Source organism: Carex rostrata, chromosome 8 (genome assembly GCF_964058835.1).
Source record: "Carex rostrata chromosome 8, lpCarRost1.2, whole genome shotgun sequence".
NCBI lineage: Eukaryota > Viridiplantae > Streptophyta > Magnoliopsida > Poales > Cyperaceae > Carex > Carex rostrata.
The window spans coordinates 7,076,747-7,148,835 of record NC_135925.1 but is presented as its reverse complement, the minus strand read 5'-3'; the positions used below and the strand labels follow the sequence as shown (position 1 = coordinate 7,148,835).

The following is a 72,089-nucleotide window of genomic DNA, read 5'->3' as shown; positions in this document are numbered from 1 at the left end:
AAATTTGGTCCCCAAACACATATTAATATGGAGAACAAGATGAACGGTTCGGATCGACCGTTAGGATTTTGAAAAGTCAAAATCTAAGGCGTTGCATAGAGTGATGGTATTTTGGTAGCTTATCAATTTAATCCCTAATTCCAATACAATTCGGTCACAAGCGCATGACCTTATCGCTTAGTAATTTGGGTATCGAACCACAGAGAGGTATTGTAAGTACTGGCTTACCGGTTTTCAGTAATCTAGACAAGCAAATATTGAGTGGTTTTCTTTTAAACTAAATTATAAAAATGCTGGATGAATTAACTAAATGCAGAATGAATTATAAACTGATGTAGACTAAATTCCAGAACCTCAGCCTGAATTCCAAACAGAATGCAGATTGAATTATCTAAATGCAACTTGAATTGACAGAATGCAGAATAAATTTCAGAAACAGAAAATGATGAAAAATACCAGAGAGAATGTATATCTAGGGTTATGGTTTCACTATGATACTTTTAATTATGTATTACTAATTGTTTTTATAATATTTGGGTTGCAATTATTGAGGGGGTGTTATCCTAAGGTAGATGTTTATCCACTTTCGTGGCTTCGCACCGTATCTAGATTAAATAGGTCTCCTACGTTCGTGGCTTACCAGTTTTAATCTAAACCCATTAAGTTATTTGATAACCCGTGTTTTTCCCCAAAAGCCTTTTGGACTACTTTCGTAGCTCCGAGTACTTAAGTTTGTTTATGTTGTTCTAGCAATTCAATTTCTCCTTTCAGTCCATCACCAAATTCACCTAATATTATTTGCATAACTATCGCTATTTTAAAAAGTACTTCTAATATAAATTTCTCCTTTCGGTCTCAATTTATTATTAGCGGATCCCTTAATAAAATAAGAAATAACTAAACAAACCATTCAAGCATTCATAAACAAATCAACATCACAACCACAAATAAAATTCAAACAATTAAATTAATATAACAAAAGTATCAAGTTACTCCCATATCCCTAGATAAAATGTTTAGCCAAGCATACTTTCGACACAAGCACAAATCATATTTGATTCCATTAAAATCAGAAAAATAAAAGAAAAGAGAAGAATAAGGGCTCCCTTAATCAAGTGCAGTTCCTTCGATTTGCCTCTGACTTCTCGTTATCAAAATGAAATGTTCTTCCCTGATTTTCCCTCTAGCCGACTTCTCAATCCTCTTCCCTCTGGCCGAACTCCCCAAGAAATATTCAAAAGTGCCAAGATAATAAAAAAAAAAACTAAAAACCAAGATGCCTTTTTGTTTTCACCCCAGCCCAATATATCATCTCACGCTAAAATCCCAAAATTTGGTAATTAATTAATTCGGCTCAATCAGCCAGCCATGACACCCAATTAAAATGCAGCTTCAATTTGGAAACAAATATGCGCCCCCTGAATGCCTTAGTTGACCAGCAAAATAAAACGCCTTAATTGAATTTGGGAAGAATTGATGCGGCCATAAATTATGAAATCTCTTAATTAGTCGAATTCAAAGATTTATCTCCTCCATTTGTTTCTCCATTTGGCTTGGTATTCTTGATCTTCTGTGCACATGCAAATCGCGCGGTTTTATGCTCCAAATCTGCAATAATTAACAACTTGCGCAGTATCTTGTGTCTCGACTAACATTAGTTAAAACTAAACGAAATGACAATTAAAATGCAACAAAACATGATAATTAGGATAAATTTTGGGATCAACCATGTGTCAAATATTGCGTAAAATTATGGTTTATCATAGAGCTCTATGCTATGCATAGCATGCTAGCATATTCCTATATATATATATATCTCCATTCTATTATTAAGCACGTTGGATATCCGATCCGCCAACGGCTACGATTGAAAGTTAAAATTTCAGATTTAATCTCAGCCATTCAATTACATAATCTATCTTTTTTGATTAAATGCATCTGAATAATGTGTAGAAGTCTAAATTTAACTAAAAATATACTCGCCACACGTAGCGCCACATGATGCATTACAATTAAAATTAAATAAACTCTGAAATTTAGCACTATAATATGTTTCCTTATTTCATTCATTCCTTATTTCTTCCTCTCCAATTTAGCGATATAATTATGTTTCCTTATTTCTTTCATTTTTTATTTCTCTTTTATGTTTCTATAGCTATTGCCGTGAAAAATCTATAAATATTATCAATTTTGTTTCTATACATATCAGGATATTTGATAACAAGTTATCTGACTTTTAGCGATTTTTTTTCTTTGTTTCCTTGTTTCTCGTCTTCAGATATCTACATGCATCTCTTGCATCTTTTATTTGTATGAGAATACGTTGGCATATTATTTTATTGTTGAATAATTATTTTTTATTAGTCTGTTTTTCATGAAAATATGTTATTTTGTATGAGATTTTTTTCTCTCTTATAATATATTCTGTTGCAACGCACGGGAATGATACTAGTATATATATATATAGAGGAGGGATCGGATGACACCCTTTTTTGGTGACATCGAATGACATCGTGCATTTTTAAAGTTTTCAAAGTCCAAACAGTCAATCCAAACCGTTCAAGTTGATGGATATGTTAAAATGTGCTTGCAGATCAAATTTTACATTTTTCTGAATTTTTTTACTATTTATTAAGTATTTAACAAAATCGCTATATTTAGACCGTTGAATTTTTGTACCCACCTTAATAAATAGTAAAAAAATTCAGAAAAATGTAAAATTTGATCTACAAGCACATTTTAACATATCCATCAACTTGAACGGTTTGGATCGACTGTTTGGACTTTGAAAATGCATGGTGTCATCCGATGTCACCAAAAAAGGATGTCATCCGATCCCTCCTGATATATATATTACTCTCTTGATTAATTACGAACTTTTCTGTTAAAAAAATATACCACAAAAATTTCAATTGATATGGTTAATGATCCTTAATTAGATATTATTGAGTTATTATTGAGTTGGGATTATGTATGTTATTAAATAATTATTTCCTTATAATGATTAAATTGGATATATATGGTCAGTAAATGTGTTTTTTTGTAGTAGTAACACCATTAGTTAAATTGATGTACCTGCATGATCAATATTCCAATTATTTATTATCATAGGTGCCAATCAAAAATACAACATCGGTTCAGTAAGGATACCAGACAGTGTTGATCAACCCAAAAACCAACGGATCATGAAACAGCCAGATGGTAAAGTAATCCCCTCAGTACCATCGTCCGTTTAGCCAAACCGACATAGGTGAGTCGCCCAGTACTAACGGTTCGTGAAATTCAATCGATGGCAAAGGAGGGGGGCAAGAGGGGGTCCATCAACGCCATTGGTTTGTTATCCATAACAGACGGTAAAAAGTTCAACATAATTACAGTGCTGCCACTTGTGACGAGCGTTATCTGTGCGGAAGCACATTCGATGGTAAAGGGACGATGAGAAAAATATTTTTTGTAGTAGTGTTAATATTGTTATGGTGATATTTCAAAATGCAAACAGCTTTCTTTACAGAAAGCCAAAATTTAATTATTATTTCCGGCTATCCGACGACAATAAAAACATATCAGTACTGTACTTCTCTCAATAATCTTTACCAATGATTATACTAAATCTTTATGTGCATTTAAATTTTTAAGTAGACTTCCATAACTATTAAACCGTTGTAATGATTTGTGGTTTATGTCAGGCTTTTGTCTTAGACACTTTGAAAAACTACAAAATCTGTCTTTTTCGAGTTCTTTGTTTTGTCATTAGACTTCTTTAAACCTTGAATTTTCTATATGCAAATTTTAGTTCGGTTTCGAATTCACAATACTAACAAGTACTTGAGCCATGCACTGAATGCCCAACCAAGACTTAGCATCTCTGCAAAGATTCCGTGAGTATATATATTTTTTGTTTACCAAAATCGGTCTATATCCGTTTACTTCGGTCTCTTTCTTTTTATCTATCTTTATTACTTGTAATTTGTGCTTGATTGGTATTATTATATGTTGCATGGATGATGAATTTGCTTTAGGATTTTAGATTTTGGATTTTTTTAGTCCAAAGTATAAATTTAAGTTTAAGGCGTCTATTCATTTTTTCCCTCCTCTCTACAGGCGGATCTACACTCAATCATGAGAGAGAGTGCTAAGTCGTACTTATAATTTTTACAATATTAATTATATATTAAAATTTAATTGCATTTTATTTTTTTTAAAGTTTCTGTACGATTCAAACTCTATATAAAAATGCTAAATGAATATTTATCGCTTAGTCGTCACTTTGTCATCATGAAGACTTGATTTAAATTTCACATACGTGTATTTTATGGTTCAGCGCCCCTTTAATTAAAATTTTCTAGTTTTATTTCTGCGCGTAGGCGCCTGCTGTAAACTGTTAACTTGTAAATTCAGTTCATTAGTTTTAAACTGAAGGACCGGATAGAAAAAGAAAAAGACCTAGCTATTGTCTTGTGGAAATAAATCTGTTGTTCTTCCGATCCCAATCGTTGATATTCGGTGAGATTGGTGCATGAATTTTTTTTTCGTTGAGATTCGTGTACAGAAAAAATTGAATAGTTGAGATCGAAATAGCAACAGATTTATTTCCTTGTCTTATCCTACATAAAAGCGGCCGGCAGATAAACTCTCAGCAATAGAAACGGGCAAAAGCGAGCAGTGCCTCCATGGGCCCACTGCCTTGTTGTTAAAGGTGGATTGGTGGTTGCATGGGACCCACGCTTCCCGATAACAGTTTAATCAGTGCGCGACGTGTGGCAGAAGTGGGCCCAGTTCAGTGTCGAGTTTTTTTGCTGACTATTGTGTTGACTGTTGAGCATGTTTCTTCTGGTTCTGATTTGTAGTTGGTTGGAATTTTTTGTTCAATTCGCCGCCTGTGTTTTTTTCGTAGTTAGCTGGATTTCTTCTTTTATGAATAAAAGAACGTATGGACAAAGGTTGAACAACGTAAACAAAGTCTCCCTAATTCCTAAATGGTATCAGTAGATTTATTTTTGATGATAAAGTTTAAGTTTCATCCTAGTTTTACTCGTAGAACATTCGAAAAGTTACAGATTGTAAGTTTGTAACAAATTCTGAGAGTCTCTGAAGTAATCAAATTTTGAGTTTACATCCGGACTGGCCGATCAGAACACGGAATGGTCCGATTAGATTCGAACCATTCCGGTTCGAGATACAATGTAAAGGCTCTTTCAATATTCGTGCCAAGTCCGATCTGACGGTCCAGATCTAAACTATATAAAAATTCGAGTTACATTGTGATATGGGTTCGGCGCGCCGCACTTTCGATCACTCGGCAACAATTTACACTTCTGCCATACATCACCACAAGTAGAGAGACAAAGCAATCATGCGCAGCGCCTCTCCGTCGACGCTGCGATCGCTGCTCCTTGCGCGGAATATTCTCTCTCGCAAACCCAGTCGCTACAGCACAGCGCACAATCATCTCTCTCGCATCAATTCCTCATCATCTTTCACCCCCTTTGATCACCTTTTTAAGAATCCTGTGCGCACTAAAATAAAATCTTTAATCTGCCCATGGTTTTGTACCGACCCCATTCATGCCCGGTTTTTGTCTACAACTTCAGAGTGGCCCCTCCAGCAGCGGCCCGGGAGGAATGAAAGAGATGATGCATCAGGTCGTATGCAACCTGTTTGTTGAAATGCCTCTGCGGGCTTTTGATGCCTATGCTGTATCATTTATAAATGATATGTTATTACCATTTTCTAATAAATGTATAGTGATATTTTTTGTGTACTTGTAGTACGTTTTTAATAGTTTTATTCTCATTTTTCAGATGAGACAGAGGATGAAGAGTCGGAGGAATGGGAAGAAGAGGAAGACACTGATCCTGTGGTTTGTGTTAATTCTCCCCACCTCTCTTGATTACTTTGATTCTATTTCTTGCTATCACCTAACTGTATATTGATCTGGGTACTTTTTATCTTTATTCAGTAGTTGCAATTTCAGATTACATAGCGTTTGATAACTGCAAAAGTTTAGGCATCATTCTAACCTGATTTTTTTTGTTTGTTTGTTTATCCTTTCGTAGCTTCTTTTGTTTCTTGTGCTTTTGGCAAGTAGAATTAATAAAATGTGCATACATAATCGCCAAAGCAATTCAAGCACAGCCAATAACACTGTCAGATATTATTGCATTTTCATCAAATATTACTAAGCTTATAGTTTTGGTTCAAAGAATATTGACTTTCAAAGTTTCAATGTATTTCAAAATGCTGTGCATTTACAATTAATGCCCTTGTGTTTAACTAGCCTATTTGGACATACAAATTTAGATCGGGGATGGAGGAGATGGTGGTGGAATTGTGCTAAGAGACGTCAGCTGGGGTGAACGAGCACTGACGGTTGCTTGTCAAGTTTTGTCAGACCATTTTGGTGATGACATGGCACTCTATGCATTCAAAGTTTCTCCAAAGGGTTATGTATATGTACGTCTTGACAAGCTTACCAAAAAGTAAGATCTTTTTCTGTACCAACAAAGGCAGCAACTTGTACCTTATGTTACCAGACTGGTTGAATCGGCCACGTCAAGAAAAACCAATCTTAATCTGACAGTAAACCGAGTTGTAAGCTGGGTTTAGTTGGGTTAAATTGACGAGATATGAGTAATAGATGATTGTATAATCAAGGACTTTTTTCTTTGGCTTAAGCTGATGCTTAGCTAGTACAGAAGGGATATTTGGATCTGATGACTCATTTGGTCAACTGGTTCCATACTGGCATGATACTGTATCAGTCAGGTCTATATTGCTTGTATGTCTTGTATCACAGCTCATTCTGACAATCACCAATGTCAAAGCAGATACGGTTGCCCAGATATCGAGGAAATAGAGAGCTTCAATAATATATTCATGGAGAGGTTGGATGAGATCATAGAAAAGGGAGAAATACCCATTGATTTGGCTCTAGAGGTAATATTATACCTAAACCCCAAATAATGAAATTAAATACCCACCAGTAGTGGAACACCATGCTAGTTCAATGCAGGTTCTTGGCATATTTAGTGCCCCATTTGAAGTTTAATCTAAGATAGAGGCTTCATTCAGGCGTGAGAATGAAGTTTTTTTTTTTTTTTTTTTCATAAAACTAAGCAAGTTTGTTTTAGCTTTGAACGAGACTTGTAAGATAATTATGACGTTTCCAGTTGAGAAACTCAGTCAAATCAAACGACCAAGAAAAAGAAGCCTTTGAGAAAAGAAATAGCCTCAATAAAAAAAATTATTATGTAGTATTGTTTTCTTCCAATAACAGGCAATATTTTTTCTACCCACAAAGTAATTAGGAGGTTCCATTTTTCAGGTGTCATCTCCAGGGGCAGAGAGGCTTTTAAAAGTTCCAGAAGACCTAAATCGGTTTAAAGAACTGCCTATGTGCGTCCAATATCTCAATACACCTGAAGATGAAAGTGCCAAACAAAATTATGAAAAGGAGAAAGAAGGGATCTTCTTACTAGAATCGATCGAACATGAAACTCAGCACTGCGTGTGGAAGCTTGCAGATGTGAAGGAGAACAGAGCTGCGGCTGGTAAAGGAAGGCTGCTGAGCAGAAAGCAGAAGGATTGGAGATTGCATGTATCATTTGATGCAATTAAAAGAGTAATGCTATACTTGGATTCTAGGCACTGACTTAATTGACAATTGCAGCTTAGTGGAAACACATGTGGTGCTTCATCTCTCTTTGATTATCAGTGTATAATGTTGTATTTGTTGATAGTATCAGGACTTTATAGACTCAGTTGTTAAAGCATGCCTACATCATACTTTCACAAAATAAGATAAGAATGGGTACATTGGGTTTCCAATGACAAAAAAGGGGAAAAGAGAACACTGTTGGATGGGGATGTCTTATGGCTTAGGCAAAGTGATTGCAACACATTTCTGATTGTTGGAGGAAGAAATCAAGAGATTCATTGTCTTGATCTTTCAATGATCTCCTTTTTTGATATAAAATTGAGCCATTTTAAACAGGCATTGCAGTTTGCACAGATAGTATCATCTCATCAGTAGTAGCTGTCTGAAATGGTTAGGACATGGTTTTGCATTTTTATTAAGATAAATATGAGAATCAAGTCTCTCACTTTTGAGTATCCGTGAAAAAAAAATTCAATCGAATTTCGAAATTCCAACTTCTCACAGATATGATAGCCTTCACTACAGGTCACTGGACATCAGTATGATTGGTGATCTCATGATCTCATCAGTGGTTATTCAGTGTTAGTCTCTCTCATGGGCTGATACGAAAACGTCCTGATAGGGCCATATATTAAAGGCCCCATCTACTTATGGGTCAAGTACCAAGCTCATTCAGGAAGTTACAACCGACCTACTTGACTATAAATACCTCCGAGTTCACTGAGCTTGGGGTTCACAACGCAGCACCGGATCTTCATCTCGACCACACTGAACACATCCCGAACACACACAGCCTAGCCTCCCTCGAGATAGGACATGTCCCGATATGTACGGCCTCATCTCCCGGACATAGTGTTGAAAATTAAGTTAGAAAACTCAAAAAATTTATTTTAATATATTTGTTTAAAATCTCATTTTGTGATATCTGTAAAATTTAAGGGTTAAATTGAAATAATTCAATTTATTATATATTTAATTTTCAAGGTGCCTAACCGGAGATATATCTAATTTCTGACGATAACCTTTGAATAATCGCATCTGTCTGATGCGCCTTTTTTATTTATTAATATTTCTATAAATACACCAAATTATGGTTTATATTAAATTAATCCTTTCTTAATTCTTTCTAAAAAGAAATAAAATCTCCCTCTCCGTTTATTATCTGATTTGAAGAAGACAAAATAAAATCCTCCGTCCCTCCTCTCTGCTGCGTCAGAGAATAAAATAAAAAGAAACAGAAACGTTTCTTTGATTTGCTGAAGTCTCCTTTGATTTATTTTTCATTTTTATTCTGCCTCAAATGATTAAATTCTGAATACATGTTGAATATTGCGGAGTTATAGTCACTTACATGGACGTGCCCTAAGGAGTGACAACTCTGGATTATTTTGGTGGCGATTCAAAATCTTGCATAATAGAGATAAAATACACTTAAAGACAGTGCTTCGCATGACCCGTGTAATTCTATTCAATTTGATTTAGTTTATTTAATTTCTAACTATTTAAATATTATGAAAATTTATCCGAACAAATAGGACGTATCACGTCCCACCAGGAAAGCTATACACAGTTTGCAGGGTTTTAAGATTCTTCGTAAATTAATATATTAATGAATTTCTACGAATGATATAGAATAATACAAAATATTTGGTTGGCATTTTAAGTTTTCTCCGATTGTATTTCTGTCAAACCCGTTGATCATTCGTTTCATATTTTCTCCCATTTCAACAGTGTTTCATTGTTATCTAATTAAAGGACATTTTTAATATGATCAACAGTGTTTCACACCTAACAACCTGACATCCATACTCATATGTTAGGTCAAAGCTATCTTCTGCAGTTTCTTCAAATGATTGTAATTAATAGAAGATCAAAGATGTCAAACAAGTTCCCAAATTAGATGTTTAGTTGTCCTCCGAGATGCTACAAACTCGCCACTGATTTAGACAGATCGTCCGATTTATGACCTCTTCGTTCTGACAACTTTTTTACACGACTTCATTAAACGGTAAGTTCCATTTTTCGGATCAATTTTATAAATCATAAATAGAAAAACAATTTTTAGGGAACCAGCATGATTTTTTTCTTTTTTTGAAAAATCACAAAGACCAAGTGGAGCATTCGGTCTCCACTTTTTTTTTTCTCCAGACCGAATGCTCCACTCGGTCTCACCATTTTTTTCAATTTTTCACAGATTCGGCCACATAAGATCCGAATAATCCTTTTATGTATATGTAATTATGTATAGAGAGTGACTTGAAATTTTAAAATCCAAAAAGTCGATCCGAACCGTTCATCTTGTTTTCCATATTAATATGTGCTTGGAGACCAAATTTTACATTTTTCTGAAATTTTTTACTATTTATTAAGTCACTTTGAAAATTGTTTATCCAACGGTGGCTTAACAAAACAGTAAAATTAGCAGCCACCGTTGGATCAACAATTTTCAAAGTGGCTTAATAAATAGTAAAAAAATTCAGAAAAATATAAAATTTGATCTCCAAGCACATATTAATATGGAAAACAAGATGAACGGTTCGGATTGACTTTTTGGATTTTGAAATTTCAAGTCACTCTCTATACATATACATAAAACATATGCCACACCGTTTGCCGCACGGAAAAGTTGAAAAAAGAGTGAGACCGAGTGGAGCATTCGGTCTGGAGAAAAAAAAAAGTGGAGACCGAATGCTCCACTCGGTCTTTGTGGTTTTTCAAAAAAAAAAAACAATCATGCTGGTTCCCTAAAAATTGTTTTTCTATTTATGGTTTATAAAAAAATTTCCCATTTTTCACGATAATCTGGAAAGTGGAAACGGTTTTGAATCTTTGTAACCATAAACGTCACCATACACATGGGATCTGAAACACCTTGGGACCCTGGGAACTAGGAATTCAGATCCAGTGAAGTAAACCAACTTTTGGATTTTAGATCGGGACCGATTCGAATCCGCGACAATCCATTCGAAGTGGAACGACACATCCCGAACAATGAATCCGAATCCCGAGGCAATCTCGAGCAATGGATTCGAATCGGACGGTCTGACCCGGGAACTAGTGTACCTGCAAAAGGATCAAATTGGTTGGTGCAGTGCAGGAGTGCAGCACCATTTAATCTGGCTATATTTACTCGGGATTACTTGCCGAGTCTTACATTTGCATCCTAGAAGACTTGAAAATCCTCCCCAATGTGAAGATTTTAAGCATGTTCTTCTGTTACACTTGTGGATGTATCGATACCAAGCAAATACCAAGAGAAGCTAAAACACTTTCACATATCAGACCCAAATATCTTACCCATTAGTTTTACTTTCAAATTTTAGTGCAACTAGAAACACGTAACTATCTCACATTACTTAAATCATAACTACCTCACACTACTTAAAACTTATGCCCCGACTCATGATACTTTAAACCTTTCCTCACCATACCAAGCACGCTGCTACTTGCACGCATTTCAAAATATCAACCAATCATTGTATTGTAAGTTGCAGCTTTACACAGGTCACATTCTGAACTTTTGTGCAATCAAAGATTGAAACTATTGGCACATATTGGCAAATCCATCAGAACAACAAAGAAACAAATATTGGTACATATTTACATTGCATTAACACAAACAATCGCTCAGACTTCCAATCTGGTTCGTCTCTTAACAAACCTAGCAGGAGCAAAAGGCTTAAGATCAACTGTTGTAGACTTCCCCTCCAATATAAGCTCAGCCAAAGAAGCACCAGTTGCGGGTCCATTCAGTATACCCCAGCAACTATGCCCAGTTGCCACGTAACAATTCTTCACACCAGGTAACTCTCCAATTACTGGTAACCCATCATCAGTGCAAGGGAGAAAACAAGCTTGTTCTGCTACCACCTCTGACACCGTGTCTCTCTTCAGGTGGCTTGATACTGTACCGGCAATTTTGTGTAGCATCTCGATTGATTCAGTCTCTCCAGTTATTGATTCTGGGTTTTCTGGCACCTCAGCATCCTTTGACATCCCACAAATGTATACTTCTCCTATTACCGACAGTATCACAGCAGTACGAACAAAAGTTAAATAATTGATAAACATGTCAGCTACAGTTTTAAGATTTGACATTGCAGTTTCCTTTTTTCATTATCATTACTTTTGCTTTGGATAAATACAGATGAACTGTTTAAAGTGACTTCTGAAAAAGGAATATTGATTATTAGCTACATGAAGTTAATGATTTGTGGGACACTGGAGGTATGGTCCAACACAAGATAGGTCAAATACAAAGTTGTATAATGACATGTAAAAAGTTTGAAAATAACATAAGAGTTATCAAATCATGTACAACAAGCTAAAACAGCAGAAGTTCGGTACTTACCAGTTGGTCTAGGGTAAACCTCAGGGTCCAGCATCTTCGCCCCTGGAGCAGGCTGATAACTCAAGAACAATGCATGAGGTGTGATTCTATCGGGCTCTCTAGGCCGAAGAATAATGCTATGGGCCTTAAGCCCTGATATATTAAACAGTTCAGATATCATAGATAAGCGATTCGACCAGGGACCAAGTGCAAGTACGACTGCATCTGCTGGTACCGCCTCCTTCATTTCTTTAAGGACAACTCCAGTAGCATGGCCATTTTCAACTATGATGGTTTCTACCTCGCCTTTGATGACTTTGGCTTCAGAGGCTGAGAGCAGAGTTTGCGTGAAAAGTCGCGGGTGTACCTGTTTGATGCCCAACGTTCCATCACTTTAGTTTGCGCAGTTTTAAAAAAAAAAAATTCCAAGAGAAGTCTTTTGAAATAATGCATAAACAATGCGCTTGATAACAACCGTTCTATCCGTGTGATGAAATTGGTACATTGGGTGACAAATTTAAACACACTCAACAAATTATATTAAAACACAGCCTTTTCTCGTGAGAGTGAGCCCAGATTTGATCAAAAGAGGAACACAAAATAAAATAATTAAAGCTGCAATTGATTTGTATGCACTGAATAAACAGACTGTACTGGTTTAATAGCAACACATCAGTCCAGTACAAGATGGAATTCCTAGCTCATTTCTCTAAGTACCTGAGCAGTTGTCTCAGTCGTACCAATCTGCTTTGCTGGCCGAGCCGTCTCCCCATCAACCCAATCGGGCAACAGATTGGAACCTTTCATAGAAGAAGAAGAGCCCCCCCGCTCGGACAGCACTGGCACGGAGAGCGTAGTGAGAGCTCTATACCCGTACACATCCTCCCCGTTATATTTCTCAGCGAGCGATTTATGGAGATCGAAGCTGGCACGCGCAAGGCTCGACATGGGCCCACCATCGCACCAATCGAGCGCGAGAAACCCACCAGCCTTTCCCGAAGCAGCGCAAGCGGGAGCAGACTTCTCTACGACGGTGACGGAGGTTTGAAGCTTTTGAGAGAGGAAGTAGGCGGTGCACGCGCCGATCACACCGCCTCCGCAGACGACGATGTGTTTAGAAGCGGATTGGGAGGATAGATGGGATTCCGACGCGGCCATGATGCGGGTTAAGACGGTGATGGGTCCCTTGAGTCCTTGACAGCTTTGCGAGGAATGGAAAGATGAGTTGGGACTTGGGATGATGTCGCAGCGGGCAGCGGGTAAAGACCGGAAGCATCGTGAATGCTATCCAAACCGAAATTGTTTTTCGTTAGCACTCTAATAATATAATAAGGCAAATTCTGGAATGGACTAAAAAAAAGTTTGGACCGTCCATACATTAAGATCGAACAGTTCTGATATTTTGTAAGGATCAAAACTCTCCGTTAACAGCGAATGTCTTATTCTCTTTCGCTCTTTCTGATCTGTAAAAAATATTCTCCCGAGCGAGCCCATCCCCTCCCCTGATCCGTAAAACTTCGTCAAATGGTTGATCTGTTGACTCATCTGACAACAATGCAACAATGCAGCCAATTCCATCATGAACTACTTAGTACAGTTTTTTAAAATTAATTTTGCAAAACATGCTAATTTCTCATGATTTATCCTTCTCTTATATGTACAGCTTTGGATATAAATGAAAACCCAAGTTATGTCCTTTTGAACCCTGCACTCATCCATTCTCAGAACTTCGACACAGCTTCTGTAGGTATAGTCTTTGCCTAATGTTTGTGTATGATATATTATTGTATTCTCTTTAGTTAATTTTCAAGAACTTGCTTTCTCATACTGTACTGTCCAAGCATAGTAGTGAAACCAGGCACTACATAACCAGACAAGGAAAAGGAGGATGACAAAATTTGAAAAAAGAACTAAAGTGATTAACAGTTAATTTAATTTCTTACACTGTGACTGAGATTTACAATATGGTATAGGAACTTGAGATGAAAATATTTTTTTTAGAATTTCTGAGGGTAAAATTGTAGCCTTTTGTGCTACTTTGTACTCATTCCATATTACTGTTTAAGAATCAATTATAAATTTAATGTGTATATTATTTCTGACATATACAATCTATTGAATGCAGGGGCGGAAGGTAGTACATTGCAGGGGTGGCTAAGTAAACCCCATGGTTTTCAAAATTTATTATTATATACACAGAATTTTTTTATTTTATATGTATTAGCCCCCTCTATGATAATAAATTTTTTTTGAAGGGCTTATATAGAAGAATAACATGTCTTTTGGATTTCCAACTTAACAAAACCATGTAAAAATAAAATAAAACCATCTTTGACTTGATTTTTTTTATTATTATTAAAGCATGTAGGCATTTAATTCAACTAAACAAAGTTTTTACAAACAGACATCACTATATTACATTAAGAAACTTGAGGAGGGGTGTACCCAAATTAACAACAGAGGGATTTGCACTAGAACCAAAAACACCTCATAAAACATGCACATAATCCAAACGAAATAAAAAACAACAAGAACACATAACCCCTCAACTCAAGAAAACATGCACATAATCTTTGATTGGAAATTTGTTGAAATATAGAAAGGAAAAACGTATAACAGGAAAAGAATGAATCCATATCCTCTGAGGTAACATAATATTTTTGTTTGGACCATGGCCGTCCGATCGGAATTCAAGCCAAGTCGGCAAGTGGAATGCACGGGGCCGCTTTAATAGTCGTGTAGATTCTGATTGGACGATCCAGATCCAAAGAGAAATATTTTGTTACCTTAAGTTGATATGAATTCTTTTGTGTGGAAAAGGAACTTTTTAATAATTATTAGATTAATTTATTCAATATTTCAAAGTTTGAGTTAATTAACCAGCGTATTACTTCTCACTAATGGATCTGTGATGAATGCTAATTTTAGCATTTTACTTTCATATTAAATCACTAATATGATATTTATTGTATTCGCAGATGTCTGTTAAATTTTTAATTTTCTGCATAAAAAATTAAATTATGTCAAACATTATTAGTGCATGGAATTATAGAAGAGGTTATTTATTTTTTTATAAGTTATTTGTACACAGGTAAAATTATGTTTAAGAAAAAGATTACATACCTGTTTATATCGAGAAAGAAATAGCTAATAAGATGAGTTTAAATGAGATTATTGTAGAATTTTCTCTTTTAGAAAATCATATTCAAATTTAAATTAAAAAATATATGAATATGAATTTATTATGTTTTTTCTATTTCGATAAACATATCATTTATTGGCTTTACTTATTTATTATAAATTCTATACAATCAAATAGTGAAGAATTATATTATTTTGTGTTATATAGATATTGATTTTTATTAAAAAATATTTTTAATATATGATGTTTAGTCGGTCAGCCCCCCTATACTTAAAGTCGAGTTCCGCCCCTGATTGAATGAATTTAATAACTTACATTTGTACGTTGGTCAGAAGACGTTTACGGCGGTAACTTTTAAAAATTGATTAAAAGTTGCAATTAGCATCAAAGGCATGGGTGCTACAAGTAGCAATTTCTATTTTAGTAAGTTCAGTAATTAGAAGCAGGATGTGCCTAAAATAACATGAACGGAAGTTCTGCTCAGCAGGTGTATTTATTGTAACAGATGCTAAATTTAGATTGTAGTGCAGTCATAGAAAGTAGTGGGATCTAAAATTAGATAGATGTACTTGTTATAAATATGTAAGCATGTTATGTAATTGATTGCAAAGAGTAAGAAAAACAATTATGCAGTGTTGAGAAATTAGTTTTCTGTTCAGCAGTAGGGTTCTGTTTACCAGAATTTTCTGTCAACAAGGTCCTCTTTACTAGTATTGCAATACAGAGAGCTAAAACTATGTTTTCGTTCCAGCAAGCATACAAGTTCGTACCAGGAAGGCTACAGGTAAATCAGTATGGATGGCACATCTTTTGCTAATATTCGTCGTGTTAGAAATAAATTTTGCTATAATTAACATATTTTTACTGGTATATTTTACTGTAGGATAAGTATGATTGTTCAACAATTTGTATACACTATACCTTCCAATTTTATGCCCTGGATTCCTTACTCCATTGTGTTGTGTTAGTCGGAGATGGAGGGTTTTGTTTTGCCTATCTATCCTCATCTAGATAATTTGACATCATTATATATTGTCTATGGTCTGAAATCATATGTCCACAAGTACATCAAACTGTATTGAGATCCAGATTTCCTATGGCAACAGACATAACCTGAGTATGTTCTGAGTCTTCTAACTTCTTCAAACCATTTTAAGGCAGAGAGTGTTACTAAAATTTGATTTTTTTTTTTTCCCTGACAGGGAGCTGATTGGCCAGGGTGCTTTTGGGTCAGTTCACTTGGGGAGACTTTCTGATGGAAAACTCGTTGCAGTAAAAGTGCATTCTAACGAAACAAAACTTGGTGCCGATTCATTTGTTAATGATGTCAATTAGAGTACTAGTCTAAAACTAGCAATTCTGCCTAGCATTTTGTTTTGTGTATGCTCCTTGTTTATTAGGCCGTTGTGCTCATGGTCTAATAGATAGTCCATTATTTTCCTTGCTTGTCATTTTAGGGGAGGATTTTATCTTCGGATTAGGTATCAATATCTAGTAGTTCTAGAAGGTTTTCATTATGAGTGAAATGAAACAGATCTTGGTGTACGACTATAAATTTTCTTACTTAGATTTTCAAACAATCCTATCGGGTCGGGTGGGGCCTGTAACTCTGATATTTTACACCTTTGACAGCTTATTATGTTTAGGAGGCATATTCCTTGCTTAGATTCTTACTTAGACAAGGTTAGAACTTGACATCCATTTTAGAAGGAAATAACAGGCATGATGGACACTCACTATCAAATCAGCCCATCATGCAACATCAAATCTAATTTGTTGTGGCTCTATATATTGTTGTGGCTCTATATGGGCACCAATCTCTTGCTGAATCCGGATTAGTGCTTAACGGGTCTATTAATGGATATGTTGTGGGTGACGGTTGCAGTTGTAATTCTTCTGTTATTTATTTTGTCTCCAAGCATATTTTAATATAGATTAAGCATCTAATGGTTTGAATTGACCGTTTGAACTTCAAAAATCGGAGAACTGAGTCGTTTGTTCCTGAGTCCAGGAACAAACGATTTGAGCTTAGTCACCCCTCTCTCTCTCTCTCTATATATATATATATAGAGAGAGAGAGAGAGAGAGAGAGATGGGCTATGGCCTATGGTGCATTGCAATGCATGGGCACCCTTGTGCATTGGATCATAAATCACCGATTCAAAGTTCAAATGACCGATCCAAATCGTTCATCTTGTTCTCCATATTAATATGTGCTTGGAGACGAAATTTTACATTTTTTGGAATTTTTAACTATTTATTAAGTCATTTTGAAAATCTGGATGAACAGTAAAAACAGTAAAATTTTCTGGACCACCGGATCAGCGATTTTCAAAGTGGCTTAATAAATAGTAAAAATTTTTCAAAAAAGGTAAAATTTCATCTCCAAGCACATATTAATATGGAGAACAAGATGAACGGTTTGAATCGGTCATTTGAACTTTGAATCGGTGATTTATAGTCCAATGCACAAGGGTGCCCATGCATTACAATGCACCATAGCCCATCTCTCTCTCTCTCTCTATATATATATTTGCAACATACGAGAAAAGTACAATGTAATCTCATTTAATACATATTAGCCATAATCATAATAAAATATATATATAGATTAGTTATCATGATCAATTAAATGAGAATATTTTATCTTACACCCCCACATTTTTGTTGTCTTATTAAACTTATCATAATTTTTCATAAAATTAAAAACATATATTCAATATTTATGCCATACATATCGTTGGGTCAACTTAATATATCTACAAACATTTTAGCCCCACAATTTACTAAATATAACATAATGATAAACCATTCTATAAACACATAATCACTATACTACAATTAAAATATAATTTATGCATTTATAATTTCATGCCATATATTACTTAGAGACGTCTATAAATATTTTAATAAAAAAAATAACCTTCACAATAACATTAAGATATACTAATTAGTCATCATGATTAATTGATTAAAATGAACGAGTAGAACTAAGGTGTTCTTAAGCTCACCAACGTGTTTGGTGAGCTTAACTCCAAAATCCATCTAATCAATTTCAAATGATGAATCCGAATCGTTGAAATCCAACTACCTTACGAGTGATGCGTCTACATGTGAAAATTTTAAACATTTGAATTAATTTAATATAAAGTCAAGTGGTCAAAAAACGTTCAAAAAATGAATGCACTAAAATTAATTTATTAACCTTCTAATTTTGACTGATTGACTTTATACTAAATTAATTTGAATGTTTAAAATTTTCACATGTAGATGCATCACTCGTAAGGTAGGCGGGTTCCAACTGTTTGGATTCGTCATTTGAAACCGATTTGATGGGTTTTGGAGTTAAACTCACCAAAGTGTTTGGTGAGCTTAAAAACACCCTAGTTCTACTCAAAATGAACCTCAATCAATAAAATTGATCATGATTTTTTTTTATTTAATTTTACACCCCACATTTTATACTATATATGAGATACATAACATTATCTATAATCACTTTCACTAGAGTGCAAAATATCATACATCTCAATATCTCCAAATTTAAAATAAATCATTACAACCAATTGAACATTAAAAAAAAATTTGATCATAATTATTTTCATTCAAAATTTCTTTTAGTTACTTCCCCATTGTTACTTATTATTTTCATTCTATACTTTTCATAAAATATATATACAATTTGATTTAGCTTGAGTTAAACGATTTACTATTATTAATCACCATATCAATTTAGCACTTGCATATTGAATATTGAACAATAGTAAATAACTCGGGGAATTTGATAAAATACCCTACTCTCTAAAAACATCAAACAAAATACCTTTCTTCTAATTTTTTTGACAAAATACCCCTGTGGGACCCACATTTACTCCTCCTTCCCCTCCCTCCTCTTTACTCTTGCTGTTTTGACACAAAATTAAAAACTATTCTCTTGCTCTGTAATTCCAAATTTGATTCACCTCTTCCTTCTCAACTCCGTATCTCTCTTCCCCTTCTAAATAGATAAGCATCCATACTCATTGAATTCAGATCTGTAGTCATAACATGATAATTTGGTTAACTTAATTTGGAGTCCTTACCTTTACTTAGTAATTTCTAATTGCTAGGATGTATATGTCAAAATTAAATATTTTATTGTTAAGTAAGTTTTTAAACTGCTTTTCTCGAAACAAAAGAAATATTATGTTGCTAAACCATAAGCAGTTTCATTTACATATGTTGATTAATATATATATTTTTTTATTTGTTTTTGCTCTTAGCAACTGACTATTTGATTAATTAGTTTATTCTGCATTAATGTGATTCAACCTTTGTTTGGTTCACCTATGTTTGTAAGGATATGATCAGTACGCCCACGACAATGGTATGATTTTTCACGGAACCCACCAAGAACAGAGTTATAAGAATAATAAAAAAACAGGGTAATTGTATGTATAAGAGAGATGATGTGATTCAGTTTAATCATATACTGTATTTATTCAGTTGCAAAGTGTAAACTATACCCAAAAGTTTATGCTCAAGTAGTGCCCCATTTATACTGTATATAATATGTTTTACTCTAGCAAAAATTTTTCACCTCACAATATTTGAGGAAAATTTCAGCAGAAAAAACCACTATAGGGTTCACTCTATTGATTTTTCGAGGCTAATGCAGAGCTGTTCACACCACAACCAGTGGTGAAGCTAGAATTTGAGTTACGAATAGGCAGAAATCAGATTCGGGTTCTTTGTTTCTAAACGGATTCGGATTCGAATCGCCTCCATAATTCAATTCAATTTCAATGCACAATAGCAATAATTAGCAAATGCCTATCCAGCAAGCCCTAGAAGAGCCTTCAAACCAGAATGAGAGGGGAAGCAAGGTACGGACATGAAAAAAAGGAGAATGATCAAAGAAAATGTTTGTTTTTCTGTGGCGACTCTATGCTAGGTCCTTGATGAACAGAAAAAGTTGAAATTAAGGTATGATTTTGTTCATTGAATGCAAATCTATTTAGAAGGGGAAGAGAGAGACAAAGTTAGTTAACACCAAGGAAGAAGTGAATTAAATTTAAAATTACAGATCCAACTGCGGGAGTAAACAATTTTAAATTCTGTGCCAAAACAGCAAGAGTAAAGAGGAGGGAGAGGAAGGAGGAGCAAATGTGGTCCCACAGGGGTATTTTGTCAAAAAATTTAGAGGAGGGGCATTTTGTTTGAAATATTTGGAGAGTAGGGTATTTTATCAAATTTCCCAAATAACTCTAAATTACTTGTGTAACCTCTGTAAACCTTTTAAGGCCAGAATTCCAGTGATGTTTATATGGGTCAGCTTTGTTTTCATGTTAATATTTTGAAACATAACTAATTCTAAAATGAAATGCCCGAATAATTATAATTTATTATTATGTCAACGTTGGAGTGTTATGACTCAATCCTCAAAATGTATTTTTTTTCTTATCTTTACATAAATTATAATAAATTATCATAGACTATTAAAGTCATGTCAAGAGACTTTCAGTTCACAGTGAAACAATAAAAAACCGATCATTAATGAGATAGATTTATTTATGATTTGTTTTAATAATTATAAACGTCATTTAACTAACATACAATAGAAAGTTTTAGAAGTTAATACTATTATATATTTGAACCGTCATTACTATTTCTCCATTCAATTTTTTTATAATCATTAAAGATTAATAATTAAGATGTAATTATGGTGTTTAAAAATTGAATTAAGAGAGACAGTTATATAAATTCAATTATCCCGTTGTAAAGGTAAAAAATAAAGAAACTGGAAACAAAATTTATTGGAAATAAATTGTAATATATATTTTTATCTTTATACTCTGATCATATTATTAATTAGGAGATGAAATTGGAAATTCAAAACATATGATTTTGTTTTATTTTTTTTAATTTTTTTTATCGGTTGAGAGAGCTGAAAATAATAGAAATAATATATATTTCTTTTTCTTCTCTTCGGATACAGAGTAACCATAAAAGAAAAGATATTAATTAATTTTATTATCATTATTGTTTCGGTTACTATTAGAATTAAATAAGAGAGAGTCATTATTACAATCAATAGACATCTTAATTAGCCAATTTATATTTATTCGAAAAATAACTGAAATATATTGAGTAATAGAATTTTCAAAATTAAGATTTCAACATTAAGGCACACACACTTGATAACTATAATTTCTGAGATTATTATGCTATACGTTATTCATAATATATATTTTATTGGAAATCAATGCAAATAATTTAAAATTGAAAATTCCCTAAGCCTTTGTACAATTTGTAAATTGAAAATAATAACTATCTATTTTTTATTACTTAATTCAATTATACATTTCATATACGGAAGAATCATTAGTAACTAGGTTAGCATTGATGTTGTTATTTTACATAAAATTATTATTTTATTTGTAGCAATTTTTCACCGATAACCTTGAAAATTTACTTGCCGGCGATCTTAAATTTGTTTTTATTACAAATAAGTCTAATTATTATGCAATTGTTTTTGTTATTTTATTTTTTATAACAAATAATTTTTTTTTCACAATAAATTAATAACTAAAAAAACTAACTCATTCTAGAAAATAACAAATGTAAGACTTTTCAATATGTTAATGATTTTCACATTATAAAAATTAGGAAGCTGATAATTGTACTCCAAACAAAGTATCCGTCCGTGTCCCCCAACCTTCTAGAATGTCGGCGACAAAAAGATCAGGTTTTACTTCATACAGCACAATAACAATACCAATCTTTATTTATTGTATAGAATTTCGCTGCATGAAGAGAAAAACGCTATGTTAAAAAAAATTAACAAAAGCATAGCCAAATGCAGCGAAACAATCGTATAATTTAAACATATAAAGGAAAGTGTTTAGTCAACTGCATTCAAGTGTTTAACTTTCATTGTAAATGAATTAAATTTTTATTTTTTAAAACAAAAACGAATCCCTGAATTCATCCCCGACCAAAAATTTACAACTCTAAATTTGAACCAATCCCCAAGCGCGTCTCCGAGCATGAAATTTACAACTCTAAATTTGTACTAATTCCCGAGGGCGTCCCCCAGCACATTTTTTTTTCATTTGTGCAGAATGTGCCAGGAACAGTACCTGTGAACAAGTAAAGCATGTAAACCAATATGTACTAGCAAGCAAACAACATAAACAAAGAATTGAAAATTCTCTGATTAATATCAATACCTGTGAATTGTTTCAGGTTCTAAGACATGCTTAACACCAAGACCAATACTTGTGAACATTAATAAGAAGTCTGCAATTTTGTACATAAGTTTGCATCAAGAAGAATGTTATCGGGTTTTGACAATTCCATCTCTAATATATATATATTTCTGGATATATGAACAAAAAAGAAAGAAAATTGGAATACAAAGGAAACAAGGAAATAACGTACCTCCAAATAATGGATTCAATATAAGAACTATCGAAGGCACGAAGAGGATGGAGTCAGTTCTGTAAGCCAAAAACAAATGCAGACTTGTATATCCCTATGCGCTTCCTACAATTTAATTGAACAATACATCAGGCTCCTACAGCTTCATCATCATAAGTTATTATCAACCAACAAATATATTTCTGATTTTAAGAGTGCATTAAAATTTTAAGAATTATACTAAGCAAAGAGGATATAAGTCGAACAAACACATGAAATTTGAATCTAAACACTGCAAAAGAACATAAATAGAGTTTAAATATGTACCAGTTTTATACATTCATGAAGCTATTGAGAAGAATGGACCCGATGACAAGCTTTCATGTGCCCTTCAAACAATAGCTTTATAAATTTAGGATTGCAACGGTAACATCTGCACTCAATAACAGAGATAAAAAGGCTATTATTGTCTGGTAGCGAATGTGTCAGGAACAGTACTTGTGAACAAGTAAAGCATGTAAACCAATATGTACTGGCAAGCAAACAACATAAATAAAGCGTTGAAAATTTGTTCATATAAACATGTGTTTACAAACACATTTTAAAGCATATAAACTTGTGTTTAAAAACATTGAAAAATATGTGTTTACAAACATATAAACCTGTGTTTTCAAACACATTTTAAAACTTATTCTTCAAACACATTTTAAAGCATATAAACATGTGTTTACAAACATTAAAAAATCTTTATTTAATAGATTAATTGTTCAAAATGAAGACTATTTTTTTAGTTATTAAATATCAAAAGCTATTAATTTGCATAATTAAAATTAGAACAAATCCCCCACCGTGTCCCCGAGCTAACTGGGTTTAAATTGTACTTTAAAGTATGTTCAAGTACTTATAACTAGTTAAAGTACTTGAGTAGTTAATTAATGATTACAGGACTGTTAACAAGCTGGAGGACTAGCTCGGGGATTAGTGATTAGAACTCCTCCTAACAGACTGTCAACAAAATTAAAATGTATGACAAAACCGTGCAAAGCTAACATTTAAAACAATCAACGTAAAACAGCGATGCGTTAAAACATCGATTCGTTAATTAATGGCAAATTAACAAATTTTTGTTATTAGCGGACAGTTAAACCCAATTAAACCAGTTCGGGGACAAGCTCGGGTTTGATGGCTCAGGGTACCAGAATATTTCTCTAAAAATTAACAAATATTATTTCATCAAAGGACTTTGTTAAATTATTATATCAAATAAATGATAACAATTGTTGAAATTTCTGATAACAAAAACACCTTTCTAATTAAGTATAAATTAATCAATTTAATACTAAATTCATTCTTCGTAAGTTCTATTACGATTTCAATTATATAATATTTCATTGATCAACAACTACATCAACTTGAATAATTTAGTTTATTATTCAAATATTCATTTACTAAAATTAATTTTATATTTTAGTAAGAAATCTAAAATCTCTAGTAAGAAATCAGATTTTGATTTCCGATTATGATTGTAATCAAAATAATACAAACAAATGAAGACAAAGTTTTGATTTTTTTTTTATAACAGAAACTATTTTTGTAAACTAATTAATTCTACAATATATAAAATAATTAAAATTGTTTTTTTAATTTGATCAAATTCAAATTACGGGTTGTTGCCTTAGATTGTTGGAAAAATATTAACTAATGAACTAAGTTAAATCTGAAATTTGATCAATAAAATAAATAAAAACTATATTTAAAATTTAATCAAGAATATAGTAATTAAAACTTTGTTACCCGGAGCTGCAAAATGCATACCTAATGAAATTTCCCGTCCTAAGCGCAGGAATAATCGGTTAAGACTGCCCCAAGTTACGCCGGTATTCCTCTGCCTGCGGGTGCAACTGTGATAGAGAGGTTGATGTAGCTTCTTTCAACAATGATAACAGAATAATAAGTTTTCTATAAAGAAAATGTTTAATTGTGGAAGAATAGAAATTGAATTTATGAAATATGAAGCTAACAGGAAGAAGAGAGCATTTCAATTATTAGACAATTGCTCTCCAAATGATATGTGTGCTATTTATAGGCAAAACGATAGATATCAATCAATTTGTGCATTCATGACTATTAAAAATTATATTCAATATATTACCGTTTCATTCATTATTAAAAGAAATTGAACAGGAAAATATGAATGGAAATGAAGCGGTCTCATTGAATAAATAGTTATCATGCACATACAGAAACTCAAGTGAATTTTATTTCTTGCGCAAGCTCTGGTGCAAGTTATTGCCAATTAATTCAATTGATTATGAGTAAATGCTAAGATATAGAAATTGCATCCACAACTTTCTCTCTACCATATTTATATGATTTGATTTTCTGTGGCGGTGAACAGTGAGTTTCTATGTGGTAATTGGATTAAGAAAATAATTCACAATTAGCCCCATAATTCATAAAGTTAAAAACGTTAATATTAAATAAATAATTATGTAAATAAATTTTGAGTTTTCAAAATAAATTTCTAACATTACAACCCTAATACACTCCAATTGATGGTGTTTGAAGCACTCTAGTGGTGTCTCTATATGGGAAGATATTAGGGCATTTACTACACGAATACAACACACCAATTGATGTTGTTTGGAGCACACTAGTAGTGTCTCTATATGGCAAGATAATAGGGCAATTATAACCCTGGTACAATAATCCAATTGAAGGTGTTTGGAGCACTCTACTAGTATCTCCAGATGGCAAGATACTGGGCCATTTACGACACTAATGCAATACACCAATTGAATGTGTTTGGAACACTCCAGTATTGTCTCTATGGCAAGATAATAAGGCATTTACAACCCGAATACAACACATCAACTGAAAGTATTTGGAGTACAATAGTAATGCCTCAAGATGGCAAGATAATGGGGCATTAACAACCCTAATACAACACTCCAATTGAAGGTATATGGAGCACTCTAGTGGTGTCTCCGTATAGCAAGATAATGGAGTATTTACCACCCTAGTACAACACTCCAATTAAAGGTGTTTGGTCCACTTTAGTAGTCTCTCTTTGACCAGATAATACGGAATTTACAAACCTAATACAACACTCCAATTGAATGTGTTTGGAGCACTGTAGTAGTGTCTCTACATGACAAGATAAGAGGGCATTTACAACCCTAATACATCACACCACTTGAAGGTGTTTGGTGCACTCCAGTAGTGCCTCCAATTGAATGTGTTTGGAGCACACTAATAGTTTCTCCAGATGGCAAGATAATAGGGCATTTACAACACTGCAATTGAAGGTGTTTGGTGCACTCTAGTAGGGTCTCTATATGGCAATATAATATGACATTTACAACCCTAATAGAACACTGCGATTGAAGGTGTTTGGAGCACTCTAGTAGTGTCTCTTTTTGGAAAGATAATACGGCATTTTCTACCCAAATACAACACTCCAATTGAAGGTGTTTGGAGCACTCTAGTAGTGTCTCTTTATGGTAAGATAATACGACATTTACAACCCTAATACAACATTCCAATTGAAGGTGTTAGCAGCACCCTAATAGTGTCTCTATATGGCAACATAATAGGGCATTTAGAACCCTAATACAATGCTCCAATTAAAGATGTATGGAGCACTCTAGTAGTGTCTCTACATGGCAAGATAATAGCGCGTTTACAACTTTAATACAACACTCCAATTGTGATTTGAGCACTATAGTAGTGCCTCCATATAGAAAGATAATATAGCATTTATAACCCCAATACAACTCCTATTGAAGGTACTTGAGCACTCTAGTAGTGTCTCTATATGGAGAGATAATAGGGCATTTACAACCCTAATAGAACACTGTAATTGAAGGTGTTTGGAGCACTCTAGTAGTGTCTCCAGATGGCAAGATAATAGGGCATTTACAACTCCAATACAACACTCCAATTGAAGGTGTTTCGAGCACTCTAGTAGGGTCTCTATATGGCAATATAATATGACATTTACAACCCTAATAGAACACTGCAATTGAAGGTGTTTGGAGCACTCTAATAATGTCTCTTTATGGCAAGATAATATGACATATACAACCCTAATACAACACTCCAGTTGAAGGTGCTTGGAGCACTCTAATAGTGTCTCTATATGGCAACATAATAGGGCATTTACAACCCTAATACAATGCTCCAGCTAAAGTTGTTTGGAGCACTCTAGTAGTGTCTCTATATGGTGAGATAATAGGGTGTTTACAACTTTAATACAACACTCCAATTAAAGGTGTTTGGAGCACTCTAGCAGTGCTTCCATATAGAAAGATAATACAGCATTTACGACCCTAATACGACACTCCTATTGATGGTATTTGGAGCACTCTCGTAGTGTCTCTATATGGCAAGATAATAGGGCATTTACAACCCTTATACAACACACCACTTGAACGTGTTTGGTGCACTCCAGTAGTGACTCCAATAGAATGTGTTTGGAGCACTCTAGTACTGTCTCCAGATGGCAAGATAATAGGGCATTTACAACCCCAATACAACACTCCAATTGAAGGTGTTTGGAGCACTATAGTAGGGTCTCTATATGGCAATATAATATGACATTTACAACCCTAATAGAACACTGCAATTGAAGGTGTTTGGACCACTCTAATAGTGTCTCTCTATGGCAAGATAATACGACATTTACAACTCTAATGCAACACTCCAATTGAAGGTGCTTGGAGTACACTAATAGTGTCTCTATATGGCAACATAATAGGGTATTTACAACCCTAATACAATGCTCCAACAAAAGTTGTTTGGAGCACCCTAGTAGTGTCTCTATATGACGAGATAATAGGGCGTTTACAACTTTAATACAACAGTCCAATTAAAGTTGTTTGGAGCACTCTAGGAGTGCCTCCATATAGAAAGATAATACATCATTTACAACCCTAATACGATACTCATATTGATGGTATTTGGAGCACTCTCGTAGTGTCTCTATATGGCAAGATAATAGGGCATTTACAACCCTTATACAACACACCACTTGAAGGTGTTTGGTGCACTCCAGTAGTGCCTCCAATTGAATGTGTTTGGAGCACTCTAGTACTGTCTCCAGATGGCAAGATAATAGGGCATTTACAACCCCAATACAACACTCCAATTAAAGGTGTTTGGAGCACACTAGTAGGGTCTCTATATGGCAATATAATATGACATTTAGAACCCTAATAGAACACTGCAATTTAAGGTGTTTGGAGCACTCTAAATGTGTCTTTTTATTGCAAGATAATACGACATTTACAATGCTAATACAACACTCCAATTAATGGTGCTTGGAGCACTCTAATAGTGTCTCTATATGGTAAGATAATAGGGTATTTACAACCCTAATACAATGCTCCAATTAAAGTTGTTTGGAGCACTCTAGTAGTGTCTCTATATGGCAAGATAATAAGGCGTTTACAAATTTAATACAACACTCCAATTAAAGGTCTTTGGAGCACTCTAGCAGTTCTTCCATATAGAAAGATAATACAACATTTACGACCCTAATACGACACTCCTATTGATGGTATTTGGAGCACTCTCGTAGTGTCTCTATATGGAAAGATAATAGGGCATTTACTACCCTTATACAACACACCACTTGAAGGTGTTTGGTGCACTCTAGTAGCGCCTCCAATTGAATGTGTTTGGAGCACTCTAGAAGTGTCTCGAGATGACAAGGTAATAGGGCACTTACAACCCCAATACAACACTCCAATTGAAGGTGTTTGGAGCAGTCTAGTAGGGTCTCTATATGGCAATATAATATGACATTTACAACCCTAATAGAACACTGCAATTGAAGGTGTATGGAGCACTCTAATAGTGTTTCTTTAGGGCAAGATAATACGACATTTATAACCCTAATACAACACTCCAATTGAAGGTGTTTGGAGCACTCTAGTAGTGTCTCTATATGGAAACATAATAGGGCATTTACAACCCTAATACAATGCTCCAGCTAAAGTTGTTCGGAGCACTCTAGTAGTGTCTCTCTACATGGCAAGATAATAGGGCGTTTACGACTTTACTACAACATTCCAATTAAAGGTGTTTGGAGCACTCTAGTAGTGCCTCCATATATAAAGATAATACAGCATTTACAACCCTAATACGACACTCCTATTGAAGGTATTTGGAACACTCCCGTAGTGTCTCTGTATGGCAAGATAATAGGGCATTTACAACCCTTATACAACACACCACTCGAAGGTGTTTGGTGCACTCCAGTAGTGCCTCCAATTGAATGTGTTTGGAGCACTCTAGTACTGTCTCCAGATGGCAAGATAATAGGGCATTTACAACCTCAATAGAACACTCCAATTGAAAGTGTTTGGAGCACTCTAGTAGGGTCACTATATGGCAATATAATATGAGATTTACAACCCTAATAGAACACTGCAATTGAAGGTATTTGGAGCACTCTAATAGTGTCCCTTTATGGCAAGATAATACGACATATACAACCCTAATACAACACTCCAGTTGAAGGTGCTTGGAGCACTCTAATAGTGTCTCTATATGGCAACATAATAGGGCATTTACAACCCTAATACAATGCTCCAGCTAAAGTTGTTTGGAGCACTCTAGTAGTGTCTCTCTACATGGCAAGATAATAGGGTGTTTACAACTTTAATACAACATTTTAATTAAAGGTATTTGGAGCACTCTAGTAGTGCCTCCATATAGAAAGATAATACAGCATTTACAACTCTGATACGACACTCCTATTGAAGGTATTTGGGCCACTCTCGTAGTGTCTCCATATGGCAAGATAATAGGGCATTTACAACCCTTATACAACACACCACTTGAAGGTGTTTGGTGCACTCCAGTAGTGCCTCCAATTGAATGTGTTTGGAGCACTCTAGTAGTGTTTCCAGATGGCAAGATAATAGGGCATTTACAACCCCAATACAACACTCCAATTGAAGGTGTTTGGAGCACTTTAGTAGGGTCAATATATGGCAATATAATATGAGATTTACAACCCTAATAGAACACTGCAATTGAAGGTGTTTGGAGCACTCTAAATGTGTCTCTTTATTGCAAGATAATACGACATTTACAATGCTAATACAACACTCCAATTGATGGTTCTTGGAGCACTCTAATAGTGTCTCTATATGGTAACATAATAGGGTATTTACAACCCTAATACAATGCTCCAACTAAAGTTGTTTGGAGCACCCTAGTAGTGTCTCTATATGGCGAGATAATAGGGCGTTTACAACTTTAATACAACAGTCCAATTAAAGTTGTTTGGAGCACTCTAGGAGTGCCTCCATATAGAAAGATAATACAGCATTTACAACCCTAATACGACACTCCTATTGAAGGTATTTGGAACACTCCCGTAGTGTCTCTGTATGGCAAGATAATAGGGCATTTACAACCCTTATACAACACACCACTCGAAGGTGTTTGGTGCACTCCAGTAGTGCCTCCAATTGAATGTGTTTGGAGCACTCTAGTACTGTCTCCAGATGGCAAGATAATAGGGCATTTACAACCTCAATAGAACACTCCAATTGAAAGTGTTTGGAGCACTCTAGTAGGGTCACTATATGGCAATATAATATGAGATTTACAACCCTAATAGAACACTGCAATTGAAGGTATTTGGAGCACTCTAATAGTGTCCCTTTATGGCAAGATAATACGACATATACAACCCTAATACAACACTCCAGTTGAAGGTGCTTGGAGCACTCTAATAGTGTCTCTATATGGCAACATAATAGGGCATTTACAACCCTAATACAATGCTCCAGCTAAAGTTGTTTGGAGCACTCTAGTAGTGTCTCTCTACATGGCAAGATAATAGGGTGTTTACAACTTTAATACAACATTTTAATTAAAGGTATTTGGAGCACTCTAGTAGTGCCTCCATATAGAAAGATAATACAGCATTTACAACTCTGATACGACACTCCTATTGAAGGTATTTGGGCCACTCTCGTAGTGTCTCCATATGGCAAGATAATAGGGCATTTACAACCCTTATACAACACACCACTTGAAGGTGTTTGGTGCACTCCAGTAGTGCCTCCAATTGAATGTGTTTGGAGCACTCTAGTAGTGTTTCCAGATGGCAAGATAATAGGGCATTTACAACCCCAATACAACACTCCAATTGAAGGTGTTTGGAGCACTTTAGTAGGGTCAATATATGGCAATATAATATGAGATTTACAACCCTAATAGAACACTGCAATTGAAGGTGTTTGGAGCACTCTAAATGTGTCTCTTTATTGCAAGATAATACGACATTTACAATGCTAATACAACACTCCAATTGATGGTTCTTGGAGCACTCTAATAGTGTCTCTATATGGTAACATAATAGGGTATTTACAACCCTAATACAATGCTCCAACTAAAGTTGTTTGGAGCACCCTAGTAGTGTCTCTATATGGCGAGATAATAGGGCGTTTACAACTTTAATACAACAGTCCAATTAAAGTTGTTTGGAGCACTCTAGGAGTGCCTCCATATAGAAAGATAATACATCATTTACAACCCTAATACGACACTCCTATTGATGGTATTTGGAGCACTCTCGTAGTGTCTCTATATGGTAAGATAATAGGGCATTTACAACCCTTATACAACACACCACTTGAAGGTGTTTGGTGCACTCCAGTAGTGCCTCCAATTGAATGTGTTTGGAGCACTCTAGTACTGTCTCCAGATGGCAAGATAATAGGGCATTTACAACCCCAATACAACACTCCAATTAAAGGTGTTTGGAGCACACTAGTAGGGTCTCTTTATGGCAAGATAATACGACATTTACAACTCTAATGCAACACTCCAATTGAAGGTGCTTGGAGTACTCTAATAGTGTCTCTATATGGAAACATAATAGGGTATTTACAACCCTAATACAATGCCCCAACTAAAGTTGTTTGGAGCACTCTAGTAGTGTCTCTATGTGGCGAGATAATAGGGCCTTTACAACTTTAATACAATAGTCCAATTAAAGTTGTTTGTAGCAGTAGTGCCTCCATATAGAAAGATAATACATCATTTACAACCCTAATACGATACTCCTATTGATGGTATTTGGAGCACTCTCGTAGTGTCTCTATATGGCAAGATAATAGGGCATTTACAACCCTTATACAACACACCACTTGAAGGTGTTTGGTGCACTCCAGTATTGCCTCCAATTGAATGTGTTTGGAGCACTCTAGTACTGTCTCCAGATGGCAAGATAATAGAGCATTTACAACCCCAATACAACACTCCAATTAATGTTGTTTGGAGCACTCTAGTAGGGTCTCCATATGGCAATATAATATGACATTTAGAAACCTAATAGAACACTGCAATTGAAGGTGTTTGGAGCACTCTAAATGTGTCTCTTTATTGCAAGATAATACGACATTTACAATGCTAATACAACACTCCAATTGATGGTTCTTGGAGCACTCTAATAGTGTCTCTATATGGTAACATAATAGGGTATTTACAACCCTAATACAATGCTCCAATTAAAGTTGTTTGGAGCACTCTAGTAGTGTCTCTTTTTGGAATGATAATACGACATTTGCAAACCAAATACAACACTCCAATTGAAGGTGTTTGGAGCACTCTAGTAGTGTCTCTATATGGCAAGATAATACGGCATTTACAATGCTAATACAACACTCCAATTGAAGGTGTTTGGAGCACTCTAGTGGTATCTCTATATGGCAAGATAATGGGGCATTTACAACTTTAATACAACACTCCAATTAAAGGTATTAGGTTCACTCCAGTAGTGCCTCCACATAGAATGATAATACATTATTTACAACCCTAATGCAACACTCCTACTGAAGGTATTTGGAGCACTCTAGTTGTGTCTCTATATAGCAAGATAATAGGGCATTTACAACCCTAATACAACACACCACTTGAAGGTGTGTGGTGCACTCCAGTAGTGCCTCCAATTGAATGTGTTTGGAGCACTCTAGAAGTGTCTCCAGATGACATGGTAATAGGGCATTTACAACCCCAATACAACACTCCAATTGAAGGTGTTTGGAGCACTCTAGTAGGGTCTCTATATGGCAATATAATATGACATTTACAACCCTAATAGAACACTGCATTTGAAGGTGTATGGAGCACTCTAATAGTGTTTCTTTAGGGCAAGATAATACAACATTTATAACTCTAATACAACACTCCAATTGAAGGTGTTTGGAGCACTCTAGTAGTGTCTCTATATGGAAACATAATAGGGCATTTACAATGCTCCAGCTAAAGTTGTTTGGAGCACTCTAGTAGTGTCTGTCTACATGGCAAGATAATAGGGCGTTTACGACTTTAATACAACATTCCAATTAAAGGTGTTTGGAGCACTCTAGTAGTGCCTCCATATATAAAGATAATACAACATTTACAACCCTAATACTACACTCCTATTGAAGGTATTTGGAACACTCTCGTAGTGTCTCTATATGGCAAGATAATAGGGCATTTACAACCCTTATACAACGATCCAATTGTAGGTGTTTGGAGCACTCCAGTTGTATCTCCAGATGGCAAAATAATAGGGCATTTACCACCCTAATACAACACTCCAATTGAAGGTGTTTGGAGCACTCTAGTGGTGTCTCCATATGGGAAGATATTAGGGCATTTACTACACGAATACAATAATCCAATTGATGTTGTTTGGAGCACGATAGTAGTGTCTCTATATGACAAGATAATATGGTAATTACAACCCTGGTACAATAATCCAATTGAAGGTGTTTGGAGAACTCCACTAGTATCTCCTGATGTCCAGATAATGGGCCATTTACGACACAAATGCAATACACCAATTGAATGTGTTTGGAACACTCCAATATTGTCTCTAGATGACAAGATAATAAGGCATTTACAACCCGAATACAACACTTCAATTGAAAGTTATTGGAGTACTCTAGTAGTGCCTCAAGATGGCAAGATAATCGGGCATTAACAAACCTAATACAACAGTCTAATTGAAGGCGTTTGGAGCACACTAGTGGTATCTACAGATAGCAAGATAATGGGGTATTTACCACCCTAATACAACACTCCAATTAAAGGTGATTGGAGCACTTTAGTAGTGTCTCTCTTTGGCCAGATAATGGGGCATTTACAACCCTAATACAACACTCCAATTGAATGTGTTTGAAGCACTCTAGTAGTGTCTCCATATGGCAACATATAGGGCATTTACGACCCTACTACAACACACCACTTGAAGGTGTTTGGTGCATTCCAGTAGTACCTCCATTGAATGTGTTTGGAGCACTCTAGTAGTATCTCCAGATGGCAAGATAATAGGGCATTTACAACCCCAATACAACACTCCAATTGAAGGTGTTTTGAGCACTCTAGTAGGGTCTCTCTATATGGCAAGATAATATGACATTTACAACCCTAATAGAACACTGCAATTGAAGGTGTTTGGAGCACCCTAATAATATCTCCTTATGCCAAGATAATACGACATTTACTACCCTAATACAACACTCCAATTGAAGGTGTTTGGAGCACTCTAATAGTGTCTCTATATGGCAATATAGCGCATTTACAACTTTAATACAACACTACAATTAAAGGTGTTTGGAGCACTCTAGTAGGGTCTCTATATGGCAAGATAATATGACATTTACAACTCTAAGAGAACACTGCAATTGAAGGTGTTTGGAGCACTCTAATAATGTCTCCTTATGGCAAGATAATACGACATTTACAACCCTAATACAACACTCCAATTGAAGGTGTTTGGAGCACTCTAATAGTGTCTCTATATGGCAAAATAATAGGGTATTTAGAACCCTAATATAACGCTCCAATTAAAGATGTTTGGAGCACTCTAGTGGTGTCTCTATATGGCAAGATAATAACGCGTTTACAACTTTAATACAACACTCCAATTAAAGGTGTTTGGAGCGCTCTAGTAGTGCCTCCATATAGAAAGATAATACATCATTTATAACCCTAATACAACAATCCTATTGAAGGTATTTCGAGCACTCTACTAGTGTCTCTATATGGCATGATAATAGGGCATTTACAACCCTTATACAACACTCCAATTGAAGATGTTTGGAGCACACTAGTAGTGTCTCCAAATGGCAAGATAATGGGGCATTTACAACCCCAATACAACATTCAATTGAAGGTGTTTGGAGCACTCTAGTAGTATTTATATATGGCATAATAATAGGGCATATACAACCCTAATACAACGATCCAATTGAAGGTGTTTGGAGCACTCCAATTGTATCTCCAGGTGGCAAGATAATAGGGCATTTACCACCCTAATACACTCCAATTGAAGGTGGTTGGAGCACTCTAGTGGTGTCTCAATATTGGAAGATAATAGGGCATTTACTACACAAAAACAGCACTCCAATTGATGTTGTTTGGAGCACTCTAGTACAATAATCCAATTGAAGGTGTTTGGAGCACTCGACTAGTATCTTTAGATGACAAGATGGCCATTTAAGACACTAATGCAATACACCAATTGAATGTGTTTGGAACACTCCAGTATTGTCTCTAGATGGCAAGATAATAAGACATTTACAACCCTAATACAACATACCACTTGAAGGTGTTTGGTGAACTCCAGTAGTGCCTCCAATTGAATGTGTTTGGAGCACTCTAGTAGTGTCTCCATATGGCAAGATAAAAGGGCATTTACAACCCCAATACAGCACTCCAATTGAAGGTGTTTGGTGCTCTCTAGTGGTGTCTCTGTAAGGCAAGATTATAGGACATTTACAACCCTAATACAACACTCCAATTGAAGGTGTATGGTGCACTCTAGTAATATCTCTATATTGCAAGATAATATGGCATTTACCACCCTAATACAACACACTACTTGAAGGTGTAATGAGCACTCCATTAGTGCCTCCAATTGAATTTGTTTGGAATACTCTAGTAGTGTCTCTAGATGGCAAGATAATAAGGCATTTACAACCCTTATACAATACACCAAATGAAGGTGTTTGGAACACTATGGGGCATTTACAACCCTAATACAACACTCCAATTGATGATGTTTGGAACACTCTTGTACTGTCTATATATGGCAAGATAATAGGACATTTACAACTCTAATACAACACTCTAATTGAAGATGTTTGGATCACTCTAGTAGTGTCTCTATATGGCAAAATAATAGGGCATTTACAACCATAATACAACGCTCCAATTAAAGATGTTTGGAGCACTCTAGTAGTGTCTCTATATGGCAAGATAATAGGGCTTTTACAACCCTAACACAAAACACTACATGATGGTATCTGGATTACTCCAGTATTGCCTCCAATTGAATGTGTTTGGAGCACTCTAGTAGTGTATCCAGATGGCAAGATAATAGGGCATTCACAACCCTAACACAACACTCCAATTGAAGGTGTTTGGAGCACTCTAGTTGTGTCTCCAAATGGAAAGATAATGGGGCATTTATAGCCCTAATACAACACTCCAGTTGAAGGTGTTTGGAGCACTCTAGTAGTGTCTCCATATGGCAAGATAATAGGGCATATACAATCCTAGTACAACACTCCAATTGAAGATCTTTGGAGCACTCTACTAGTGTCTCTATATAGCAGGATAATCATGCATTTACATCCCTAATACAACACTTCAATTGAAAGTGTTTGTAGCACTCTTGTAGTGTCTCTTTATGGCAAGATAATACGGCATTTACAACCCAAATACAACACTCCAATAGAAGATGTGTGGACCACTGCAGTAGTGTGTATGGGAAGATAATACAACATTTAATACAACACTCCAATTGAAGATGTTCAGTGCACTCTAGTAGTATCCCGAGATGACAAGAAAATGGGATATTTACAACCTTAATACAACACTCCAATTGATGGTTTTTTTAGCACTCTAATAGTGCCTCCATATGGAATTATAATAGGGCATTTACAACCCTAATACCACGATCCAACTCAAGGTGTTTGGAACACTCTAGTAGTGTCCCTATAGGGAAAGAGAGTAGGGCATATACAACCCTAATACAACACTCCAATTGAAGGTTTTTAGATGACTCTAGTAGTGTCTCCAGATGGCAAGATAATTTGGCATTTACAACCCTAATACAATCTCCAATTAAAGGTGTTTGGAGCACTCTAGTGGTGTCTCCATATGGGAAGATATTAGGGCATTTAAAACCCTAATATAACACTCCAATTGGACGTGTTTGGAGCACTCTAGTAGTGTCTCTATATGGAAAGATAATAGGACATTTACAACCCTAATACAACACTCCAATTGAAGGTGTTTGGAGCACTCTAGTAGTGTCTCCAGATTGCAACACAATAGGTCATTCACAACCCTAATACAACACTCCAATTGAAGGTGTTTGTAGCACTCTAGTAATGTCTCTATATGGCAAGATAATAGGACATTTACAACCCTAATATAACACTTCAATTGAAGATGTTTGGAGCACTCTAGTACTGTCTATATATGGCATGATAATAGGGCATTTACAAACCTAATACAACACTCCTATTGAAGGTGTCTGGAGCACTCAAGTAGTGTCTCCAGATGGCATGATAATAGACATTTACAACACTAATTCAACACTTGACATGAAGGTGTTTGGAGCACTCTAGAAGTGTCTTTATATGGCAAGGTAATGGGGCATTTACAACTCTAATAAAACTTCAATTGAAAGTGTTTGGAGCACTCTAGTAGTGTCTCTATATGACGAGATAATAGGGCATTTACAACTTTAATACGACACTCTAATTAAAGGTGTTTGGAGCACTCTAGTAGTGCCTCTACATGGAAAGATAATACGGCATTTACAACCCTAATACAACATTTTATTTAAAGGTGTTTGGAGCACTCTAGTAGTATCTCCAGATGGCAAGATTATGGAGAATTTACAATCCTAATACAACACTCCAATTGAAGGTGTTCGGAGCAATCTAGTAGTGTCATATAACAAGATAATAGGGCATTTACAACCCGAATACAAGACTCCAATTGAACGTGTTTGGAGCACTCTAGTAGTGTCTCCATATGGCAAGATAATAAGGCATTTACTACCCGAATACAACACTCCAATTGAAAGTGTTTCGAGCACTCTAGTGGTGTCTCTATATGGCAAGATAATAGATCATTTACAACCCTAATAAAACACTTCAATTGAAGATGTTTGGAGCACTCTAGTAATGTCTCTATATGGCAATATAATAGGGCATATACAACCATAATATGACACTCCAATTCAAGATGTTTGGTGCGCTCTATTAGTGTCTGTAGATGGCAAGATAATAGGGCATTTACAACCCAATACGACACTCCAATTAAAAGTGTTTGGAGTACTCTAGTAGTGTCTCCATATAGAAGATAATAAGACATTTACAACCCTAATGACACTCCAATTGAAGGTGTTTGGAGCACTCTAGTAGGGTCACCATATTGCAAGAGAATAGGGCATTTACAACCCTAATACAACACTCCAATTGAAGGTGTTTGGAGCACTGTAGTAGTGTCTTCAGATTGCAAGACATTAAGGCATTTACAACCCTGATACAACACTCCAATTGAAGGTGTCTGGAACACTCTAGTAGTGTCTCTAGATGACATGATAATAGGGCATTTACAACACTAATATAATACTCCAAATGAAGGTGTTTGGAGCACTCTAGTAGTGTCTCTATATGGCAAGATAATATGGCATTTATAACCCGAATACAACATTCCAATTGAAGGTGTTTGGAGCACTCTAGTAGTGTCTCCTGATGGCAATATAATGGTGCATTTACAATCCTAATACAACCCTCCAATTGAAGTGGTTTGGAGCAATCTAGTAGTGTTTCTATATGGCAAGATAATAGCGCATTTACAACCCGAATACAACACTCCAATTAAAGGTGTTTGGAACACTCTAGTAGTGTCTCCAGATGGCAAGATAAGAAGACATTTACTACCCGAATACAACACTCCAAATGAAGGTGTTTGGAGCACTCTAGTAGTGTCTTTATATGGCAAGATAATAGGGCATTTATAACCCGAATACAACACTCCAATTGAAGGTGTTTGGAGCACTCTAGTAATGTCTTTTGATGGCAATATAATGGTGCATTTACAATCCTAATACAACCGTCCAATTTAAGTGATTTGGAGCAATCTAGTAGTGTCTCTATATGGCAAGATAATAGCGCATTTACAACCCGAATACAACACTCCAATTAAAGGTGTTTGGAGCACTCTAGTAGTGTCTCTAGATGGCAAGATAATAGGGCGTTTACAACCCTAATACAACACTCTAATTGAAGTTGTTTGGAGTACTCTAGTGGTGTCTCCTGATGGCAATATAATAGGGCATTTACAACCCTAATACAATATTCCAATTGAAGGTGTTTGGTGCACTCTAGTAGTATCTATATATGGCATGATAATAGGGCATTTACATTCATAACACAACACTCCAATTGAAAGTGTCTGGAGCACTCTAGTAGTGTCTCCAGATGACATGATAATATGACATTTACAACACTAATACAATATTCGAAATGAAGGTGTTTGGAGCACTCTATAAGTGTCTCTAGATTGAAAAATAGCCAGCATTTGCAACCCTAATACAATACACCAATTGAATGTGTTTGGAACACTGTTGTAGTGTCTCTAGATGGCAAGATAATAGGGCATTTACAACCCTAATACAACACTCCAATTGAAGGTGTTTGGAGCACCCTAGTAGTCTCTCCATATTGCAAGAGAATTGGGAATTTACAACCCAAATACAACACTCCAATTGAAGGTCTTTGGAGCACTCTAGTAGTGTCTCCAAATTGAAAAATAATAGGGCATTTACAACCTTAATACAATACACCAGTTGAATGTGTTTGGAACACTCTAGTATTGTCTCGAGATGGCAAGATAATAAAACATTTACCACACTAATACAACACTCCAATTGAAGGCATTTTGGATCACTCCAGTAGTGTCTCTATATGGGAAGATAATACGGTATTTACAACCGTAATACAACACTCCAATTGAAGGTGTTTGGAGCACGTTAGTAGTGTCTATATATGGCAAGATAATAGCGCATTTACAACTCTAATACAACACTCCAATTGAAGGTGCTTGGAGCACTTCAGTTGAAGGTGCTTAGAGCACTCCAATAGTGTCTCTATATGGCGAGATAATAGGGCATTTACAACCCCAATACAACACTCTAATTGAAGGTGTTTTGAGTAGGGGTGTTAATGGTACATTTTTAGCCGTTTACCCGACCCGTATCGTATTCGATAAGGCGGATATGGGTAAGGTTTTTATTTCATTAGCTTATTGGGTATGGGTATGGATGAGAATTTTTTTTGTTAACCTAATGGGTGAGGGTATGGGTAATGACTATTTCGTACCCGTTACCTTATAGGGTAATTATAAAATCTAAATATATGTTCAATTCAATTTCCAACCCACCTAAATATATATTCGTAGTTTTGAATTTTCTTACTTTATAAAAAACATTTTAGTTGGAATTAATTGCACATTTACCTTTTTTTATTAGAAATATATGTGTGAAATAAATGAGTTTTTGATATTTAATTTGTAAAATATAATAAAACTAATTATTATAATAGTATTATCCGTTATTCACCCGCTACCGTTTCGTTACCCAATAATATTAACGAGTAAGGGTAAGGTAGGATAGTCAATTTTTAATGGGTATGGGTAGGGTATGGGTAAGGTCAATTTTAATGAGTATGGGTATGAAAATGCCTCTACCCGACCCGTACCGTACCCATTGACACCCCTAGTTTTGAGCACTCTAGTAGTGTCTCCATGTGGCAAGATAATAGGACATTTTCATCACTAATACAACTCTCCAATATAAGGTGTTTGCAGCACTCTAGTAATGTCTCTATATGGCAAGATAATAGGGCAATTACAACCCTGGTACAATACTCCAATTGAAGGTGTTTGGAGCACTCTTGTAGTATCTCTAGATGGCAAGATAATAGGGAATTTGCAACCCAAATACAACACTCTAGTTGAAGGTGTTTGGAGCAATCTAGTTTTGTCTCTCTATGACGAGATAATAGCGCATTTAAAACCCGAATACAACACTCCAATTAAAAGTGTTTGGAGCACTCTAGTAGTGTCTCTAGATGGCAACATAATAGGGCGTTTACAACCCTAATACAACACTCTAATTGAAGGTGTTTGGAGCACTCTAGTTGTGTCTCTTGATGGCAAGATAATGGGGCATTTACAACCCTAATACAACACTCCAATTGAAGATGTTTGGAGCACTCTAGTAGTGTGTCTCTATATGGCAAGATAATAGGGCATTTGCAACCCTAATACAACACTCCAATTGAAGTTGTTTGGAGCACTCTAGTAGTGTCTCTATATGGCAATATAATAGGGAATTTACAACCATAATACGACACTCCAATTGAAGATATTTGGAGCGCTCTAGTAGTGTCTGTAGATGGCAAGATAATAGGACATTTACAACCCTAATACAACACTCCAATTGAAGGTCTTTGGAGTACTCTTGTAGTGTCTCCATATAGAAAGATAGTTAGGCATTTACAATCTTAATATAACACTCCAATTGAAGGTGTTTGGAGTACTCTAGTAGTGTCTCTAGATGGCAAGTTACAGCCCTAATACAACACTCCAATTGAAGGTGTTTGGAGCACTCTAGTAGTGTCTTCAGATTGCAAGACAATAGGGCATTTACAACCCTGATACAACACTCCAATTGAAGGTGTCTAGAACACTATAGTAGTGTCTCCATATGGCATGATAATAGGGCATTTATAACACTCCAAATGAAGGTGTTTGGAGCACTCTAGTAGTGTCTCTATATAGTAAGATAATAGACCTTTTATAACCCGAATACAACACTCCAATTGAAGGTGTTTAGAGGACTCTAGTAGTGTCTCCTGATGGCAAAATAATGGTGCATTTACAACCCTAATACAACACTCCAATTGAAGGTATTTAGAGCACTCCAATAGTGTCTCTATAAGGTAAGATAATAGGGAATTTACAACCCTAATACAACACTCAAATTGAAGGTGTTTGGAGCACTCTAGTAGTATCTCTAGATTGCAAGATAGGAAATTTACCACTCTACACTTCAATTGAAGGTGTTTGGAGCACTCCAATAGTGTCTCTATATGGCAAGATAATAGGGCAATTACAACTCTAATATAATACTCAAATTGATTTTGTTTGGTGCACTCTAGTAGTGTCTCCAGATGGCAAGATAATAGGGTATTTACAACCCTAATACAGCACTCCAATTGAAGGTGTTTCGATATGGCAATATAATAAGGCGTTTACAACCCTGATACAATACTCCAATTGAAGGTGTTTGGAGCACTCCAATAGTGTCTCTATATGGTAAGGTAATAGGGCATTTAGAATGATAGGGTCAAAATCAATGCTAGTTTCCAGACAGATCATGATTACTTTAAATTGTAGTCGGGATTTGTGTATCTCCTTAATGGTGGAGCTGTGACTTGGAATTGTCCCAAGCAGGAGACCCACAGCCGACTCAACCACCGAGGCAGAATACATTGCAGCTTCTGAAGCAGCAAAGGAAGGTGTTTGGAGAAAGTTCATCTCCAAACTTGGTGTGGTTCCAAGCATCGCCAATCCAATAGACCTCTATTATGATAATACTAGCACGATTTCTCAAGCCAAGGAACCAAGAAATCACCGAAGATCCAAACACGTCATGCGATGTTATCATCTGATACGAGAGATTGTGTTCAGAGGGGATATAACACTCAGTTAGGTAGGCACGGACAGTAACACAGCTGATCCACTTACAAAGCCTCTACAGCAAGCCAAACATGAGAAGCATGTTTTCTCTATGGGTCTGAGGCACATAGGAGACTGGCAGTCTTAGAGGGCGTTTCTGAATTTAAATAAACATTTGTTGTAAATTTTGAATTCAATGTAAATCTATCATCTCACTAGAGTCAAGAGTTTGATTCTAGTCCAAGTGGGAGATTGATAGAGTCGGGTGTCCTAGAATAAACTATTGTTTATATTTCTTGTTCATAGGATTAATTGATGATAGTCAATTTGTTGCTTAAGCATTACTTATGGTTTATCTAAGTGTTTATATTGTATAGCAACCAGACAATAAAAGTAATGAACTTTAAAGTATCCCTGGCCAAAGTAATCAGCAAGGAATACTTATTGCATGTGAAGCCAATGTGACGATTGAATGTTGCCATCTATGCTTACGAATCAACTCGAACTAGCTGCCGGTTCAATGTCACAAATGCATATAAGTGTTTATATGTCGTCGAATTTGACCACACGTGAACATCACTATGGATTATGTGTTTTGTCATTGATGGTTCACGATGTTGTTGTCTTAAATCTGAGAATATGGTATACTTGCTTAAGGAATGTGCGTATTATTAGTTGGTGTCCAATGCTCTCTATAAAAAGGGGTCATTCAGACATCTTCTCTATGTATAGTACTTACGTTGGGTAATATGCATATGTCAACATGACTAAATATCCCTTACTAGCATCTTGGTGCATGCAGAGTAAGCTATGATATCCCTGGGCCCCTTGATAGAGATTATATTATATGTGCACCACCTAATTGACTAACTACAATCACGTATTATAGTATAATGCTCACGTATCAAGAAACATAATCGATGATACAGCGGGAATGACAAACATCCGGTCTCGCGTTCATCATTGGATAATCATGAGATATTGGAAACAACACAGGCAGTGTTATGCATTGTCTATATTGGATCTACGATACTGTTCGAATATATATCGTCTGTATAATTGGATAGTCAAGGCGTGTTGCTAGACGCTAACATTTATCAACTAGAAACTGGATGTTCAGATTGCCAACATAATACAGATCCAAGCCGGTCACACCTATAAGGTCACTTGGTCGAGATGTCATCCAGGTTGATGACACTGTGCAAATATGTTGGAGACAACATGCACAACGAATTATATAATACATGTTATTATACTGTTCAACACTATGAAAGATATGAGGACATAATTAAAGCAGTTTGTAACTTGCTGTGCAAATGATGTCTTAATTATGTGAGATGATTTAATCCTTCTATTTAGGTTGATGTGATGATACCATGAGATAGAGGATAATCATACGAGCGCATGGATATGTGGCATGCTCGATTTGGACTTATGGTTCAAAAGATATGATCATTTAAGTGAAGAGGTAAGAATGTTGACCAAGTCAAAGACGGGTCAAACACGTTTTTGACCAAAGGTGAGGTGTCATGTGGTTGACTAGTTAACCACATGTGAAGGATGAGGTTGCTTGCAAAGGAAGCAATGGATGAATATATTCTTAAATAGACCAATGGTCCAATGGACTATTAAATGAGAAAACTACCAAATGAGCCTTCTTGATTTAACATGAGATTAGATATTTACAAGGGCATTTGTGTAATGCATGAATTCTATTTAAGGAAGGTATCCCTCCATTCTACACACACAATTTATTTGGCAAGATTCAAGTTCTAGAAACTTCCTCTCCCTTCTTCTCTTTCTCTTACATTGATCAAAGCGGGCTAAGGAGAAAACGAAGGGGCGATAATACGCCACCCCCTCCCTAGCCGATTCGCCACAAGGAGACCCGCTGACAGCCTCTCCTCTACCTGCCGCCGCTTCGGCTTGGAGCCGAGCCGAGTAGCTACCGCCGTTCGTCTCTTGGAGCTGCCTCGCACCACCGAGCTGAGGCCTAGAGATGCTATCGGGTCAGGTCAGGCCCGGATACTATTATATTTGGACCCATACCCTAAAAGTGTTCGAGTCCAAATTTCGATCCATATACTTATTTGTTTCAAATCGGGTCGGGTCCAGATCTAGATACCTATCTACCCGTAGATATTCGGGTCCAGTCTTTCAGTTCCGGGTAGATATAACTTATTTATAGATTATCGGGTCAGGTTCGAATACGGTTACGGATCCGGAGTGAGTATATATCACAACTCGAAAGCATTTGAAAAATTATTTATATTTAAATATAATTATAATTGTTTTAAACATCTCACATCATAAATCATTATAATATAAATTAAAAACTACTGCAAAATAAATATTATACTATTGATTTTGTTCATAAATAATAAAATATATCATGCTACATAACACAATAAAAATAATAACTCTAAATTATTAGTTATCTATCTAAATTAAAAAATAATATCCTATTGATTCAACATTTGCAAGTATTCCTTCCATACTACAGATTTTTTTTCTTTGTTTCTCATTAGAGTCTTCAATAATATTTTTTGAAACTTGGGTAGTATTATTTTTAGAATTTTATTGTTGATTGTCTGGAGTACTCATGGTGTAACAAAAAATATTGAAAAGTTTTTTGTTTTTTGTTAATAGCTTTTCAATTCAGGAGGATGGAGAGAAATAACTTTTGAAAATAAAAATATTGAAGAAGAGATAATTTTTAGAAAGTAACATATTAGAGATGACAATTTTCTTTTCTATGATTCAAAAAAATATATGAATAGAATACTAATAATTTGTAGAAATGGCATATCAATGAGAGCAATAAATTTTCATTATTATGCAGAGGATATTAAGGCAAATATTGAATGATGTATTTATAGCAATAAATTTTATTTAAAAAATTAATGCAGTTGTTATGGAAAGAATAAATTTGGCATCCATCTGTGTGTATAAATATAGCGAATATGTGACTACATTATATTTTCTCGCATTCAAGTTGTGAAAAAGTACTGGGCTCACCACGGCTTATGCAAAAATTAATATGTAAAGTTGTATTTTTATATATTAATAGTTATTAATATATATTTTATCGGATATTTTTATGGGTATTGGGTCGAGTTCGATTATGGGTCGGATAATTAAATGAAACCCTATCCGGGTCAGATCCAGGTCGAATCTGGGTCGGTTCTGGATCAGATCTGAATAAGATCCGGGTCAGTTCCAGGTCGAATCTGGGTCGGTTCTGGATCAGATCTGGGTCAAATCCGAGTAATCAGGTAAAAGTAGCACCTCTACTGAGGCCAAGCCCTGCCACCCGAGCCCGTGTGCCTCCCTCTCCTACGCCGTCTGCGCCTCCTTGATTCAATCAGGTTAGACCCGATTTGAATCGAATTTGCACCCTTAGGCCAAGCCTAGTTGAGCTCGGGCTGCCGCCTCCCTCCGTCGCTTGGGCACACCGTCGCCTTCTCACTTCTCCTCATGTAGAAGTTTGAGATCATTTTCTCTCTCTTTCTTGCTCGAGAATTATTTAGATCTGTTTGATCTAGAGTTTGATCTCTCCTTACCTCCTCGATTCGAGTTGAGATTTGGATCATCAAGAAGCACGCGAGATTGTGTTGATGCGCTATGCAAATACTATTCAAAGTGTTTTGAAGTAGTGAGCTAGCATTAGAATTTGTAAAGGCATAAGGATCCAATCGACTAGCATGATCTCCTCCTTGTTGGCTTTTGGGAGCCCTCAACTTATATGTTTGACTAGACTTGCAAAACATACATAAATTGCATTTAACAGTTTCCTTGAGTTGAGATGTGTGCAGGCTCATAAGATATATAAATGTTCCAATGAAGGCCAAGACTTTAGAATCAACATCTACTCTTTACAAGCTTTCCGAAAAGTGATCATATGCCGAAATCGGACACTCGAGCACCAAGATACGCCTATTTGAAGAGTGTTGAAGTTTCAAAACAGTTGAGGACTATTATAAATAACAGTCCAGGGACAATTATAACGGTAAAAATACATCCCAGAATAGTTCATGACGCATAAAATGCCTTTTAGCGTCACTGAACACTAAGCAATCCAGAGACGGACCGTTGCAACGCTACCTAGACTATCACAACGCTAGAATTCTGTCAGCCTGCACACCTTTTGTATTTTGGCCACCGTTTGGTCATACATACTCAGATTTGAGTGAATCAAAGCTTTAAATTCTCAGGAGACTGAGATCTACAACTTATATGTATTGACCTTGTTTATAATATGAACGGATGGATCGGTACAAGCCTTGGAAGACAGACGTCAGATATGAAAATAAGAATAAACCTAGATTTGCTTCTCTCCCTTTATATAGAAGCCAAAGCTAGATTTCTTAGGTGTGATCCAGCCGCAAAACTTCATCTCCTTTATTTATAAGAGAGTCACCATGGTTGCTAGACCTTAAACTTCAATACTCATTCAACAACCGAAGATCTCCTCCACCATACTCAATCAACTTCAACAGCCCGAGTGATTTGTGAGAGATCTTTATTTACTACGCTTGTTATCTTGAGCCTCGTGCTCACCTTGCAATCCTTAAGTCCTCGCGAATCAGATTGTTTCCTTTGATCCTTTAGTGCTCCTGTTAGGACCGTGTGACTTCCCATAAGTTTGTAAGGGCTCACCAGTTTCACCTTGTAATCCTTTCTCATTGGGTAAAGAAAGGCGCTCCATCTAGAAGGTCGCAGGCCCCGGAGACATAGGCGTTAGTGTCGAACTCTGTAAACAACTCTCGTGTCAAGTGTCTCTAAACTTTACTATTTACTTTACATTTAGTTTAGGACAAAGTTATTCTAGTTTTCGTCAAGAATAACTTATAGACACGCTAGAATATTATTACTTAGACCAAAAATATAAAAAGACCTATTCACCCCCCCCCCCCCCCCCCCCAGGTGCCTTTGGGACCAACACTCCTATTCTCGACAACACTTTAGTGTGCAAAGCTTGAAGTTTCCTGTTTTAGAAACTTCATCAAGGGAGGCTAAGACACAGGCAACCATTTCACTCTCCATTTGATTGGAGAGGTATGACTCATAACACTCTGTTATATCATGTGTGTGACATGATCCATAAACTGCGTGTGATTGATTGCTTGTGTATAGTAAGATCTGGTTATATCGCTATATAAATTTTTGAAATATACCCAACAATATCTAATTTCAGATCTCCTTCTCTCTAAAAACTTTTCTCCGCCAACGCTCTGGTCAAGCCATCTTCCTGTCAGATTGTCATCGTCATCGCCAGATCTCACATCTACATCGAGATTGACCGCCCCCCATTGAAAGGTGTGACCACCTTTGCCCAGTCAGGTCGTGCGTTAACTCCTCGATGGTTCGACAAAATAGATCTGTTTGTCTCTATGTCATCGTTCTCTCTTCTCTTGATGTTCTTTCCATCTACTGTCTCCGATCAAGGTCACGTAATTCATTTGAAAGCAGAAGTCCTTCTCTCAATTGATCAAACAGGGTCAACAAAAGTAGTGAATAGATGAAAATATTCGCTTCAATCAAGTGCTGGTTCAATTTCAGCTCGCTACTCTGAACAATGCGTGCATCATTTCAAGCTTTGGTAAGAAGTATTGCACATTACTTTCTTAGATTAGTCAAAATTTTCTTACTAAAAATTATAAAATAAAGTAGATGTCCTCTACTCATTTTTATCAGAATTTGCAATTAATCTGAGTTTGTGACAGAGTTTAAGTGTAATTTGACTGATCTTTTTATCTTTTATATTTTGATCATATTGATTTGGATTTTCATGTCACGTGCAAATGCAAACGAGAGTGAAGATTCAGATGAGTTTCTATTTGTTTAATTTTTGCATTTCTTATTCCTTTTGTGTTTCTGTTATGCATCATGTTATCATATTATGTGTTTATTTTCTCAAATAAAATTGATAGTGGGGTATATTTTTATCTAGATCCAATGAATATCATGTAAAAGGAATATATATAACCAGTGTTATAAAATGTGGTTTCTATGCGGTATGCGGAAGGCCACCGCATACCGCATATACAGTATGCGGCCGCATATGCGGATTTCTATGCAGATTTTAAAATAAGAATTCATATATATTTGGAATACATAGTAATACAAACAGAAATAATAATTTATGAGGAATACAAACATAAATTGCAAAGCATAATACAACCATAAATGTCACAACTCACAACATAATACAAACCTAAATGTCACAGCATAGTACAAACTACAAACGTACATTGTGCATAATCCATGACAACATGCCAACAACATAGACAGTACAAATAAATCTAAATAAAGCATAAGTTAAAACTCAAAAGTTCTAAATTACCCTTCTTCCTCCACTGATACAAATAAATGGGGTTCTTCATCATCATTGTTTTTGCGGATTGCGGATCCTATACAGTAATATGCAGGTTATATGCGTTATACGGATTTTATGCGGCCTTTCAGAAAATATGCAGTAAAAAATATACGACCTATTATGCGGCCGCATATGCAGAACTGCATATTAAACCGCATATTGATTTTCTATGCGGTTCGGGACCGCATACGCATATGCGACCGCATATGCGCCGCATATAACCTTATTTTATTACACTGTATATAACAATGTTGTTTCATGAGTAGACAATTGAAATGGTATATACAATAGTAATATCTACCTTGTCACAGTTGCTTAAAGTAGATAGTAATCATATCTATTATTTGATTATGCATTGATTTGCTTTTCATAACTTGTTTCTTGAATGATATGGATTAATTTCCTGGATGATCGAGAGATGCGAGTCGAGCTGATACATGTTTTCAATTTTGATAACACTAAACCTCAAGCTTCATAATTTCAACTATTATATATAAAATTACTGATGCATGATTTATTCTACTAGGTTCGATATGAGAATTGTGTTACTAGTGTCTGATCCTCAATCATCATTTGAGAATTCTGAACACAAATAAATTTTCAGGATCTATCTAATATATAGGTTTATAAGATCTATACAATATTTTGCAGGATCAATCTAATAGATTTACAGTATTCACCGGAGCTCAAAGGAGTAGTAGGTTCGGGCCTTTTAAAGGTGATCCTAGTTGGGAAGGTCGACCAGGCACCGATGTAGCACCGTCTTAGGAGCAGTAAGGAGATCGTGATCTTCTTTCTCAGCAACCATTGGAATCCACAACAACTGTTGGTCTAATCGCTGCTCTGGCCACTGAAATAGAAAGAGACAATTTGAGAGAGGTGATCAGGAGCATAATTGGGTTATTTTACAGTATTCACCTTGTGGTTTTAAATTTATGTAAAATATTTTTTTATGATATGTTTCATAGTTTTATAGGATATATCATATATTTTACATGAGTTATGCATTGTATTATTTTTCTTTATTTTACTAGATTTGTTTAACATTTTCACAAGACATATATACAATATTTACATGATCTAATTAATAGTTTTACTAATTTAAATTTTCAGTATTTTTCTAATAGATTTACATAATCTATACAATATTTTACATGATATATGAATAAGGTTTAAAGGTTATGTAGAGTATTTTACACAATATAGTTCATAGTTTTACAGGATATATACATCATTTTACAATATCTATTATTATTGATGTTTACAGGTTTACAATATATAGTTCACAATTTTACAGGATATAGTTTACAATTTTACATAATATGTAGAGTGTTTTACATGATGTAGTTCACAGTTTTACAGAACCTATATGATATGCAATATTTTACAAGTTATTAATGTTTACAACATATATGCAATATTATATGATTTATTTAATAGTTTTACTGATTTAAATTTCCAGTATTTATCTAATATATTTACAGGTTCTATACAGTATTTTTCAGGATATATGAATCAGGTTTTTTAATGTTGTATAGACTATTTTACATAATATAATTCACAGTTTTAGATGATATATACAACAATTTACAATATATATTATTATTGATGTTTAAAGTTTATAGTATATAGTTCACAATTTTATAAGATATAATTTACAATTTTACATGATATGTAAAGTGTTTTACATGATACAGTTCACAGTTTTATAAACTTATTTGTTTTGTATTTTTTGCAGGATGATATTTCTAAAGAACGCATTGTTCTAGTGACAAGACTTCTAATTTATCCAAACAATACTAAACAAAGGGCTATAAAGTAAAAGCTTTTATGTTGAATAGTATGCTTGTGTGGAATGTATCAATTTGTATTTAGAATGTTATTGTTTGTTTTTGCTACTATTGAACAATGGCATTTTCAATAGTGACAGTTTATGCTTGTAAACAGTTACTAATGTTTAACAATGTGGTTGTGGATAGTTGATGTATTGATGTTTTATAGTTTGCATCTGTTAGTTTTACTGTTTACATATTTTAAATTTATAGTATTAAAGTTTGCAGTGTGTTTATCTCACTTTTATAGTGTTTTAGGTTTCAAATTTACAGTTTTATAGTTTGCATATGTTAGTTTTATAGTTTACATTTGAGAATTTTACAATATTGAAGTTCTATAGATTGCATCTGTATGTTATACAGTATGTATAGTGTTAATTTACAGGATATAGATGCATATATAAATATTAATAATTGAAGAAAAAAATTATGAATTTTTTTTCAAAAAAAATAAAATTAATTTTAATTTCGAGAAAGAAAAAATAATTTTGCATAATTTCCGAAATTATTTTGAAAAACTGCAAGTTTGAGAAGTCCAGTTATAAAATGTTCTACAAAGTTTTAAAACTGTCATTAACTGTAAGTTAGAGAAGTACATTAAGTGATCCTGCAACAAGTACAGTTAGTTTGACAAGTTGTGCAAGTTACAAGTACACAAAGTGATTCTGCCGCATGTTAGAATTTTAAAGTGCGTTTTGTATATGATTTGTTATATGATATTACAGTATAAAATTAAAATTTTACAATATTTGTACAAATCAAATGATAATTTTTTTGTAAAAAAACTGTGGACAATTAGACGCTTCCAATATTCCAATACAGTAAATAATCTAAACTCCTGTAATATTGTATGTGATGCGTCCGATAATTAATTTTCATGAACTATATTCTAAATAATTTTGATAATTCTTTATGAACTTCACATGCAACTTAAAATATACATCTATCTATTGTTGATGCATGCTTATTTTTAAGATCAATGCATTATTTAAGACAACTGTTGACAATTAACACATAATTTTGACTTGAACCAAAATGCATTTTAACAGTTGTCAAAATTAATCTTTCAAATTTATTTTTCAAACTACTAAATAAACAGTATAAGAACTATTTAGAAAATAAGACTACTACATATAATATTCCTTTAGATTATCTTCTAAAGATGATCTTGGGGCAAATCCAACTACAGAAATTGGCACGTTTAATAGCAGTATACAGGCATCTTTTTAAACAAAGAACTACTATTTGGAAACATTTTTCTAGAAATTTGAAGTTGTGATGTTACTAAAAAAAATAGAGTAAAAAAAAGTGATGCTATCCGAAAAACCATATTTAAGAAAAATATACATGTTGGATCGATGAAAATCTCATTCTTTCAAGAAGTCCTTCATTTCATTGTAACGAACGAAATTTTGTAAAAAAGGAAAACAATGAAGTTAAACCAACAACTTGAGAAATTGAGACAGATATTTTACAATAAAGCCAACAACGAGATGATCCCAAAGCCACGCTTTCAAGCAAGATAATTGTATATCTGAGGATTGCTTTTATCTCTCTCCATGTATTCTCGGTCAATCAGGCTTTCTATTCTTTTCTTGATATCTGCTGGCTTTATTGGGAACTTGAGCTGAATAACAAAAAATATAGATTTAAACCAACTGGCAATAGAGGAGACAAATCCATAGAAATTGGAATAATGAAAGTTTTTGTCATATACCTGCTGGAATAGCTCAGTTATTAAAAGTGTGTGGCTGAGAACTTTCCTGGTCTTCATGATACGAACAATAGCTGCATCAACCTACATGAGAAAAAAGTAAAATGAATTAACCAATAGTAGTTAACATCTCCTTTTCAATTTTCGTGGCAATGTCATTAATTACCCTTGAGATCCTCATAATATCAGGATGTACCCAAGGAACAGAAAATAACTTTAAAGTTGGAATTAGATGAAGAGCCAACCCCACAACCTATATATATATATGAGTTGGGCTATTGTGCTTCATGAAGTAAAACTGTTTTATTTCACGCTCATATCATTAATTCTAAAGCTCAAAAAGTCGATCCAAACAGTTCATAATGATCTTCATATTGACATGTACATGGAAACAAAATTTTACATTTTTTGGAAACTTTTTACTATTTTTAAAAAAAAATACAAAATCACTGTTTTTCAGAAAATTCTGGACAGTAAAAAAAAAAGTGATTTTCAGAAATTCTTAAAAAATAGTAAAAAAATTTAAAAAAATGTAAAATTTGGTCTCCAAGCACATTTTAATATGGAAATCATGTTGAATGGTTCGGATTGACTTTTTGGACTTCGGATTTGAAAATATGGGCGTGAACCTTTACTTCATGAAGCAAAATAGCCCAACTATATATAGTTGGCCTATGTGCATTGCAATGTATAGGTCCTCTTGTACATTGGATTGTAAACCGTTGGATTCGAAGTTCAAATAGTCGATCTAAATGGCTCAAAAATTTCTGAACCATAGAAAAACAATGATTTTCAAAAATTCTAAAAAAATGTAAAAAAATAGCAAACATTTTAATATGGATATCAAATTGAACGGTTTGGATCAGTTGTTTGGAAATCAAAACCAACGATTTTGTAGTCCAATGTACAAGAGGACCTATACATTGCAATGCACCATAGCCCAACTATAGATGAGTTGGACTATGGTGCATTGCAATGTATAGACCCTCTTGTACATTGGACTACAAAATCGTTGGTTTTGATTTTCAAACAACCGATCCAAACCGTTCAATTTGATATCCATATCAAAATGTGCTTGGGGACCAAATTTTACATTTTTTCTAAATTGTTTGCTGTTTTTTTAGAATTTTTGAAAATCGTTGTTTTTCTATGGTCCGGAAATTTCTGAAAATTAGCGATTTTCAAGAATTCTAAACAAATAGTAAAAAATTTCCAAAAAATATAAAATTTGGTCTCCAAGCACATTTTAATATGGATAATATGTTGAGCCATTTAGATCGACCGTTTGAACTTCAAAACCAACGGTTTACAGTCCAATGTACAAGAAGGCATATACATTGCAATACACCCTAGCCCAACTCTATATATGTATATATTATTTGAAGCTACTGACATGAACCATAAGAAGGCAAGATTTTATCAGTGTTTAATTTTTACTTTCTACAACTCCCAACTCCAGGTTAACAACTATATATATATTGACAAGATGCCAAGGCTCTTATGAAAAACCTGGTATTGACGGTCCTGGAATACTCTCTCAGTTGTGCTTGTGTTTTCTTCTACAGTCTCTTTCATTTGGATAGCATTCACCTGCAAGGTCCCATGTAAGTCCCTTTTTCATATTGTGACACAAAGGTTCAACATTTTCAAAAACCTACCATAAGGACCAATTTCATCAAACTATTTACTCCTCTTACATAAATACACAGAAAACCAATATACAAATGTGCAGAGCAGGCTTCACTTAATTTGATAGCCAAGATGGCACTGATGCCATACAGTCGGTTAAGTATGAACTTTGCAATGGAAACAGTTGTCAGGTGCTCTGAATACTTCAGTAAAATCATGGCTGTCAATCTCATGCGGTTCGGGCTGAATCTGGCTATCTTCCATTCTAATAGGAAAAATTCAGGTCAATCCTACCAGAATGCCCAAGTGCAACCGAACTTCAGTGTTTCCTTTCAGAGAAAATAGTTCTGATGCTCTGCTTACTATCTTTTTCTTTAGCTTTGATGAAAATCCTCTCCAAAAATAGAGGGAGCAGGATCAATCATGTGAAGTCACAGATGAGATCCACACTCAACTAACTGTGCTAGGAAGCCCTTTTGCTTGGAGCACATGCACAACACATTAATGCTATATAATAGCAAGGTAAAACCAAAACAAAGTACAGATTATAGCGGAATGCCCAACAATATTGAGAAGCCTGAATAAAAAACCCAGGAGGAAAATTAAAAAAAGACTTAGTAATCTTTTACCTTTATACGATACAAAGGAGCACTAAACTCTTCATTAAACACGAATGAGTCATCATCTTCTACATCCCTCCCTTTAGGAATCTGGAAGAAGAAATCAGTGGAAGTGTTAAATCTCAGCTGAACCAGGAAGGACTAAATTGCAGATAGCATTAATATTTTCATAAGCAGACATCAGAATATAGCAGGGCTGTAGTTTACAGCAAAGATGTTTTTTGCTATTATTTTTCTACAGTATGAAATATAGTATTTAAAGCAAAGACATTAATCGAAAAACATAGTGTTATGAAGTTTTCAGGGTCATGGAGTAGGAATGTGTATTCTTGAAAAGAAGGATGTAGTGGAGGGAGTTGAGAGACCTTACGATCCTTTCATAATCTGTCAAATTCTATTATGTTTTTCTACAAAATTTGGGCTTGAAAGTTATTCTAGTAAAAAAAACCAAGAAGAATAAGAAAGAAACAGAAATTCAAATTAGCCTGTCAAACCCAATGGACCTTGTAGCCTTGCAGGCCGCCATGATACCCTAATACAGCTTTTATATGTGTTATAGTGACCTCTATGGGAAAAACCGCAAACAAGTGTAAAAGACTATAACAACATTCCATTTTGCACCAGCATTGCCACTAGGGATGCAACTATAACCAGTTAACCACAAATGAACCGATAAAAGAAGTTTCAAATTTCATCTCCCACATAAAATCTCATGCAATGAAGACTGCACTACCAACTTCAGGAACAATAGGTATGCTGTAATAATAATTTTCTTCCTTTAAATTCCAACTTCTGGAAAAGTGATTGAGGCCCTCAAGCGTTATGTTTTATTTGTTTACTATTTTGGGGGGAAACATATGATAGCCCGAAACAGGGACTCAGACCTACCAACTGACCGTGAACTAAACCAATGGCTTCAGTAAACAAGTCTGCCAGAGTTGGGTCAACCCGACGCGTCAGGTCAAGAAAACCACATCTGAGGCCTCATGATGTGTGAAACAACAGGATAAAACAAAATGGTCTGATTCTGCCAAACCACAATGGAAGAAGTAAAACTTACCTAAAGAAGAAACACATAAAAATGACATATAAATGCACCTTTTGAAGAACTCTAACTTTGCCACATGCAAGTGACTGTAACGTTCTTCTCAATTCTTTATCATCTATGCTGGTTGAATCCTTTATATCTTGAAAACTGAGCCTTTGTGCATCATTAAACAGCATAAGGACAACAGTCTGTAAAAAGTCCGGACAAAAAAAAACAGAGGGAGAATCAAAGTTAATGCATGACAAAAATAATCAAATTGGCCAGTGCACCTATCGTGCCCTAACAAAGCTGACCACCATGAATATGGTTTCCCATATGGTAAGCCTGAATTTAAACCATTAACCCAACATTGCTGCAGTTCACCCTCTACTGTCAGATTAACTTCAATCCAAACCAAATTAGCCTCACCTTAATTGTGCTACCAATAGTTTAGTCCTCAATATGCAATTAAAACAATAATTAACCTAATTTTTTAGAGAAAAAAAAATAGCATATGCAAGTATCAATTAATTAACTTTTAGCATTGCAAAAAAAAAAAGGTTCGACCAAACACAAAAAAAAGCAAGACGTAAACAGAAAAAAGGGCAAAAGTAGATGCGGTACCATTGACATCACTACAGCAAAATACACACTAATCCCAAAATTAATATCATTAATTAAAATTAACCTGAAACAGTGAGACAGCTAGTTCTTTTTTCCCTTTTGGAAATTCCGCCTTTAGCACACATTGGCCTAGAGAGTTTTGCCACATCAGGCGTCTCCCACTGTGCTTGCTCAAATAGAACTCTTTGAATATGTCCTACAATGTTTTAAATCCAGGAAAAAATAATTTATTTTTTTGTGTGAAACAGGAAGAGCGAACATTAACTAGAATCTGCTCCTGTGATTTGGTACAGGGTCTGACCTGATAAACATTCAATTCATGAGGAAGCCGCACATCCATAGGTGGATATGTAGGCCAATACCTGAAAAGCAAAAAAGCATAAAATAAAATGAGGATCGATTATGGTACAATAAGGAGAATCTTATGGCTAGATAGTCAGGGAACTGGAGAGACTGGTTGCCCAACAATATAAAATTGGTATAAAACAAAATCAAGTTAGGTCTTTGGGTTGGTGCTAAATTTCCATTTCAAATTCTTTCTAGATAAACCAAGCATCACATAAAACAAGACAACATGAAAGACCACCAGAAGTCCGAATTTGGTTCTAACGCTGTAGATGCTTCAAACATACCATTACATAGGCCCTGACCCCTTACCCCTACAATACCAAAACCAAGATTGGAATATTCCATACCATGACAAATATACATTTCAGCTGGTTTACTGAAATTCAAGTTAAATGTGACAAGTTCCTGCTTATGTGATATTTCCTTCAAAAGTAACTAAGTTTTTATTTGCAATTTTGTATTGTACCACAAATTCGTCTTATTATATCATGCAGGTACATTTATTTGCCATTATTAGAATCAGAATGCATCACATTAAATCAGTAAATAATATCCTTGGTGACATTGCATATCCTTACAAAATGAATAATAAATGTACAATTAATTTGAGACCACTCACCCAGTTGTAAGCACATGAACACTCATCTCTATACCAGTTGGAAGTTTCGTTCTAGCCTGGGATGATTGCTTGAAGGATTCATTAATTTCTTTCGATAACTCAATGTCCTGAAAAGGAAATAGTGAAAGTCAAATAATTTATAGTAAAAGACTTCAGAACAGATTTAGAAAGTGGTATCCATTTAACACATAGAAATATAGTGAACACACATACGAGGAATTGAGAGTTCGAAACTGTCTATTGCTTTCTTCGATGGAAAAGGATATATATTCACAACCAATGTTAAAGATCCGTGAAGTTCAAAAATTAAACTACAGATGTGTTTTTCATCATTAGGTAGATTGTGTATCAAAGTGGGGGCAATTTTGAAAACTCGTCTCAATGCTGATATGAAAGCTTATAAAACTTATTAAATTTTGAAATCACTCAATGGATGGCTAATTGGTTTCGAAGATGCTCAATTGTTACACATAGCATGTCTAAATGATGAAGAATGTATCTACAATTGTAGTGTTTTAATTTCAAAAGGGTTTAGCCAGGTGTCAGAAGTCAGTTGTCAATATAACCTACTTTTTTTAAATACCCACATAAGGGACCGGAATTTCAATTTCTTGTTTTTGGGTGGTTATAAATCCTAGTTCATTTTGTAATATACTAGTATGACATTATAATGTATCAATAAAAAATAAATGCATACCTTGAACATTCCTTCAAGCTTGTTGGTAAATTGGCTCCCACACTCAGTTTTGAGCTGAATTAAAAAGCAAATGGTTCGAAATTAAGTTTCAGTAGAAATAATATTTGATTCAGCTCTCAGAATAAGAACAACTAATCGCATTCAAATTACCTTGGAAATCATAGACTTCTCTGCATCAATTGATGCGCTCTTTCCGAGTAGGAGCCGTTTTGCAAGATCCTTTTTGTAGAAGGCCTCAAACACATCCTTCCCCTATAGAAATATAATTGACATTTTCACAATATTCTTTTTTATTTACTAAAAACCACGAGCTGATTAGAACATGTTGAATCACATGAACTACATGCACCAGCTTGTGCAGTACTAATGGTCCCCCAAGTTCACCAGCTTAGGCCTATTTAGAGTATCTTTCATTCAATTGGATACAAGTTGGAGTTTAGTTGAAGTTTGATCAAGGTATAGTTGCAAGCAAAAGTATTTTTCCTGAGAAAAAGTGGCACATATTACCACCAATTCCATTTTAACTGCAACCAGGAGTTCACTGCAAGAGCTAATTTGAAATATCTGGAATCACCGTTAATCTAAATCTTAATTACAAACTACAAATTAGTAATTTGTCAAATACTTACTTGGATAAATCTGAATAAAACCAAAACTTTGTCAAGTGTGCCCTCCAACTCCTCCTCTGAAGTGCCTTTATTCCCAGCACGAAGCTTCTCATCAAGAAACTTAGCAATAAGCTCAGCAGGTCTATTCTGTTATCAGAGAAATGTAGCACATTAGTAATCAAGAAACCAGACTTCAATACTCCGGCTCCTTCATGCAATGGTAAAATATTTACATAAGGCGCATGAAATTAGAATGAAGCGCAAAATCAAATAAGGGAACCCAGAATATTGGCACGAACTTCAGAAGATGAGATGTGAAGACAACTTCAGAGTACTTTAACAAGAACTAAAAAGCTGGTGAAGATAATTCTTTTTCACCCCCCATGTTCAATTCCTGAATTTCTAGGATTTCCAGTTACCAGTTCAATTGCCACCAAAACCAAGAATTCAGTGCCATTGTGAACAAGTATGGTACAACCTTGACAATTAGTTTGATTTCCTTAAGACCTCTACAGTTTCTTCTTGATTTCTTATGATTAAAGGTATATCAAAGTAAATACGTCATCACCTGACGAAGATTGATGAGATGCTCAAAAGAATCCTTGATGGTATTGGAGAAGGCATCATTCTTAAAAAAGCTCTGCTCCCAAATCATGTCCAGAGAGGCTTTGAATTCCAGTAAAAAGGGGACCAACTCCTTGTCCTTCTCTTCATCCGTGATGATGCCTTGGCCAGTGCCCCTGATATATGAGCTCAATGCTTGCCTCACCAACTCAAGTGCATTGACCCTCTGGAAAAGAGTGTACATCCTTTGGAGGTCTTTAACTCGCTTTGCCTCCATAAGCAGAACAAATCCCTGGTAAGGAAGTTAAGCATGTGTTAGAGGACTGGAAAAATAAACAAATATCAACGAGCCAAGATTAAAACCAGTACATCTCCCATGGACATCAGACAATCATATTTCCACCATAATTATTCCAAGAATATTTACCATGATCATTCCAAGAACATTTGCTATACAATAAAAGCATTAATAAACGAAGTCTACAGAGAAAAAACGCATACATAAAAACAGAAAAAAGATTATATATATATATATAGAGAGAGAGAGAGAGAGAATGGCTAAGCTCAAATTGTTTGTTCCTGAGTCTCGGTTCTCCAATTTCTGAAGTTCAAACGGCTGATCCAAACCGTTAGATGTTTAATCTATATTAAAATGTGCTTGGAGACAAAATTTTATATTTTCTGGAATTTTTTTACTATTTATTAAGATAGTTTGAAAGTCGCTGTTTTTTTATGATGCAGAATTTTAATAAAAACAGCGATTTTCAAACCATCTTAATAAATAGTAAAAAAATTTCAAAAAATATAAAATTTTGTCTCCAAGCACATTTTAATATAGATTAAACATCTAACGGTTTGGATCGGCCGTTTGAACTTCGGAAATCGGAGAACCGTGTTGTTTGTTCCTAAACTCCAGGAACAAACGATTTGAGCTTAGCCATTCTCTCTCTCTCTCTCTATATATATATGAGGAGGGATCAAGTTACAACAATTTTTGAGTTACAACAAGTTACCACAACCATTTTCTACATTTTCAAAGCCCAAATCGTCGATCCAAACCGTTAGATGCGATTTCTACAATAAAATGTGCTTGGAGACCAAATTTTACATTTTTTGAAATTTTTTTACTGTTTATTAAGATGGGTACAAAATTCAGTGGTCTGAATTTGACTAGTTTTTGTACTCATCTTAATAAATAGTAAAAAAATTCCAAAAAATGTAAAATTTGGTCACCAAGCACATTTTATTGTAGAGATCACATCCAACGGTTTGGATCGACGATTTGGACTTTGAAAATGTAGAAAATGGTTGTGGTAACTTGTTGTAACTTGATCTCTCCTCTATATATATATATATATATAAAAAGTAAAATTGTGTACACTTCAGAATTCACAATTTTAGTAGTTTCAGAATCCACAGCTAGCTGGCACAGTAATCCCTATATCCACACCTACGGATTACTGTGCTAGCTACTATGAAGTTCGTTTTAGAGATGGTATCCAAGTTAAAGAACATAACCCTATGGGTCAACACAACAGAAAAATGGAATCATATGCAAAATGAAAGCAAGCATAGTCATGTAGTCAAATTGTCCTTCAAATTTCACTCATTTACCATTATGATCCTTATTCCATTTTGTACCAAATTTGTCCTGCCTTGAGAAGAAGAATATTTTTATCTATCCCAGTGTCATTTTACCATTGCAAATAATGTTATGTAGTCACAAAAGAAATGCAGATGATGTGGATACTATTGTTACCAGCCTTACATATCAGTTTAATGGATACTCCAGCATCAACATATGTTCCACTATGAATTAATTCCTCCCGTTAGATATAATCATGATATAGATGTTAATGTAAAATTTCCTTCTAATTAACTAAGCAAAAAATAGTAGGTCCAATTCGGTACAAAATAGGAAACAAGGGATATGTTTTTTCTGAGGGATACTTAAATGACTAAATGTGTATTTTACTCAACAAGAAGAACTACAAAAGACACCAGAAAAATTTACCAATACAGCACTACATAGAATGCTGTACAGCATCCAGAACCAGTACTGAAATTCTGAAGTGCATAAAAAGAGTGACAGGACTATCACCTTTTCAAGAATTGCAGAAGTATGTCGTTCCAGTAGTTGCTTCTCAGCTGTTGCAATTAATGGTTTCCTTGTGTTTGCCTCAAGGTAGAGAATGCACCTCTCATGCTCTTCATGTAATCTCATCTGTATACATTCAGCAAACACTCCTGAGTTGTGATGCAGATGATAGTTTTAATATGGATAATGCAACTGTTATCATATGATAAGGACACATAATTTCTAAACCTAAAGAAATGTCAAAATCCAAAAAAGGATAAAAAATTATTCTAAACGAAGACAGTTTCCCATAGCACCTAGAGACTATAATTAACTATGCTACCAAATATCACATTTCCTGGTTATAAATTATAAATCAATTTGAACTATTAAATTGATACTGTAGCATATACCAATAAATATTACAAGAACCATTTTTCTTTATTTCAAAAAACATATTTTCTGATGTAGTCTAGAATAGTTAAGCAATACGGGGAAATTGCTCACAAAAGTTGTACTAAATAGCACTAACTGATGCGGAAACAGTAAGATCCCATTGAAAAACAGTGCAAGCATGTACAAATCAACCTTATGGGTTCAAAAGTGATTATATTCACTAAAATGAAGCTAGTAGAATCATTACAGACCCAAAATAGTTGATGCCAAACCAAAATCAGGGTTAGTCACCCAGATAAAGAGTATATAAGCTGCCATACCCACATCATATATGCATCCGATATAGATATGAGCACAATAAGGGTCTGATTCATATCTGATATACGCCATCAGACTACCACAATATTTTAAAATAAATTTTTTGTAAGCAGCAGCCAAAAGATACAGGATGAGGCTTAAACAGCCACAGGAACCCATGCTTCCTAAAAGAGTACCTCCATTTTCTCAAGGTTCCTGCAGTTCATGGGGCTAAAGAAGTGCATGGAGATGGAGAATGTTCTGAATCTGAACTTTCTTCATCTTTTCCTACTGCCTTTTGTGATATTCCCAAACAGAACTTCAAACTTCAGGTTATTTAAAATAAAATAAAAAACAGAGAACAAGATTTTATTTTTGACCCCTAAAATTTATGTAATTATATTTCTCTCTGTTTTATTCTCTAATTGTTACAAGATAAAATACATTGGCTCATAACTTTGAAAATTATTAAAATAGTTGTCTAGTAAAAAGTCTTATACCAACCTTGAAAGTATGCACATTCTTTTTTTTTTCAAGAAAAACATTATTATATGTATCTCTTTCAAAATAAGAACCCTACTTTCATGTTTTTATAATTTATTATTTGCTATATTCTAATGAAATTTAATATTCATGAACAAACCTAGCAATATAAAATATAATAATTGCTTTAGTATCTGTGCACCATAGGTAACCGGTACATCCATCAGAAATTTCAGCATGCTAACGAAAACTGAAACTCTTTACAGTTACTATCCCTGATGCATTGTAAAAGAAAAAGGGGGGAAAAGGCAGAATTGAAAACAATATGCTAGAGAAAAGCAAACCAAAACAACCTCAACATGCTTTAAATAGTCAGGGATGTCAGACTGTTGCATGTACTTGATGCCTTCAGTGGTATAAAACTCAGAAGTGCACTCGAGGAATGTTTTTTCAAAGCTCTCACTATAGACTCCAAGTGCTGTAAACATTTTTAGTAAGTGGCTAAGCAATGTCCTGTCGACTGCTTCGCCGAGCCTGTTCAGAGCAGTATGAAACCAAAGAAGTTGAAAATATGATAGCCAGAGCTACTGTAATATGATTTAATTATTTTGGTTTAACTCTCTGCCCTGCATTAGTTCTTTATTTTTTCCTTGGTCTGTTCAGTACTTGCATGATTCTTGACGGATTGAGGCATATTGTGTTAGAGGTTAATTGCAAGTCTAATGGTCGGTTGGGGGAATTTTCATATTGAAATTACTAAACAATGCAGATAGATAGAGGGTTGGTACATAACTGATAATTACATACAAGGCATTCAGTACAATTTCAATCAAGTTTTTGAACAGTATACACCCATACCATTTGACCACTTCTCACCTCATTTGTTTGTCACGACTTGCCAGGGCTTAATTGCACATTTGAGGACAGACTTAAAGCAAACCAAGTGAACCAAGGCTTGATGGAAATCTAACCAAGCAAGTTAGGATAAATTAAGGGAATTAAATTAATCATGTCTTAAATTTCAAGCGAAGTACCAATACCTCTCAGACTCAATTAATCTCAAGATACCAGTAACTGTTTTGTGTTCAACTCCTGGCGCAATCGAGAGATGCTTTCTAAACAATTGCAATCCCATGTCCCAAACTGAACAAATATTTGGTGTAAGCTTCACGTATTTCCGGTCAAGAACCAAAGTAATGCCTCGAACGATCAGCATTTGGTCACAAAAATCCTGCCATGCTTTCTGCACCAGAGTCAGAAATACCACCAAATCAGGGCTCTGGCTGACTAGTGCTGACAACTTGGCAGAAATATGCACTTCGCATTCTTTTTGGATCCTTTCGTACAGCTTACCACCCATTCCGTGTATGAAGAGGTTCTCGGTAGCCTATCACGAAAAGCAAAGTTATTTCTCTTTTATAGGTTCTTTTCCATAGCTGACAACTTCGCATTCTTTTTGCTGGTATGGTTTTGGCAGAAGTTCAATTTTCTGCCTGGTGTTCAAAGGTTTCTTTATCATTAAAACTATGTGACTGAACCCGTCAAAATTCCGGGCTAATTTTCAAGAAGTTTCTTTATTAATAGAACTGTATGATTGGATTTGAGCTAGATTAAGATGCACAAGTTTTTGAGAAAACAAGTCAATCAAAACAACCCAAAATACTGGTATTATATTTTACCAATGACAAACTGATCATGCCTCATACATTAAGTACCAATGTGCCATCACCAATAGTTTCAGGATTTTAATGGGATGTATTAGCCTTTCTTTAACTCGCCAAATTATATTTACATACATCTTAATATTCAAAACAAAAATACCTGGTAAAGATCTTCCTTCAAATATAACGTGGGCTTCTTCATAAATATTGCTTCTATGGCATCCTTTAGGGTTGCCCATGTGTTCTCCTCGAAGTCAGCCGGCACCTTTGGCTGACCTAAAATAGAACCAAAAAGTTTGCACCTTTATGAAACTAGATAAAAAAAATATAGAAGGTTGAACAAAAATACACAGCTAGATGGAATAACTGCTGTTACCAAAGATGCCTGTGATGGTCTAATTTCATTTGTCTCCAGCATTTGTACCATAAAATATTGGTAGTCAACCTTGAGCCTTTTCTGTTCACTTCTTTTATGTCTAATATGGGTTCTCAGTCAGGAACAGGAGAACCACTGAAGATTGATCATTTAGGTGTGAATGAATGAACAAAATAACTGTAAATAACTATACCAGCACACTTGTTGCATACTGAACCAGTGAGGTACTGTACCATAAGTACCAGTCAACTAAATGTTGACAAGTTCTTGATTGATTGCTTTTGAACTAGAGTTCAAGATGACAACATAAGCCTTTGTAGATTGATCGAAACATAAAAAAAAAAAAAAAAGCAATTCTCAATTGACCAAAACATGCTTAACAGGAAAATTATTTTCTCATTGGAAATTCACCTTCTGGTTTGCTACCCATCCTCAATAACCCTTTCTAAAGAAAATGATAAAGATTGTAGAACTCCTTATTTTCATTATCTCTTATGGACGGATTAATAAACAGTTTTATCTTTGAAAATGCTTAAATTGACTTACTCTCTTTACTACCGGATCCAGTGATGTCTGCTGCATCGCGCCTTCATCGTAATTAAATGTAAAAAATTGCTTTGGGGCTTCAGAATGCATTTTAGCTATATATTTATTTGACAGTGTAGTGGTTTTCATTTGAATGGAAATCGGTGGGAATCCCCACTTCTTTAAAACCAAAAAAGAAATATTTGACAGAGTGTGAGTGTATCTGTGTGCATGGGTGGGGGGTAGAGAGAGCTGATACCTTTATGCATTTTAATAACCAATTTCTTCTTAGAGCCAGCAGGCTGGGGAGGGGTGGCCTTCTTCCTAAACAGATTGGCTGCTACACCTGTACTCGCCCCAGTGCCCGTGGTGAGCGTATCATGTTCGTCCACTAACATGGAATCCTCCGCCGGTGCGGTCCCCACAGCAGGTGAGGTTCCCAGTGCCAGTCCATTCTTCTCCCCGCCACCACACTGCTGGGACTTCGATTTCTTGTTCATGGCAGTTCCGGACGAGGAGGCTGAGGCACTGGAGCAGGATAAGGGTCGCTTAGCGTGAGTCATCCAATTAGCAACCCAAGCGCATGGCGGAGGGTTTGAACCAGGGGAGGGGGGAAGTAGAGAGGGGCGAGAGGTAGCAGCTTCGAGGGGGGGGGGGGGGGGGGGGGGGGGAAGAGGTGGCTCGATTCGATCGGCGTTCTTATTAGTTATTACGAGAGCGAGATGGTCTGGATTCTAAAACATCCACGGTTGCATACTGACAGTGACGTGGCCTGATTTCGATGGTTCTCGGAGTGAGGTTTGATCGGACAAATGTTCTAGTAAAATTTTGCGTAGGAAAAGAAGTGCGGTTTACTTTACGAGGGGAAGGGAATGGGTTCGGTCGGGCTGACCCACATCAGGGAGAAAGGCAAGAGACATTGGCGGCTGATTGAGGTTCCTCCGAGTCCGATACAGGTTTTCGGATTAATTCCGCTGATTGGCGATGGCGTATTGGACATCGGCCGCTGAATGGCGATGGCCCGTTGTATAACTCTAATAGTAGGCCGTGCTTTTCAGGCCGTAGTAAAATTTTCACAAGCGTTAGTGGGGATCGGCTCTTTTAGTTTTATTTCATTCGGAGTCGGAGCAAAATAGGCCGATATTTTTATTTTTACTCATTTTTAAAAATATTTTAATAAAAATAACCAGAATTTTGAAAAAAAAATTAAAAATATTCAAACCGTGGAAAAAATCTACGATTCCGAATTAGTGGAAAAAATTCACTGTCCGGAATTTAAATTCAGAACGATGGAAAAAATTCACAGCCCGGAATTTAAATTCAGAACCGTGGAAAAAATCCACGACCCGAAATTTAAATTCAGAACCGTGGAAAAAATCTACAACCCGGAATTTTTATTCCAAACCATGGAAAAATTCCACGACCCAACCGTCTTTTTTTTTTTTAGTTTTTTTTAGTTCTTATCATTTTATGTTAGTATTTATACAACAAAATAACACTACACTAAAACAACAACAAAAAATAACAACCAAAAATAAAGAATAACGAAAACACAAAAATCACTTGTTAAGTCCGCAAAGTTAAACAAGAAAATAAAATTAAGAACAACAATACAACATGCTTTAAAAATAACAAAAATAAGAAAATTAAATAGAATAAAAAAACTAAATGCATTGCAATAAATATGGTTAAAAAATAAATCCACGGCCCGAAAATTTTATTCCAAACCGTGGAAAAAATTCACGGCCCAGCCGTTTTTTTTTTTTTGCACTATAAATAGGCCTTATTTAGTTGGTTTTTTGCACTATAAATAGGCATGATTCAGTTTGTTTGGAATTTAGATTAGTTTGAATTATTAAGTTAGAGATTTGTATGAATTTTATTTGTATGTGTTGACAGTTGACAATTTCATTCTGAAAATCATGAAAATTGACCGACATACAGTCTTGACATCGTAGAACAAGACTGTGAAGTTTCATACAAAATCTCTAAACAGATCGTGATATATCATTTCTAAAAAATTGCCCGAACTGCTAAAGGAGTGTTTCTGAGCTCAAATTTGCACCTTTGGTTAACATATCAAAACATCTTCAAAAATCATGAAAATTGACCGAAAAGCAGTCTTAACATCGTAGAACAAGAGTGTGAAATTTCATATAAAATATCCAAACAGATCGTGAGATAAGTGTTCTTAAAAATTGCCTGAACTGCTAAAGGAGTGCTTTTGAGTCCAACTTTGCACGTCTGGTTAACATAGCAAAACATCTTCAAAAATCATGAAAATTGAGCTACATGCGGTCTTGATATCGTAGAATAAGACTATGAATTTTCATACAAAATCTCCGAACAGATCGTGAGATAGGTGCTCTCAAAAATTGTCCGAACTATTAAAGGAGTGTTTCTGAGCCCAACTTTGCATGTTTGGTTAACATAGCAAAACATCTTCAAAAATCATGAAAATTGAGAGACATGCGGTCTTGATATCGTAGAACAATTTTGTGAAGTTTCATGCAAAATCTCCAAACAGATCATGAGATAGGTGCTCTCAAAAATTGCCCAAACTACTAAAGGAGTGCTTTTGAGCCCAACTTTGCACCTCTGGTTAACATAGCAAAACAACTTCAAAAATCATGAAAATTGACCGACAAGCAATCTTGATATCGTAGAACAAGACTGTGAAGTTTCATACAAAATCTCCAAATAGATCGTGAGATATTATTTCTCAAAAATTGCCCGAACTACTAAAACAGGTTATGTTCCTGGCAGAAACAGATTGTTCCCGGATAGTGCAGAAAATAGTATGGTTCGGCTAGAGCCAAAATAGCTTATTCCCGGGCAAAACCAATGTTTGAGTATTTTAAAAAAAATTCAAAATCCTAGTTATTTTTATTAAAATATTTTTAAAAATGAGTAAAAATAAAAATGTCGGCAAAATAGGAAACTGCTTTTCATGATGAAGTACTTGGGGTTGGGGACTGTAATACTCCATCACGTTGAATATATATATATATATATATATATATAGAGAGAGAGATGGGCTATGGTGCATTGCAATGCATAAGCCATGGTGTGCATTGGACCATAAATCACCGATTTAAAGTCCAAATGACCAATCCAAGCCGTTCATCTTGTTCTCCATATTAATATGTTCTTGGAGACCAAATTTTATATTTTTTGGAATTTTTTTACTATTTATTAAGCCACTTTGAAAATCGCTGATCCAACGGTGGCTTCTGATTTTACTGTTCCAAACAGTCACCGTTGGATCAGCGATTTTCAAAGTGGCTTAATAAATAGTAAAAAAATTCCAAAAAATGTAAAATTTGGTCTCCAAGCACATATTAATATGTAGAACAAGATGAACGGTTTGGATCGGTCATTTGAACTTTGAATCGGTGATTTATGGTCCAATGCACACCATAGCCTATGCATTGCAATGCACCATAGCCCATCTCTATATATATATATATATATATATATATTAATCAATGAACTTAGGAACGAACAATATTGAACGCAATAAATAAATACTAATTTAATCATATATTTTCCGAAATTGTCTATGCAATATTAGTCGTGTTTAAATATTTAATTCATGTAATAAATCCTACAATTATGTTCTGATAATTTATTAGAAGTTAATATGGTATGTACATTAATGATTTCTACGTGCAATTTTTATCGAAAAGGTAAATAATAAAGAGACCTAGAACTTTTATATTTTGAGCTTTCTTAAAATATGAATGTATAAGTTCTACATTATATGCATAGGAATCAAATAAACTCACCAATAAAAAGTCTAATATATATAGATATAGAATTATAAGTTAATATATAAAGAAATATTGCCATATATATATATATATATATATATAGACCATGGACTCGGAAACACGTTGATGTAATAAATCAAGAATGATAACTTGATGGATTGTCATTTGATATAATCTAGCTATGAATATATGGAAGGCCCTTCTCAAAATGCTCAAATTTACATTTCAAATGAAGAATAAAAACATACCACAAATTGCTCCTTAAATCCCACTAACTTCCATAATTCCTCTGAATGAATCTAGCCAATTAAACAACCAGAAGGACCATGTAAAGTTGTTACGTTACGAAATTTTAATAATTAAATTCAAATGATTTAAAAGAAAGAATCGATAAATCATGATTAACAAAATAGAAGTTTAAACCTTAATTAAGGTTCCCCTAAATAAGTAAATTAAGTATGAATCGAAACCGCGTCAAAATTTTGAGATTTTGAAACTTTATAGGCTGAGTGCGGATGGGATTGACCCGCAGTGCGGGTGGGTGCATCCGCACTCATGCAATTCTGTGTTGGTCTGAATTTTCTAAGTACTGAGTGCAGATGGATGGACCCGCACTGCGGGTGGAAAGCATCCGCATTAGGCTCAGACTTTTTCTGAAATTGTGCCGAAAAATTGACTAAGTACTGAGTGCGGGTGAGTGACCCGCACTGCGGATGGGTCCAGCCGCACTCGTGAATTTTTGTATTGAACTGAATTTCCTGAAATCAGCTAAGTACTGAGTGCGGATGAGGTTGACCCGCAGTGCGGGTGGAATTCATCCGCACTACGCTCGGATTTTCCTGAATTTGGACTGAAAACTTTCTAAGTCCCGAGTGCGGGTCAAGCCACCCGCAATGCAGATGGGTGCATCCGCATTCAGGGTATTTTTAACCCTAAAACCCAAATCAAAGCTTCTCTCTCTCTCTCACTTCACCATTTCCCCATTTTCTTGTGATTTTCGCCCAAATAGAAGAAAAAGAGTGTGAGAACTTTCCGTTTCTTTCAGACTCCCGATTGTTGCGAGAAATCAAGTTTGGAACCGAGAAAGCAGCCGAGGATCTCTCCGAACTCTCCTATTTGGTATTTCTTTCTCTCATTCTTTCTTTCGAAACCTCAAATTTTCTCGATTTCTCATATTCTCGTTTTAAACTCGAGATTTGTGTTCAAATTGCTCGAGGACTAGTTCCTCTACACTCCTTACTAGTTTGTTTGTCAATCTTTTTCCCGATTTCTTCCGATTTGTGAAATCTGATTTCTAGGGTTTCGTGCCAAAATTGAAAGTTGGCATAATCGTGATTTGATTTGTTTAACCCGACCAATTAGACTTGTAATCGGTAGGGTTGCTTCCTGATCTTGAATTTTTAGAACGTTTAACGGTTAATTTGAGATTTTGACCAAATTAGGGTTAACCAAACGGTGAATTGAATTGAACCGAGAACCAAAGTAGTGAACCTGTGACTGAATGGTTACCTAATTATAATTGTGTAGGGTTTGAAGGAACCCGAGGTAAATGGTGTGATTTGAAAGGTTGTAAGTAAGAAATCAGGAATTGAACGGATTGGTACCAAAGGATAGGAAATTGATTAAGGTGTAAGCCTGATGTAACTCGAGTAAATGTTTCTAATAGTGAACCAATGTTAAACAAAGTATACGTATAATATAGGTGTAGGCTCGGTCGAGCAAGAACTTGCGAGACAATACGAGACGTCCGATCCTTAAATTAAGCGGTACGCTCGTCATACTAAGGTGCGGGATTCTTGGACTTGTTTGATACTTTATTTTCAGGAATTAAACTGTTTATTCGTTTGTCATGTTGAATGCTTAATTGTTGCATATTTTGGAATTCATGCTGTATATTGATTCTTGCATAAATGAGAATGATTTGAATTGTTCGGTTAAGTTTAACTTGCATGTTGGTATGATTATTATTTGATTAGTTCTATTAATTGTTCTTGATGTGAATGAATCTGCTAAGCCGACCTGTTTAGGTGGCTGGATAAGGTGACGGTGACCTATCCGTTGACCTGTGTTTACGAATTTGCCAGGCCGACCTGTTTAGGTGGCTGGATAAGGTGACGCTGCTGACTTATGCGTTGACCTGTTCGAATTTGCCAGACCGACCTGTTTAGGTGGCTGGATGAGGTGACGCTGCTGACTTATGCGTTGACCTGTGAGAATTTGCCAGACCGACCTGTTTAGGCGGCTGGATGAGGTGACGCTGCTGACTTATGCGTTGACCTGTGAGAATTTGCCAGACCGGCCTGTTTAGGCGGCTGGATGAGGTGACGCTGCTGACTTATGCGTTGACCTGTGATGATTTTGCGAGGCTGACCTATATGTGTGGCTTTGATATATTTGCTTGAGATTTAGCAAAGTTGACCTGTATAGGTAACTTTGATTCCGTGTGTTTGCATTTGTCAAGTTGGCCTGTATTGGTGACTTGTAACCGGACCTTAGGAAATGGTTAAGCCAAACAGCTACAGATGGGTGTCAGATAAAGGGTCCAGCTTGGTTGGCCATCTGTAGGCGCCTGTAACCCTACAGATGTGGGTTTGATAACGGTCCAGCTCGAAAGAACATCTGTAGTTGCTACAAGCCCTAATGAAATAAGTTAAGCCAAATATATGTTGTGTTTTGAAATTCATCTTGGAAATTCCGTGAACTGTGTTTCAGGTTGATTAATTGTTGTCGAGCATTGGCATTCTGTTATTTATGATTATATATATCTGTGTGCATTGTTATTGTTTGGGTTTCATTTTTGAATATGGAGTTTGATTGCAAGTCCAATAGTTCAAACTGTGGCAAATTCGCACTGAGAATTTATTCTCACCCCCATCCTCCCGGTTATTTTTACAGGTACGGGTGCGACTGATTCTGGAGAGGCACGCGAGTAGTAGGCCATAGTAGCTTACCATCTCATGACCTTAGTACATTTTGTTGTATAGTCCTAGGGTAGGCCTCGTGGTTGGTATCCGGATGAGATACTTTTTGTTGTATTATATTCTGACCAGACTGTGTACTCTGATTTGTGTATATATAACTTGGTTTATATTATTTAGTTTTGAATTGTTAAGTATAAATTGAATAGCCTTGTAAGCATACACGGCGTTGTATGCTTACGGCGGGAGACTGTCGCATCCCGTGGCCGCGGGGTGTGACAAAAGTTTCTTATAAATATACCATACAGAGAGAATGTTGCCCATTAGAATACCCAGCGCCTCTATTTCTTTTTAAACAAAAATGAATAAAGATTGCGGCAGCCACATTTAACCAAGGCAGCAGCCCGCCGCTGCTCCGGCAGCCACCGCAGCGATGTGCTTCGATCGTCATGCGTTGCCCTATTGAACACCACCCACAATTGTCACCCTATTTTATGTGTGTTCGAACTTCTGCGGTAACTCACAATACCGCTAATTAATTAGATTCAATTCAAGCATTAAATTAGTGGAGTTAATTCGATCATCACAAAAATAATGAAATAGATAAATA

General features: G+C 35.3%; 3 protein-coding genes across 5 annotated transcripts; 1 reads left to right on the top strand and 2 right to left on the bottom strand.

Moving 5' to 3' along the window:
* Nucleotides 1–5,307: 5,307 nt before the first annotated feature.
* LOC144558794 (uncharacterized) lies at nt 5,308–7,760 on the top strand. Of its 2 annotated transcripts, none has more exons than XM_078307676.1 (5): nt 5,308–5,645; nt 5,802–5,860; nt 6,301–6,479; nt 6,828–6,936; nt 7,325–7,760. In XM_078307676.1, exons 1-5 carry the CDS (start codon nt 5,354–5,356, stop codon nt 7,649–7,651), a joined length of 966 nt encoding a protein of 321 aa, XP_078163802.1. In that variant the 5' UTR covers nt 5,308–5,353; the 3' UTR covers nt 7,652–7,760. The 2 variants fall into 2 exon arrangements, with proteins under 2 accessions (XP_078163802.1, XP_078163803.1); XM_078307677.1 differs by having other exon boundaries at nt 5,309–5,642.
* A 3,407-nt stretch (nt 7,761–11,167) lies between these two features.
* On the bottom strand, nt 11,168–13,265 carry LOC144558302 (FAD-dependent oxidoreductase family protein). Its single transcript, XM_078307117.1, has 3 exons — nt 12,705–13,265; nt 12,009–12,354; nt 11,168–11,673 (listed from the first exon to the last, which is right to left on the bottom strand). The coding sequence occupies exons 1-3, from the start codon at nt 13,143–13,145 to the stop codon at nt 11,285–11,287; spliced, it is 1,176 nt and encodes a 391-aa protein (XP_078163243.1). The 5' UTR covers nt 13,146–13,265; the 3' UTR covers nt 11,168–11,284.
* Nucleotides 13,266–51,777: 38,512 nt separating this feature from the next.
* On the bottom strand, nt 51,778–65,560 carry CUL4 (cullin4). 2 transcript variants are annotated; one of them, XM_078306316.1, is made up of 18 exons: nt 65,048–65,178; nt 64,810–64,904; nt 64,048–64,163; nt 63,267–63,613; nt 62,580–62,760; nt 61,075–61,197; nt 58,978–59,265; nt 58,431–58,556; nt 57,952–58,053; nt 57,802–57,855; nt 57,105–57,211; nt 56,439–56,499; nt 56,202–56,333; nt 55,585–55,722; nt 54,496–54,576; nt 53,747–53,827; nt 52,241–52,321; nt 51,778–52,150 (listed from the first exon to the last, which is right to left on the bottom strand). In XM_078306316.1, exons 3-18 carry the CDS (start codon nt 64,087–64,089, stop codon nt 52,037–52,039), a joined length of 2,058 nt encoding a protein of 685 aa, XP_078162442.1. In that variant the 5' UTR covers nt 64,090–64,163; nt 64,810–64,904; nt 65,048–65,178; the 3' UTR covers nt 51,778–52,036. The 2 variants fall into 2 exon arrangements, with proteins under 2 accessions (XP_078162442.1, XP_078162441.1); XM_078306315.1 differs by lacking the exon at nt 64,810–64,904 and having other exon boundaries at nt 65,048–65,560.
* Between the last annotated feature and the right edge of the window lie 6,529 nt (nt 65,561–72,089).

Excerpts from the sequence above, each read along its gene's own strand:
- LOC144558794 (XM_078307676.1), top strand. The coding sequence starts at position 5,354 with ATGCGCAGCGCCTCTCCGTCGACGCTGCGATCGCTGCTCCTTGCGCGG. Across the intron at positions 5,646-5,801 it reads AAGAGATGATGCATCAGGTC|ATGAGACAGAGGATGAAGAG; the intron begins GTATGCAACCTG and ends CTCATTTTTCAG. Across the intron at positions 5,861-6,300 it reads AGGAAGACACTGATCCTGTG|ATCGGGGATGGAGGAGATGG; the intron begins GTTTGTGTTAAT and ends ATACAAATTTAG.
- LOC144558302 (XM_078307117.1), bottom strand. The coding sequence starts at position 13,145 with ATGGCCGCGTCGGAATCCCATCTATCCTCCCAATCCGCTTCTAAACAC. Across the intron at positions 12,355-12,704 it reads CGACTGAGACAACTGCTCAG|GTACACCCGCGACTTTTCAC; the intron begins GTACTTAGAGAA and ends GGCATCAAACAG. Across the intron at positions 11,674-12,008 it reads GGTTTACCCTAGACCAACTG|GAGAAGTATACATTTGTGGG; the intron begins GTAAGTACCGAA and ends TGTCGGTAATAG.
- CUL4 (XM_078306315.1), bottom strand. The coding sequence starts at position 65,351 with ATGACTCACGCTAAGCGACCCTTATCCTGCTCCAGTGCCTCAGCCTCC. Across the intron at positions 57,212-57,801 it reads AGCTTGAAGGAATGTTCAAG|GACATTGAGTTATCGAAAGA; the intron begins GTATGCATTTAT and ends TTTCCTTTTCAG. Across the intron at positions 56,334-56,438 it reads ATGAATTGAATGTTTATCAG|GACATATTCAAAGAGTTCTA; the intron begins GTCAGACCCTGT and ends AAAACATTGTAG.